Source organism: Gossypium arboreum, chromosome 6, assembly GCF_025698485.1.
Source record: "Gossypium arboreum isolate Shixiya-1 chromosome 6, ASM2569848v2, whole genome shotgun sequence".
NCBI classification, from domain to species: domain Eukaryota; kingdom Viridiplantae; phylum Streptophyta; class Magnoliopsida; order Malvales; family Malvaceae; genus Gossypium; species Gossypium arboreum.
This window is the reverse complement of record NC_069075.1, coordinates 80917045-80989133: the sequence shown is the minus strand read 5'-3', so window position 1 is coordinate 80989133 and position 72089 is coordinate 80917045. Positions and strand designations below refer to the sequence as shown.

The following is a 72089-nucleotide window of genomic DNA, read 5'->3' as shown; positions in this document are numbered from 1 at the left end:
ATCGTGTCGGATAGAGATCCGAGATTTACCTCGCGATTTTGGAAGAAGTTGCAAGAAGCTTTGGGTACCAAGTTGCATTTCAGCACCATCTTTCACCCCAAACCGATGGTCAATCCGGCGGATAATTCGGATACTTGAGGATATGTTAAGATGTTGCACCCTCGAGTTCGTGGTTCATGGGAGCGGTATTTGCCTTTGATTGAATTCGCACAACAATAGTTTTCAATCAAGTATTAAGATGGCACCCTACGAGGCTTTATGCGATTCGTAAATGCCGACGCCATTGTTTTGGTGAGCTCGGTGAAAGCAAAATTTTCGGGTGGATTTGATTAGAGATCTTTGAATAGAAAGTGAAAGTAATCCGTGAAAGTCGAAGATAGCCTCCGATCGTCGAAGTCGTGCTGGTCTGCGAAACGAAAAGACATCGAGTATCAGGTGGGAGATAAAGTGTTTCTCAAGGTTTCGCCTGGGAAAAAGATACTCAGATTCGGCCGTGAGGGCAAGTTGTGCCCGAGGTTCATTGGGCCATATGAGATATCCAAGCGAGTCGGTCCAGTGGCATATCATCTGATTTTGCCCCCTGAACTCGAAAAGATTCACGATGTCTTTCATGTTTCGATGCTTGACGCTATAGATCGATCCATCGCACGTGATTAGTCCATCGAGGTTGAAATTCAAGCCAATATGAGTTATGAGGAAGAACCGATTCAGTATGCTATCACGTGAAGTGAAAGAGTTGCGAAACAAGCGGGTTCCGCTAGTGAAAGTGTTATGGCTCAAACACGGGATAGAAGAAGCTACTTGGGAAACCGAGAACTCTATGAAAGAGCGATACCCAACCCTATTTACGGTAAGATTTTCGGGACGAAAATTTCTTAAGTGGGGAGAGTTGTGACACCCAAAATTGACCCTAGTCGGGATGTGGTTTCGGGACCACAAAACCGAGGCATAAAAATAATTTAAAATTTATTTTGATGCCTATGATATGTGTTAATTTGTGTGTGACATTTTGATGTTTCGATTTAGTGTTATAAATGTGAATTTCACTAGAAAGGACCTAGTAGTGAACTTTGAAAGTATGATGGGGAAATGTGTGATGACTAGTTGCTCATGCATGCAAAAATAAGGGATTTGCATGTCAAATTTCCCCCAACATGAAGTGGCCAGCCATGGCAAGAGAGGATGGGCAAAACATGTCATGAAACATGTTTTGTTGGTGCATTAGGAGAAATAATAAACAAAGGTGTATGGGTAAGAAAAGAATGAAAAAAATGTGTGTGAGTGTGGTATTCCCCCCATTGCCGTGAGTTGTAGAGAAAGAAAGAAAAATTTTGTTCATCCTTTCTTTGAGCCAAAACTAAGGAAGAAGGAGGATTTTGCTCCATTTTTTTGTTTGGAAGAGATCTAGAAGGAGATTTTGGCTATACTTGCATCAAGATTAAGGTATGTATGAGGTTGTGTCATGAGATTCATGCATGTTTTAGTTGCTAACTTGATGTTCATGTTAGCCATGGTTCAAATCCTTGTTATGCCATGGAAATGGTATTTGGCCAAGGTTGTTATTGTGTTGAAGCCATTGCATGCTAAATGTGAAGCTTGCTAATGATGCATGCAATGATGGATTGACTACTCTTGAAATTTCTTTGTAGCAATCTTGAGTAAGACATTGAATTCTTTGTTTAACCATGACCGAAGTTGAAAGAGTATGGTTGTGATGTATTCGCCATGGTGCATTCATGAGCATGATTTATGCTTGTTACTTGATTGGTAAAATTTGTGTTTGGATGGGTATGAACCCCTTGAGATTGACCTTGCACCTATATGTGTATACATGTTTGCACATGATATATTGGCATGACATATATACTATTTCAAGGTATATATTTGCTTGTGATGATGTTTGGTTATGAAGTACATGAGAGATGTGTATTGAGCTACAATATGTAATCGTTAGTTAGTAAAATGCATGCTGTTTTTGTGTGGTATTAAGTGCATAATTGGCCTCAACATGGACATGCATATTCGCCACATGAGGGGAAATTGGTGTGCATGCATTCGGTTAGAGGCAAGCATATTGATGCCTATTCTTGGCTTAGAAAATTGACTAAGAGGAATATTAACTAATGTGTTGAGTTCGATTCGTGATTTCGTACATATGTGACTTTGATGCCTAATGAGCATATATATTGGCTAGGTATCTTGAATTCCTCTTTCGATGCTCAAATGATAAAACCAATTTATTTGTTAAATTAAGCTCAAGAGCAAATGGGAGCTAAATCCGATAAGGGAAGGAAAAAGTCGTCGAATAGCCGTCAAATCGTTCGACCACGTCCGAGGTAAGTTTTCGAGTATCGAAACTTAGATTTTGATTCGATTGAATGAAGTAATGAGCAATCGAATTTGTGCCTTTGTATGTGGCCATTGAGCCGAAATGATATTTTTGCTAAGGGAATTGTGCATAAAAGTTGTGTTATGAAATTGAAACAAAGATGTGTATGAATGTTCGAGTGATATCCGGGCTAAGCCCGAAAGCAATTGTGCAAATTGTGATACCCGGGCTAAGCCCGAAGGCAATTGTGTGAGTTATGATATCCGGGCTAAGCCCGAAGGCAATTGTGCAAATTGTGATATCCGGGTTAAGTCCCGAAGGCCTTTGTGCGGGTTACCATAACCGGGCTATGTCCCGGCGTTTGAACAGTAGCTATATCCGGATAAACTCAGAAGGTATGTGATTCGAGAACTTTGAACTTGCTGGAAAATTTTCAGTTAATGCACTTGTGAAATTCCCAACACCAAGGTATGTTTTGTGTGTGCTTCGCACACTATGAGTAAGTGCGTATGAATATTCGCTCTAATGATAAATGAGCTATCGGCATTAACTAGGCCGTTATTTGTGTATGAATATAAGAGTTGGGATTGTGAAGTAAGCATGTCTTTGAGAAATTGTGCATATGAATTATTGTTTAGCTACTTGAATGCTATGCTTTGGTTGTGTGTATATTATGGCTCAAACTTACTAAGCATAAATTGCTTACTCCGTTTCTTTGTTTCTCTGTTTATAGATTTTGCTCGTTAGCGATCGGATTCGGGATCATAGAAGTTGAAGTCAACCACACTATCAAAGCCCTTTTGGTACTCCTTTAGTTGAGTTTTGGATATGGCATGTATAGGACTACTCTCGGTTGTTTTAAGTACTTGTGATGTATATGTGTGCGACCATGCGAAAATGGTTCGTAAAAGTGGAGTATGGAATTTGACCATATGTGGTTTGTAATTATATTTGGTTTCATGATGTGATTATGGTTTGGAATGAGAGAGTTGGTCACATGATCAGCCATTGGAATGGCTAAATATGATCATATGTTGGACCTAAGTATGACTAGACTATAGTTGGTCCATGGGAACTACAATATAGGTAAAGCCTACCTTAAAAACAGATGCTGCCAGCTGCAGTGACGTGGATGTGGAAAATTACCAAAATTTGTAGGAATGGTGTTAATTAGTCAATAAATTATGCAATCGAACCTTGACGAGTCTATTTTCATATGAAAGTAACAAAACGATCATATGAACAGTATACCGAGAGATATTAAAGTTCTCGTGAGACAGGGCCAGAACGGTTTCTGGGTCCCCTATCGTGACTTTGAAAATTTACCCTAAATTATCCAGAATGAATTAGAAGTTATTCCTTATATGTGAAGATTCCTTTTTGAGTCTCGTTTCATTAGAAACAAACGGCATCAGTATTGAAACCCTGTACAGAGAGATATTCAAGTTGTAACACGCGAAGGTCAGTGTAGTCGACCCCTGTAACATGGGTGACTTTAACTAATAAACTGTACCAATTGGCCCGACCAAAAATTCTAGAAATAAATCCATGGATGGATATATGAGTCTAAATTCAGGGAAAATTTACAAAATCAGTTTCCGAGTTGTGAAACTCGAGATACGCTTTTTAAGGCGACAGCGACATAGTTTTCCAGCTTGCCTGGAAATGTCAAATTGGTCGGTGCCATAAGTGGTTTTGGCTTGTTAACCCCTCGTGTCCGACACCGGCAACGGTCTCGGGTTCGGGGTGTTACACAACTCATGCAATGGCATGATTCATCTCTATGTCCAATTCATGAATTCATTTATCATAATTCATTCAATTTTCACAACCAATTTCACCATTTCATATTGCATTCACATTCTTATCATTTCAGTATTAAATACATAAATTTTATCATTTAATTTCCCCTATTAACATGAATCAAACTCAGACGGATACACGGATCCAACCAACACACTAGATTGGAACCGAATACCTCATCGAAAAAACCCGAAGTAATAGTTGCTCTCAGCACTATAATAAGTTGACTCCCGATGTCTCATCGGTTAAACAGAAGCAAATTGGCACCCAGTGCCTCATCGACTCGAAGTCGATGAAATCCCTAAACTTTGCCTATCCTATGGCATGCCATCTATATCTGACTTAGCACGAAACAGTTAATAGGGTTTTTATTTCCTCTTCAATTTCAGCCAATGTATTAAATTCACATTTATACTATTTATAATTATACATATATATATATTTCCAACTCATACATATATAAAAATACACATACTTTTCAATTATGTATCATTTGCTTTCATAAGCAACAATAAATTCTAATAATCCAATCGAATCACAGTTCTCACCTTAATGCTTACCATGATAATTATATCAATATGTAGTAAAATATAGTTTAGTTCGGATTATAGAAATACAAACCATATATTCCAAGCTACTCGACGTCAACCTTGTCTTTCCCCTTATTACTCAAGGATTTCGGAATGATGTTTGCTACAAAATAAGATAATTAAAATAAATCAATAACACACAACTCAATTCTCAATAAATTTCAAATTTTACACCATACTTGCTTAAACTTCAATTAAGTCCCTAAACCAAAACTAATTTAATCTCCACATCTAACCTCAAATTTTTATACTAATTTCACTTTAAGCCAAATTTAGCTCCCTATTTTCAATTCTACCCCTAAATGTTGAATTTTTCATAATTTAGTCCCTATTGCTCAAATTTAACAATTTAGTCCTTATTATTTATTGGAAAGCAAAAAAGTGGGCTTTTAAACACATTCTGGATCGTTTCTCTAATAGAATTAATGGTTGGTCTACAAGCCTTCTATCCTACGGTTGTAAAGAGATATTCATCAAATCTATTTTACAATCGCTACCTACTTACTTTATGTCTATTTTCCTTGCTCCTAGGGGTACGATAGAGGAGATGACTTCTAAAATCTGTCGTTGGTGGTGGGTTAGCAAGGAAAGGGGTCGAGGATAGGCTATACTTACTTGGAACAGCCTCTGCTTACCGAAGGGTATGAGAGGCATTGGATTGAAAGACATGCAGCTTTTTAACTTGGCTCTGCTAAGGCGAAAAGTGTAGAGGCTCATCTCGTAGAAAGAAAGACACTTTGTACTTCAAGTTCTTAGCTTAAAATATTTCCTGAACAGTGACTTATTTCATCCCAAGAAGATTGATAAACCGTCCTTCACTTGGTCGAGTATATTGGCGGCTACGAGAGCTCTTGAGAAAGGATTTAGTTGGCATGTGGGAGGTGGTTGTAGCATTCGGCTCGGTGAAGATAGGTGGGATTTCAGGGGTCTTGATGGTGATGCCTTACGTCCCTCTTCCTGAGCCTCCTCCGAAAGCTTACAACATGATCTTTGGTTACCTAACTATTGTGGATGGAATGAGGAGCATGTTCAAGTACTGTACGGGGAGTTTATGGCTAGCTGAATCTATGATATTCCGATTTTCCCATGGTCCGAGTGATAGGGTGGTGTGGTTCCATAATGTTCACGGCATTTATACGATCAAATCGGCATACTCTTGGTTGCTCCTTAAAAATGTTGGGTATGGTCTGCATAGGTTCTTTTGGAAATTCATTTGGAAGTTGGGGAGTCCTTCCAAAAATTCGTGTCTTTGCTTAGTGGATTGGGTACGGATTGCTCCCAACAAATGTTAAGATCTAAGCCATTAAGCATAATATCGCTCGAGATTGCTCGAGATGTAGGGGTGGTGACAAAACAGAGATTCATGCCTTAAGAAATTGCCCTAGAGTTCGGGGTGTCCTTATTGCGGGTGGTATTGACAATAGATTGTTGCGTTGACTAGCTTGAAGACTCTATGTGACTTTTAGACAAAAAAGATTTTAAGGATTTCATAATACCCTTTGGAATATTTGGAACAACAAAAATAATGCCATTTTTAGGGGTAAAGAGGAAGATTCTCGCGTGATATGGGAAAGAGCCTGTAAGCTCAAGGATGGCTTCCAGATTCATTATCTTTCTCTTAGACCGATTTTACCTCCGGTCCTAGAGATTGTAAATGGGAAAAACCCTTGAAGAGTGTTGCTAAAGTGAACGTCAATGCATCTGTGAAAGATAATAGGACGGGTTTAAGCATTATCCTTAGAGACTCGAATGACTTTGTTATTTTTGGTAAGGCAATCTTCATTGATAAGGCCACTAATCCCAAATGGGTGGAACTGGATGCTCTCCTTGTAGGTATTTGCCTTGCTTAGGCTCTTAATTTCGACAAGGTTATCTTCGAAATGGATTGTGCTTGTATTATTAATCACCTTTGTAAACACAAAGATGATATTACTATTTTTGCCACCGCATTAAAGAGGTTCACGAGATGCTAGATTCTTTCTCGAAGGTCGAAGTCAAATGGGTGAATCGGGGCAGCAATAAAGTGGCTGATTTTCTTTGTAAATGGTCATTCTCTAATTGTTGTAACTTGACATTTGAGATGGATTATCCTAGTGATATCTACAACCTTGTAATTATTGTTGCAACTTAATTGAGGTAGTGGCCTTCGAGCCCATTCATTGTCAAAAAAACAATTAATTTTACTATTTAGTCATTTTTTACTTCTAACTTTAAAATCTATCAAATAAACCCCTGATGCTTTAGCTACTCAATAATGGCAACATCCAAAATCTTAAACAATAATAAAAATTATAATATGGGTCGACTAGTTCTAAGTATCGGGATTTGTAAAAGGTAAAAATTACAAGAAAATGGACTAAATTGACTAACCAATTGAAGCTTGAATGCCTAAAACCCTTATGGTCGTGCGTTTTATTCCTTTCTTTCTTTCTCAATTCGGTTTTGCATGTAATAATAAAAGAAAAAAAATGGTTTTGGTTGCTTATTACCATTATCTATTATTATTTTAGTTAACTTATAAATATAACATATATATAATATACACATGCATATATTATTAAACCATGATCGACCACCACCCAACCAGTTATTTAATGGAATAATTGCAACTTTTATAACACCCCTAACCCGTTTTCGTCACCAAATTAGGGTTACAGTGCATTACCAATCAATTGAAAAACATTTATCGATATACATTCAATAATTTAATCTCATTCAATATATATCAAACATAAGCATTTGGTCCTTAAATCGAGCCTCCGAGGCCCTAAATATAGCTTATAAGCAATTTGGGACTAAATTGAAACAAAATAAAAGTTTTAAGAAAAAAGTTAAAAATTTTCAAATGTAGGGAACACACGGCCGTGTCCCAGCCCGTGTCCTTGGCCGTGTAACTCACTGAGTTGGGCTACACAGTTGTGTTGCAGGTCGAGTACTAAACCATGTAACTCTCTAACTTATGACACAAGACCGTGTTGCAGGTCATGTGCTAGGTCGTGTAACACACACGGTCGTGTCTCAAGCCTTGTGTGGCACACGGCCAAGTGACATGGACATGTTCGTGTGCACCTAATTGAACCTTAAACATCAAGTTTACCATTTCAAGATTTCTTGAATCCTAAGTAATCCATTTACCAGCCATTAGACCTATTCAAAATGACATTAAACAAGCTCAAAACATGCTAAATCAACCATCCTAAGTGCCTAACCAATGTACCTCAATGGTACCACAATTAAACACTTAAACAACATTATAAAACATCATCCAAACATTTGACATGTAAACATCAAGATCATGTTGTGATATTTATGTTACCAACTTGCACTTAAGCTTATTCTTTACATATATACATACCAAAACAAAATTAAAGATAAAACAAGCCTATTACATGTCATATAATCCAAAATAAACTTCCCAAAAACTACCAAAAATGGGTGGATAGTGTCAGTCGAGTGCTAAACTGATCATCCAACCTTTAGAAGTATCTACAAGAATAGAAATTAACACAAGTAAGCTTATTAAAGCTTAGTAACTTCGACTTACAGAATAAATCAATCTTACTGAAGTAAATATAACAACTCAATCAATAATAATTCAACAACAAGTGTTTCTTGCCATAAAAAATGTCAAACCAGTGAATTGCTTAATTCAATTTAAAGCTCAAATGGTAACTTTCGAAGAAAAACATACATATCCATAATAGGGTCAAGATAGGATATCAAATATATGTCATGCCATTCAAGTCATTAAATAGGTTATAGTACAATAATTTATGATCGAATGAATGACTTACAGATATGAGTAAAAAAGTAGTCCAACCGAAACATGGCAAACGTTCATAAGAGCTAATCCAACCGATAACACGCCAAATGCTCATATGAGCTATATATCCGCCCCCATAACACGCCAGAACAAGATAGTATAACACGAGGATTTGCAAAAAAATGTTAAACCTTGGCATACACGGGAAAAATATATAAAGTACACCTCAACAATCTCCACTCCATCCACGCATAATACGCTGTCATTCAATTGTACTATATCTTGCATTCATCCGACCCAAATATCGAATTTCAATAACATTTTCTCAAACGATTTTTACATCATCATTAATACAATTAATATATAATATATCATATTATATTATCATAAAATTCATAGAAATATTAAATCTTAGACCGTACAAACTTACTTGGACTAAGTTGTAATAGTTGCAGAAGTTCAGGGACTATTTTGTAATTTTCCCTTTTACACGTAAATCAACAGGGTCTTGATCTAAAATAAAAAATTCCCAATTATTAGCTTACATTTCATATTCCAATTTACTTTACATTTTATACCCTTTTATTTTTCAAAATTACACCCTCAACTTTTGCAATTTAGTCTCTTAACCCGAAAATCATCAAATTAACCATTTTCACAAGTCAAAATTTACAGCCAAATATTCAAGGCTTCTAAAAAAATCCACAGAACACCTCTTATTCACCATTAAACCTTGAAATTTTGACATTTTAACAATTTAATCCTAAAATCAAAATCTAACAAAAATCACTTCACAAAACAACCAAATACCAAAATCAAAGCTTCAAACACATAGTTATCATCAAAAAAATTCAAGATTCATCAATGGTAACTTCTAAAATTTTTAACAGATTCAAAACCAAAGGTACGAGCTAGTTGGATCTAGTTGCAACGATATCAAAAACATAAAAATTACAAGAAATAGATAGAGAAATCACTCACATGCAATGTTTTGAACTTAGTTGATCCTCTAAGCTTAAAAAACCATGGCTATTCAGTTTTAAACAAGAAAAATTAAAGAAGAAAATGATAATTCCATGATGTTTTTTTTTTTGTTTATTTAATGATTATTTACCTTTTTAACCTTTAAAATCAACTAAAATTTCATTAAAAACCATACTAGACCGTCCACTTAATTAATATAAGGTCTAATTGCCTTATTGGCCCTCCTACATTTAATAATTAAGCCATTTGACCATCTAATTGCAATAATAAACAAGTTTTGTACCTTTTACAATTTATTCCTCTTTCTTTAATTAGCTATCTAAACGTTAAAATTTCTTAACCAAATTTTGATATTACTCTAATGACTCCGTAAATATTCTATAAATAATATTTATGGGTCGACACAATGGAATTTTCTTGTCCCAAAATCCTTGTTCTGTCACCATTGAAAAATGGGTTGTTACAAACTTAGTCCCTTTTATTTAATTCAATCTATAATTCAACTTTTAACCCTTTCGCGATTTAGTCCCCATACCTTAATAACTCCTAATTTCATGAAATTTACTTGTTTAAAATTTAATTGTTTAAAATTTAATTTGTCTCTAATATAACTCTATAAATATTTAATAAAAAAATTTACGGGTCTAGTTTGTAGAAACGGAGTCCCAAAAATACACTTTCTGACACCATTGACTATCTGGTCGTTACACTAGCTCAATGAGAAGTATCCACTATCTTACAACTCTTACTTAGTGATCCTAAATCTATCACACGCCCATAAAAATTTCCTCACTTGTATCTTTCAATACTAAAACCCTCACCACCAAATTCACCCTTGTGAATTCAGAAAGTAAAACCACAACACAAAGGTTTTACTATCAATATGCACTCACAAAATATAGTTCTTTACTTGAACAAATTTAGTGCTCTCAATTCTAGGTACATAGGTACATAAACTTATAAAAATCTTTCCATTTACAAATAATATTTTGAGAATTGCTAGCATAGAGAAGATCTATCACAATCCTTAAAAAACAATCCTTATATAAGTTGAATACAATATAATAATAAACAAGGTGAACAAGGATTCTTGGTAACTAAGTCTTTAAGGATTCAATCCAATCCAACTTCATTGATTTAAGGGATTAGATAAGATTGATCTTATTTGATCCTATCTCCAAAACATGTTTCCCTAAGTGATATAGTCTTCATTGATGGGCTAAATATCTTTCATATACTAAGCATAGTCCATATAATATGTTCAATAAACTACCAACACTTTAAATATGAAAATTTTCTCTATATAGATTTGGTGGTCAAGGAAATGGGCACTCCCTCTAGCACCAAATTTTTTGTTTCATATTTTTCAACAATCTCCTCATTTGGAAATTTGTTGAACAAAACACACAAAATAGAAAGCTTGAATCATCAATCAACATAAACTCCTCCTTAATATATTCCCATTAACTTAACTAAACTTGACTTAGAAAATACTTAAGCAATTAATCATTAATGCTAGTACATATTTGCATCAATAACCAACCAACCAACAATAACTATTACTAAGTAAGCATGGTAAGTAGTGGAAAGTATGCATCAATGTAAAGGTAATCCATAAGTAGAATCGGTTCACCATCAGTATCATCATCAATAATAAAGTAGTAGCAGAAATTGTTGGGAAATGTGGTCATATTGTAGTAAACATATAATTGTTTTCTATATATTTGAACGATGAATACATAAATTTGACATCTCACTATTATGTATTTTATATTTCTGCCTTTCATATTTTGCACGCATAATGAAATTTTGACAAGCAAATATTAGCTCATTGATTGTCTAAGTTCAAACTAATGATAAGTGGCATTGTCTGTAACATCCTGACTTAGGGCCTAGTCGGAACAGTGGTTTTGAGACCACAAATTCGAAGTAGAAATAATTATTGTATGATTATTATGGGGTCTAGGATGTGAATGCATGCTTGTATGAAAATTTCATAAAGAAATTCTATGTCTAAGTTGCCCAATTTATTTTTAGGGGCTAAATTGAATAAGTTGTAAAACTTGAGTTCTAGAAACTTTTAGCATGGAATTGAGTTGGATTATTAATTAGAGACCCTTAAATAGTAATTTGACCAAGTTCTAAAATTTTGGACAAAATGGGCATGCATGGATAAAAATTCAAAGTTTAGTAAAAAGGGCATTTTGGTCATTTGGTTAATTAAAGAATAAAAAGGGAAAAATCAAGAAAAAATGTTGTCCATCTTCTCTAAGGATGCTGAAAATTTGGGAGTCTCCATAGCTAGGGTTTTCAACATTTCAAGCTTGATTATAAGTGCTCCCTAGCCCCGTTTTTAATGTTTTTTGCATTTTTGAGATCCTTGAAGCTTAATCTATCTATATTTACCCATACTTTGAGTTAGGGTTTATGTTCAAAAACTTACCCGTATGTGACATGCATATTCTATGATGTTTAGTCGAGGAATATGAAAGTTTGGTGTTAGATAAACATCTTTTGCTAAGTGGTTTTTCATGAAAATACCTAAGAAGGACTTGTATATAAAAGGCGTAAAATGAGTAGTAGATATGTGAAATAAAAGAAAATGTGGGCTGCTATGAGCTACTATATAATTCGGCTAGGCTTGGGTAACCAATAAAAATGCATGCATTTCATTTTACGAGCCTAGGGACTAAAGTGTAAAAATGTGCAAAGTTAGGGGTAAAAAGGTAATTTTACCATAGAGTGAATTTTTGGGCTGAAATTGATGAATGTGATACATTAATAATTTAAATTGCTTATATAGACTCGAAAAGACCAATCCCGAAAGTAGACCATGGAAAATAAAAGGTTTTGGAATAGTCGAAATTCAAAACGGAAACATCATCCAAGTAAGTTCGTGTAACTTAATTGAATATGTAAAAATGTTGATTGTGATTGTTGTGTTGAATTGAATGTGTAATGTAAGAATATTGAATTATGTGAAATTATTCATAAGTTAAGAATTGATTGAAAAGGGATTGTAATCCGCTTGAATTTTTGAATTCCGATGGTTAGGTTATTTCTTATACGAAATGGAATCCTGCATGTGTTGCAGAAAGGATTTAGCCCGGATGGGTAATCCTGAAATGAGTCTATCAAATATATGTTTCAATTGGGATTTAGCCTGGACTGGTAATCCTAATTGACTGGATTTAGCCTGGACTGGTAATCTAGATTCGACTCTATAGGGAATTCTTTGTCATATAAAGTATTTAGCCTGGATTGGTAATCTGACAAATCCCTTAGAGTATATAGTACAGCTAGAATTTAGCCTGGATGTGGCTCGAGAGTGTACCAAGCATATGCTACTGGATATGAATTGACGAATGAAACATCCATCGGGAATTCATTAATTCAATGGATAAAATATGTTTATATAAGACATGAGAAACATGAAACAGAATGTGTACATGATATGATGAGCTCATTTATGCATCTTGTAACATTTGAGTGCATATGTTTAGGGAAAATTATCTAAAAATTGATGGATAGTATGGCTTATTGAGATTAGGTGTTTAAAATGACCGGTAAGTTTACTTTCCGTTATATGAACTTACTAAGCATGTAATGCTTACCTCGATTTATTTGTAATAGCCAAAAATTGGGTCTAGTTGGAACAGAGGTTTCGGGACCATAAAATTTGAGATAGAAATAATTATTTTATGATTATTTTGAGGTCTATGATATGATTTCATGATTGTGTGAAAATTTCGTGAAGAAATTCTATGCATAAAGTGCTCAATTTGAAGTCAGGGACTAAATTGAATAAGTTGCAAAACTTGCATTCTAGAAGTTTCTAGTATGAAATTGCTTTGAAATATTAATTAGGAGGTCTTAAATATAAATTTTACCAATTTCTAAGTGATGGACAAAAATTGGACATGGATGGAATTTTTGAAAGTTTAGTAAGGAAGGGCATTTTGGTCATTTGGTAATTAAAAGAAATAAAAAGGGAAAATAAAGCCAAAATTGACTCATCTTTCTCATGGAGGCTGAAATTAGCATGGGGGAAGCTATGGCTAGGGTTTTCAAGCTTTCCAAGCTCAATAGTAAGTCTGTTCTAACCCCGTTTTTCAAGTTCTTTACGTTTTTGGAATCCCGGTAATTTGTTTAAGCTTATTCTAGCAATAATTTAAGCTAGGGTTCATATTTGGAAAAATACTCATAGGTTAAATGTGTTTATTTTTCTATTTTATGATAGAATATGAGGTTTTAAATTATGTTAGACAACTTGTGCTACTCGGTTTTGAGTGAACACGAGTAAAAGGGCTTAATCAGTAAAAATACCTAATAGTCATAAGTATATGCTAGAGTGAGAATTTGATGTTTCCATAGAAGGGAAAAGTGATCAGCATGTCATAAAACATAAGAATAAGGGATGAAGTTTAATTCCCGAGCCTAGGGGCAAAAGCGTAAATATGCAAAAGTTTAGGGGCAAAATTGTAATTTTTCCAAAGTTTGAGTTAAGGACTTTTTTGAATATTACATTAATTAAATAAGTAAAATATGATGTTTTAGATCCCGGAAAATGAGATTTGAACCTAGAATGAGAGAAAAATCGAAAGTTGGGAAAGTTGGTAAAATAACCGCTTAGTATCGAGGTAAGTTCATATGTATAATAAGCATTAATTTATGCATGTTTCAATGTAAAATTGATATATTTATTATAATTTCGAGGTGTTGAAAGTATGTAAGTTGGTATGATAATAATACAACAATAATTTGTAATTTATATTTGAAAGTTAAATTTATTGAATTAATTGAATTATGTTAAATTAAATGATTATGGTGCCAAGTTTATGAATTGATTTAAAAATATGTCTATGGTACATGAAGTGCATTGAATTATCATACATAAATGTGATTTCTATGATTATGGATATTATGGTAAATTGTAAGTTCATATGATTTTTAATAAGGCAATGTGTAATTTAATGTTATTGCCTTGATATTAAATGAGATGTAAGTTTATATGTAAGTAATACATCAATATTACTTGTATTATGATATTTTATAATAATATTGGAAATATGTTTGTGGATAATTACTTGATTGGTGAAATTGTTGGAAAAGAGAGAAATCCGGTTGAACCTTGGAAAGATTGGATGATCTGAGATAGTATGTAGCTAGGTCACATGTATGGTGCTGAGTGCACATCATGTGTACAAGAGAGCTACAAGAAATTATGATGTAGCTAGGTCGCATGGGTGATACTATGTGTACACCATGTAGACAAGAGAGCTACGGGATATATGTAGCTAGGTCGCATGTGTGGTTCCAGGTGAAGGACACTATGTAGACAAGAGAGCTACGAGATAAATTGGCTAGGTCACATGGGTGGTACTGAGTGTTCACCATGTGTACAAGAGAGCCGAACTATATGATGGGTGGAGCTATGTGCTGAAACCACCAAGTATCGAGGATTGATCCGAAGTGTTCAACAAGGAACTTTGTTATGTGAATGATGTGTTCATCAAGTGACCAAGATGTGGTAAGGTTATAAACAAGTAAGTTATACATGAGGATGATTTTATGGTGACCTTGTGATCATGGGCCTATACTTGTGATGTATGAAATGTGGTGAAAATGATTTGTGATATGTATGTTAAAATGAGGTTAATACAAAGAAAGTGTGAAAGAGTGAATTAGCAATAAAACTGTTTTGGACAGTAGCAGTGATGTGATTTTGAAAAATCACCAAAAATAGTAGAAATTGAATCAGAGACTGAATGAGATATAAAATTAAAGCTTAATGAGTCTATTTTCATATAAAAGAAACATAGCAAGGAAAGGAGTTCTATATTTTGAGATATTTATGTTTTTGTGAGACTGGTTCAGAATGATTACGTGAACACCTGTTCTGACTTTGGAAAATCACAAAAATTTGGATAAAAATAATTAGAGGCTTAAACTTATATTTTTAAAATCCATAATGAGTATATTTTCAAGATAAATCAACAAGAACATTATCCGAGTTCTGTACTATGAGATAATTAATTTTTAGTGAAGAGAGGTCAGAACTGTCAGAATGTGAAACAGGGGAAATTTTAATGAATGTGAAAATTTTATGGTGGAAAGATATGTGAGTCTAGTTTCAGGAGAAATTTACGAATCTTAATTTGGAACTATGTAGCTTGAATTATAGATAAGTAAGTGACTATGACTCGTGTGGAGAGTTTGATGTGAGCATTTATTAGTAAATTGTGAAATCGTACTTACAAGAATGCTATATACATTAAGGATGTGGAATGGAGAGGAGGAGGAGGAAAATAAATATATGTGGAATACATGGAAACTATGGTATATGAAATATTGATATAATGAAATAAATGATATGTGTTTATAAGAAAACAGAAAGAGAATGATATGTATCATGACATGTATATATATATGACTAGTCTCAATGTAATGCTTGTTGGGTATGGAGTTGAATTGAAATGTTTCAGGCAAACATGTTATTTTGCGCATCTGAATTGTGGTATTTTATAAAGATATGATTTAGTTTTAAATATGAATACTTGATGATTAAGCTGAAGATATTTGGTAAGATGATAATCTTGGTATAAATGTATAAGTGGTACTATAATAAACAAGGTAAAATGAGTATGAGATACACATGTATGATGACATACAAATGCTATGTTTGTGGTTTAATTGAGAATATTTAATCATTAAATGAATACCATGTTATATGCTTTTGATTTCGTATAAGTGTGTAAGAGATTAAGGTTGACCAAAGTTTGGAAAATAGTCTAGGTATATTCCACACAGGCAGAGATACGACCATGTGTCTCAGCCGTGTATGGAACACGACTTTGGGACACGGGCGTGTGGAGCCTTAAAGCATGAAATTTCTAAGATTTTTGTAAGTTCTCGGTTTAGTCTCGAACCATTTCTAAAGTATGTTTTGGGCTTCGTAGACTCAAATAAGGGACTATGTGTAAGTGAATGAACGTTTTGAAAAATATAATGAAATTTTATGGCCCGTATTTTAGTTTAATGTTTGTATGTTTGTCCGGTAACGCCTCGTACCTTATCCTGGCCTCGGGTGCGGGTAAGGGGTGTTACATTATTTTTCCCTGTCTTATAGTGCTTGCAGACTCGTGAAAGTTGGAGGACGGTTAGAGCTTTGATCACACTATCAACAATTTTGTTTTGGGTATAAAAAGAAATATTTATTTTGATATAATGGCATGTATAAGGTAACTTATCTTTTTTCATATGTGTCATTTAATTTGGCCAAGTGTGATGGCTTTTTATGATTGATAATTCATTTTGTATATAGCAATGTGATATGGCTAATATGTGATTATTGGGTTGTAACCCTAATTAATTATGCATGTATGAATTGAGTTAAACTCATGTTATACATGATGGTTACTTGTATTGACTAGAGTGATGAAAGTCATTCATGTTTAGAGAATGAATTATAATCAATAGGGGTGGCCTCAATCTGGATAAAATGGTATAAATGAGAAGTAGGTTATTGCCACAGATTTGTTATGGAATTTGTGTGGAATGACTTAAGTCACTTACTAAATTGAATATGTGCTAAGTGAACTTTGTATAGTCATATATTAACCACCTTTTGAGCGAAAATCAAGCCATGTTGTAAGCCTTTAAAACTATGATTGATCATGTTCAAAGGAGGGTGGCAATTGGCTTGGAAAATAGCCATAAAATTGTTCACACGGGTAGACACACGAGCATGTGTCTAGGCCGTGTGTGACACACGGTCTGCCCCATGAACGTGTTGTTCGGCCGTGTGTCCCCTGCACTAAATTTTTACAAGTCAAAATGCCTAGTAGTAAACACATGGGCTAAGACACGGGCATGTGTCTTAGCTGTGTGAGAGACACGGCCTACCCACATAGACGAGTACTCTGGCCGTGTGAAGTTTGCACCATTTTATGAAAAATCATTTAATTTTTAATTGACCACACGGTCTGGCCACACGGGCGTGTGATACGGCCATGTGACCTTGTTTTGGTGCTGACATCATAAACAGAGAGCTACACGGCTTGAGGAGACAGGCGTGTCCCCTTCATCATACGGGCGTGTGATATTATTTTGATGAAAAATTTCCTAAGTTTTCCAAAGATTCCAACTTAGTCTCGAACCATCCCCAATGCGTGTTTTGGGCCTCGTAGGCCCATATAAAGGACAATATGTATTTTTATGAATAATTTTAAATTGGATGAAATTTATGGCCCGTTTTTACGTAGTATTAATATAAATGTCTGGTAATGACTTGTGCCCTGTCCCGGCCTCGGATACGGGTAAAAGGTGTTACATTGTAAGAACGTTTACATTGCGAGAAAAACAACTTAATTCAATAGATAGTCTAAACGAGTCCGTAACCCCGTAAAAGAATCAAGGTCAGCATTTGATTCAAGTATTGAGAAGAATTATTATGTCGTCTACAATTCTAATTGAGGAGATGGCTAACATTGGCTATTGGAGCAGTTAACTCCATGGGTAGAGACATAGATGAATTCAGTGGTAGAATTACAATTATGAGGGTTACTTAGCAAAATTTCAAAACTGACTACATAGGTATCAATACTAGAACATGGGTATCGATATTTTCCTTACATGATATCGATACCGATTGAAAAATTGATACCAAAACAACATTTTATTTTTCGCCTAAAATATAACACCAGAAATTATCAATACCTTTCAATAAGTATCAGTAATTTTAACTCAAGTATAATTACTTGTGACATGGTACCGATACAAAATTTCGATTCTGACTTCCTGTGTAACACCCCTAACCCATATTCGACACCGGAATAGGGTTACGGAGCATTACTGGACTTATAACTCAATCATTCAAACATTTCATATACAATTCTCATTCAAATTAAAAACCATTCAAATTCATCCATATAGTCCCTAATACGAGCCCTCGAGGCCTTAAATAGACATTAAATGTGGTTTGGGACTTGACCAAAATCTCTACAAATTTTTATGAAAACATGGAAAATTTTTCAAGGTGTAGGGATCACATGCCCGTGTGGCCATGGGACGCACCCGTGTGACCATGAGACGCACCTGTATGGCCATGGGACACGCCCTCGACCCCGTGTAACTCCCTAACTTGGGTCACACAGCCAAACCACACACCGGTGTGCCAGGCTATGTACCCTTCGAAATGGCCTCTCTCGCTTGTGTGCCTGGCTGTGTGCTAGGCCGTATGAAAACTGGAAGGTATACTGATTGGTACCACACGGCCAAGCCACACGCCTGTGTGCTAGGCCGTGTGAGGCTACTGACTAGGTTTCTAATGAAGCATCAGGGGACACATGACCATATTACCTGACCGTGTGTCACACACGGCTGAGTCGCACGCCCGTGTGGACAAAAATAAGTTATTTTCCAAGCCATTTTTCTCACCCAAAGTGGTGCCAACCTACACACATTAATATGCATACAACCAAGGCATAATAGGCAATCAAAATCAACCAATGTCAAGTTTATAACATGTAATATCAACACATACAAGTATGGTTCTAATAGGCATTTCAATTAGCCAGTTAAACTCATGCCAAATATGTCATCCAAACCTACCTAAATGGTCAAAAACATATATGAAATCTTTGTGCCTAAACTTAACATGCATGTCATTTATGAATCACAACCATTGGCACCCAAAATACCACCTCACAACCATGGCATTCATATGACAACTATATGTCATATATCATAAGGCTATTTACATAATTACATGTCAAAACTTATATCATTCTCAAGCCAAAACACTTGGCTAAATACATAACCAACACATAGGCCACATTAACCAAAATACCTATACATTCCATTTAACCCAAAATCTAAAGTCCAAAGTACCAAAATAGATTTTGATAGTGCGACACGATCTCCGACGGCTTTCGAATGGAGCGAGCTTCCAAAATACTATAAAACACGTAAACATAAACCGAGTAAGCAATTAAGCTTAGTAAGTTTGTATAACTAATAAATAGAACTTACCAATTCATCCACAATTTGAATAAACATAATTAAAACATAGATAAATTCCAATTCGGCCCAAAGCGTATGACATAAACACTAGTAGGTTAGCCATGCATGAATTCAACCACTATGTATTATTTTCCATATTTCTCATGAATACTTATACTAATTCGTATTAACTCGAATCACCTTGTATTGTCACTGAGCTCATTGAATTACTTAAATATTGATGAATATACTTACCTCGTCTTTCCAAATTTGAGAACGTCTTACGGATATGAGTATATCATTTTTTTGTGCCATAGTCCAACTATGGTCTTACATGTGAATTGCCATGGCCTTGCCCATGGTCTTACACTCGTAGTGCCATAACCCAGTTATGGTCTTATCATTTGAATGCCATATCCCAGCTATGGTCTTACATACAAATACTGCCATGGTCCAACCATGGTCTTATCCGTCAATTCATCATTTGCATAAGACGATTGTACTCGATCCTGCGATGCACTTATTTGAACATTTAAATTCTATTTCAAAGTCCAACAATAAATATGAACAATTTCATAATATCATTCATCAATTTAATAAGTAAATATTAAATGTTTAACTATACGAACTTACCTCAAACTCAAACGGAGAATACGGTCGTTGACTGAAACATGCCACTGAAAGACTCTAGTGAGACAAAGATGGGCTGTCAAGAACGTAGAAGAGTTAGGATAGGCGGTTGGTCAAATCTAGTATAGATCGTACATGGACGATAGTTGGAGTCGGCGGCTCCCCTAGGTTCCCCCATCTGGGATCCCTGGGGAAGAGGATCAAGTTGGCCCTTGCGAACAGCTTGATGCACTATCTGCCTTCAACCCTTTGAGCGAAATGCGGCAAAAGGAAGGAAAATCCATGGACCAACCCTATCGTCTCCACCCCGTAGGAACTACGAGATCACCCCAAGGACGCCTTCGGTATCTAAGGTCGCTCTAAAGGCTACTTTATGGGTATAATATAATAGGGTTCCTGGGTTGAGTCTTTAAGAAGTTTCTCTATGTTAGTGCAAAAGACAATAGCAATGTATGCGAGTTTATAGAGGGAAGACCACGATAGAGAAATACCTCCTCCGGGGCAAGGGCCGCCTCTCCCTCTACTTCACCACCCGCTATGGTATGGGAGCACTTTATCTTTTCCCCGATTTAATTCTGCAAGTTGCTTGATCTATATAATCAAATTTAACTAATTTAATTCACTTTATATTTAATTAAATCCAATTTCAAGTTATGGTAAAATTACCATTTTGCCACTATACTTTTGACCTTTTTATAATTTAGTCCTTAGGCTCGTAAAATGAAATTCATGCAAATTTCTCTACACCCAAGCCTAGACAAATTTATAGGTGCTCATAGAAGCCCATATATTCCACAATTTCACACATTTAACACAATTTTCAAATTTATCAATTTAGCCCCTAATTGACAATTTCATTAAAAGTCCCTTAACAAAAGTTGTTTAATTAATAATAAAGACTCATATTCTTCTATTAAACCTCAAAACCCTATTACACACATCAATGGAAAATCTCAAACTATTCAATAGTTTTGCAATTTAATCCCCTAGTTAGCTAGCTTAAGCTACAACGATCCCGAAAACATAAAAATTAATAAAAATAGGATAATTTTTCACTTACATGCAAGGGGTTCTTTTTGCAAAATTTTCAAGCTCTTCAAAGTCTCTCTTTGTTGTAAAAATCAGTTCATGCATGGATGGAGAAGATGACTTTTTGTTTTATTTTATTTTTTTATCAATTATTTACCTAATTACCAAATTACCCTTACCTAACTTTAAAATTACACAATTACCAAGCCATGCATATCCATTAACTCATTTAATGGTCTAATTACCATATAAGGCGCTCTACTTTAAAGTTCTATAGCTATTTAACACCTTTAGCTAATAGAACACAACTTTCATACTTTATGCGATTTAGTCATTTTTTACAAATTGAGCATACAAACGGAAAAATTTCTCAACAAAATTTTCATACCATAATTATAACATGCTGTAGACCACAAAATAATATTAAAATAAATTTTACGAAATCAGATTTGTAGTCCCGAAACCGTTTCAATTTCACTGAAAATAAGCTGTTACATCCTACACATTTGAAAATCATAGAGGTATCGTTTTTAAAACTCGAATATCAATTCCTTTGCTTCAGATAGTAAGAATGCAACAAATTTAAGCATACAAACCAATCCAACACAAGTCTATATAACATGCATCTTTTACCATATCAAATAAACGTCCGAGCAATAATCAACATATCACAACTCAAATCTTAAAATCTTAAGAACAAATAAGCTATGGAAACATCCAAAATATCATGAAAAATATCAGCAAAAAGCATACCACATTGTCTTTATTCCCAAAACATAAACAAATAATAAATCACCTACGAAGAATTACTAGATTCTCGCTTAGATCAATCCCTTGGAACCACACTGCTCACATCGAAACGCTACTAGTCTGCAATGGATTAAAAGGAGTAGGTGAGCTTAAACAGCTCATGACTGCCTAGAACATCTACCATGCAAACAATTCATCAAGCATTAATGAAACAACCATATAGCACAACCTCAACAGTTCCAACTCTAGTGTCATGTTACACTCACTTATGCATTATTTATTAGTTCATTTACATGGTAATCACATTCACTTTTCAACATATAACACACTTTATACAATCATATATAAAGATAGTTTGGCACTCGAGCTATGAGCTATGAAACATAAAAGTGGGCTCTATCACCACACATCAGATACACAGATCTCCAACACACCAAATGACTCATAGAGTCAAACATATCCCAAAAAGTGAAGTATATAGCTAACACTCTCCATCACACCAAACATGTCCCATTGAATGAAGCTTAGCTCACATTCCCTTATCTCTCCAACATGTCCCAGGGCCTCAACTCCCAAATCACATAACACATATAGGTGAGTACTCACAATCCTATGGCATGCCAACTATATCCAACGGTCTCAAAGTTCACAAGGCCAAAATATCCATTATTAACACACATTTTACTTACCGTTTACAACACTAATTCATTGCAAATATCACTTTATAAACACAACAATATCATTTTCATATAGCACGTAAAACATTCTCACAACAAACTCTTTCACAATAGCCATTATAAGCTTATTTCATATGTCACAATTTCATGTCTTAATCTACAATTTCACATTACACAATCATATATTAAAATTAAGAGTACGAGAAGCTTACTCTCAGAATTTAGAGTAGGGGTTTAGGTTACTTCTAACTTCCCAATTAACGTATTAAATCATATCTACAAGTAGCAATTCCAAAAACTTACCAATACACTTTTGCCGAAATGCTAAAAGCTCAAACTAGCATTTCCTTAGCTCGTAGAAGGTCCTAATGAATCCGAAGCTTCAACACAATAATTCACACAATAACAAAATCAATAATTACCTAAGGATTCATCTTAAACAATAAAAAACATAAGCCTAAGCTATGTTCTCAAGTAACCGAAACCTTTGACACATCAAACTTAAAACCTAATTATCTCGTTCTACACTCAACCGTTTTTCCTAAAACTAATTCCATTCATCTAATTATTCACATACAATAGATTCTCAACTGTTAAACTATGCAAAACTACTCAATTCATGGTATAAAAAATTTTAACATGTTTATGACGATTTTCATGAAAATTCATTAAATCCTTAGAAATCTTTAACAAAACTTCAAAATAAGTTTAAAAAAATTTTAATCTCATCAAAATTAATTGAAAAACACTTTGAAACTATGTTTTTACCAAAATCCAAAAAGTTCACCATTAACGACCCAATTTTCAAATTTTATTTAAAACATGTGATTCAAGGGCTAAAAACTCAACTTTAAAGACTAGATAGCATTAAAAACTAATAGAAAGATGAACGGTTTGCTTCGATAGAAGAAAAATGAGCTCTTGGTTGAAAACTTGAAAAACCCACAAACTTGATATTGGAGAAAATTATGGTATTTTTAGTGTTTTTCTCGAAATTTTATGGAGGTTTAAGGCTTGAGTGTTGATAGAAATAAAAGGAATATAGTTTTGGAAATCAAAATCTAATGGGAGGGCAAGAGAGAACAAGGAACGACACAAACAAAGCAAAGGAAATAAACTATTGTGAGTTTGTCGTAGAAGAAAAGAAAAATAGGTTGAATTTTAAAATTTGGTAAAACTACTTCATAAATACACAGAAATTTGACCCTTTTACAAATTAGTCCTTATTTCAAAATTGAAAGCCTTTTCAGTATCTTTTTCAAAAATTGATTTAATTTTCAAAATGCCATAGACAAAAGCATTTTCGGATACCATGCTAACGAAATTCCCGAGCTCACTAAAGCTAAAATCCCTAAAATACCCTAAAAACTCCTAGGCCCAATTTTGGGGTGTTGCACAATAAAAGACTCAAAATATACTTTTTATTGAATTTAACTAAACTAAGAAAACATAAATAAAACATACTAAAATTGCTTGTATTCAAGCTCCTCAAGTACGAAAACTAGTTTAATTTGCTACACTGAATTACGGTAGATCAAAAGTAAATTCTACGACTTTAAAAATAATTTAATTGAGTCGATTTATTCGATGTGGAATTAAATTGGACAGTCGTAAGAATTGTTCAAATAGAGAATTTGATTAAAAAAATTTCTTGAAAAATTAATTTGGAAAATCTAAGTAATTTTTAGGAAAATTAATTTTGATAAAGTAAAATTAAATTAATCAAATTAATTAAAATTAATATGATATTTTGAAAATTAATTTTCAAGTCAAACAATTGGTCAAATGGGTAATTGAACTTGAAAATTGGACTTGAGATAAAAAATTGGGCCTGGGAGCCCAAATCGAGACCAAGACCCAAAAACTGGTCGAACCAAGCCTGATATGTGAAACTAGGTAGACAGTCCAACCGATGGCTGGACTAGACCGGTCAGGCCGTCACTGGCCTAAACTGAACCGGCAGAATTCGATCTAGCTAGGGGTGTTGACAACTGCAACGGCGACATTTTGGTAGCAGACAAATGGTCGGCAGCTATAGTTCTTTGGTGGTTGAGTAGTGGAAGAATTATACTCCTACTGGGACTCTACTAAAGAATTTGATTTCAGATTAACTATTCTAAAGATAATATTATTTTAATAAACTTAATATTAAATTTAATTTAATATTTACCTAAATAGTATTTTATTAATTTAATATTAAAATGATTATCTTAATATTAAATTTAATTTAATGTTTATCTTGTAGATAAATATTATATTAATTTAATATTAAAGTGATTAAGTTTAATCATAATTGAACTCTCCAAACTCTCTCTATATAAAGAGAACCTTGGGTCATTATTTTTCACACACTTGAATTCAAGAGAAAGTTGTAAAGAGAAAATTCTCTGAAGAAATTATTTTAGAAAATTTCTAAAGATGTTTTTTTTTTATTTACAACTTGGCTCAAAAGTTTAGAGAAATTGTGAAATTACCCCACTGGTAATTTTTGTGAAATTTATTTTGATTCAAAGCAAGCTCACACTCAGCAGATATAAGCTTAAGGATAGCGGAGAAGACTACTCAGTCGACGCGTTCATCCTAGATGAATTGAAAAGGTACAATTTTAATTAAGTGTTTATTATTTTAGATATCACAATCAAATTCTTGTTTTGGAAAAAAAAATTAAAACTCTAGTTTTTTCCTAAATTTATTTTTCGCTGCCTTTTCCAAACCTGATTTTCCAACAGAAATCTCCCAACAAAAACTTTCCATTTTGATAGACTCTCCTTCAAGAATAACTTCCAACAGCATCAAGCATCGTTTCTTTTCTTCCCCTTTTTGGACAAAAAAATGCCAAACTATTCTTCATCAGGCAAGGCAGTAGATAATGCATTCAAGCCTTGTGTTTATCAATTAACTTCCTCACAACTTTGGCTTCAGCTTGCAGTCTATCACACTGTTTTTGATTGAATGCAACCCTAATTATATATGTCCAATTCGTCCCTTCATTAGCTTGTTGAAACCAGAAATTGATTGCATGTTGAATTAAATGAATAGAAATGATAAAGTTAAATAAATAAGTTACATTCGGAAATGAATGTGGTTTCTCACTGAGTACGAAAATGACCTAAGAATTAATTTAAGTTTTTTGAATTATTATTTGTTGAGATCGAAATACACCAAGAGGTGGTGAACTGGTGTTTTAAAAGGTTTTGGGGAAACGGAAAAAATCAAATGACTCAAGAAATTATAGTGGTTCAACCTCAATTGCCTACATCCATTACCTTAGCTTTCCTCAACTAAGCATTTCCCAAATCCACTAGATTTGAACCTTTAAGGGCAAGGTTTAACCTTACAAAACCCTATCTTTTCAAAGGTAAGATAAAACTAGTTCTCCTTAAGGTTTTCTTCCCAAAACCTTCAGTAATTCCTCACAAATGAGAAAAAATAATGATGAAAAAGATGATACCTCTAAAAGGTAGATAATCAACAATTAAGCACTCTCATATAAAGTTACAACACTTGAAAGAATGAAGAAAACTTAATGCACAAGTGTGTACAAGAAATATTTAGTAAAAGATTGAGAAAAATTGGAAAATTGAGTTCTTGAAGGTTAGGTACTTGTTTCTTGTCTTTATTGACTTCAATAAGGAGCCTTGACTTATATTTAAGTCCTCTCACAACCTTGTGGACGTTAGTAGTTGTTAGAAGCAAAATAGAGTCGTTGCAGCCATAAAAACCAGCATTAAATGTAGTCTATAGCTTCGTTGTATCGGTAGAATGAATCTTATTTCGGTAGAAGTGTGTCTAAAATATGACCATTGGACTCATTCTATCAGTATAAGTTCCCTTGTATCGGTAGAACTCTGAGGGTTTCATTTGGTATCGGTAAAACCAATCAGAGTATCGGTAAAAGTGCAGAGGATGCTATACTTTGACTACTATCTTGACTTTTTTCAATTGAAGTCCTCAAGGTATCGGTAGAACTCTGGTGGTTTCAACTCATATCAGTAGAAGCCATCAGAGTTTTTGTAGAAATGTAGAAGAGGCTGAACCTTGGTTACTATTTTAACTTGTTGTGCTAGAAGTCCTCAAGGTAGTGGTAAAACTCTAAGAATATCGGTAGATCTGACCAGGGTATCGATAGAAGTCCTACTCCAAAACTACCTTGCTTACTGGAGTGCATTCTACCGATAGAAGTTCGGATTATATCGGTAGAACCAAAAGTTGTATCTCTATAACTTCAAGTTCTATCGGTAGAATTCTGTAGCCTTTTCAAGGTCATTTTCATCTTGAGTTCTACTAGCACTTGTCCACCAAAGTATCGGTAGAAGTCCTTTAGACTTCAAAAAAAACTCGTTAAAAATCAAGTTAATTCAAGGATTTTTAAAATTTTATTTTGTCCAACACTTTGAAAATAATTTTCAAGACTTACAAACAATTTTTGTAATTTTAAGTAAGGGATTTTAATATTCTTTTATTATATCAAAATACTTTAAAAACTAGAACTAACATTATTTAATTAAATAGTTGAAGTTCAAAAATGAAAATAAATTAATTGGTCATTATGAATCCATTGAATGTAGAAATTAAATATATTTTCTCACAGATTCTTTAACAAAAAGTTGTTATGACTTTAACGAATTAGAATTTAGTTGAGAAAATTATTTAATTAGCAAAATTAATTAATTGAAATTAATTTAATAAATAATATTTATTTTAAAAATAGAAAAAACATGCATTGGATTGAATTAAATTATAAAGTGTTGATTTAAAAGTTAAGAAACACATAAAATTGGACCTGATACTGATACGGCCACGCCCCGAGTCACACCTAGCTCGAGTAAGGAGCGTTTGGAGCTGCATCAGGGTCCTATCACCCGAGCACGAGCCAAGCACTTCAAAGAGGCTATCTCGGCCTTAGTAGATCAAGTGTGGGGTGAGACCTTGTCTAGACACATCGAGAGAGCTTAGGCCAGCCCTATGAGTTCACCTTGCAATCTTTTGCAAGCTGAACTAAGCTCAAACTTAGCTTTATGAGTTTGATTCAGCTCAATTGAGCTCATATCTATCTTTTAGTTCATGCTATTTACCTTGCTGGAATAAACTTAGTTGTTTAATTAAGTTAGTTAATTTAGTTTCAGCTCATAAATATGTCTTAATTTGAACTTATTAATTTTGTGTTAAATGTGTTTTATTTTAATGCATGTTTTTAATATGTCATAGTTAGTACACGTTATTAATTTGTCTTAGTCTATTACATATTTTTAATATGTTCTAGCTTTAGCCGAATTTAATATGAAAGTATTAAAGTGTCTTAGCTACTACATGTTTTAAATGTGTCCTAGTGCTGCTGAATTTAACATGTCTTAAACTTAATTAATTTGTTGAATTAATGGTGCAGCTACATACATGGAACGGCATGAATGCAAGGAGCTGATGATTTATTTCTTCTAAGCATCATTTCGTGGACACCAATGGCCAGATGATGAGCTGCTGTTTCTTCTTCCCAAGCTGATCATTCAGCTCTCTAAGCAGCCTTGAAAGCTTTCACACTAGCTGAATATTCCATTCACACTTCAAGGCCATTCGGTTTTTTGCTTTCACACATAAGAGCTATTCAAATCTAAGTGTTTACATCTAAAAACCGTTGAAGACCCCAAGCTGAATTTATTGGGTTCAAAACCATTCAGCTGATCAAAGCAGCTCAATTAAAGTCTAGTAAAACATATTGGCCAAATTTATCTAGCCATTTAAACTCACCATCCTCTTCATTTAAATCAAGCTCTTTGAAGACATCAAAGGGTTGCCTATTGGCATCTCCAAAGCTCAAGGAACCTTCATGGAAGTTGCTAGGAAATTACCAAGAAGCTTAAGCATTAAAACTAAAATCAATTGTCTATTTAGCTATCATTATGCCTATTCGGCTAGCCTAGGAATATAGCTATAAATACTTAGCTATTTGCTAGTTGTAAGGACTTTTTCTACTTGAATGAATTCTGAGTTATTTGTGAGTATTTCAACTCTCAAATTTCGTTCAAGACTCAGTTTGACTTATCTACTTAGCTAGTGGCTTCTATTTGAACTTATCACTTTGGCGTTTACCCCAAATTGATACATCTGGTTCCTATCTTCTTAGATAGTAGGTCAAGGTCCCATTTTTATTCCTAACCCACCTTAAGAGTCTTATAAGTCTCAGGTCAACACTCGCCTTTAGTGTTGGTTCATTCTTGACCCATAAGTCCTATTTCCATCCCATTACCACTATCACCTTAAGTCTTTTGTTTTTCTTTGTTAGCCGAACTATCCTTTTTATTTACTTAGCCCTTTTGAACCTATTTTGTTAACTAAAGCATCTACTTAGCCGAATTCATCCTTTTGTTTCAAATAGAACGGTACTTCTCATTTTAACGATCGGGCAACTACACGATTCGAACACCTCAACGAGGCCGTGGTCTAATCAGATACAAGAGAGGCCCAAAACCCTTATAGTAAATATGAGGGGTGGTAACCCTTGTAAAATTACTAGCGCTAGCCGCCTTTTTTTCTCTTAATTCAACTAGAGGATTGTTTTTCTATTAAATAAATATTTTACATTCTACTCATTCAACTAGGGTTTCACTTCTTTTCCCTATAAATAAATGATACCAGTAGGGCTTTAAGCACACCACAACACGAAGTTATAAAAAAATTGAGATATTGTTATTCTACCTGAAAATAAGTCAGAATTTATTTCTAAGTATAAATTCTATATTCCAAGAATAACAATACTATCGATTTCTATAAGAGAGAAAGAGATTTAATTCCCTGCAGAAAGTAAGAATTATTTCTAATTTTGTGTTTGATTCAAAATTGTTCAAGCCCGCCCTCGAGGCAGTTTATGGTACGAGAATAGTGGAGAAGGTTGTTTGGTTGAAAGTTGGGAACATCTAGGATCTATTTCGCTCAAAGCACAGCAATTATTTTGGGAAAAAAGTTTATTGCTATAAATATAAAAAAGACCGGCTTAGTTTTCAATTTTTTTACTTTTTCGTTGTGTAAGAAAACTGTTTTCAAACCAGTTTTTTTCCAATATACCATAGCATCAAGAGCATCATCCTTCTCAGTCAACTCACCCATAGTGGTATTAATGACCCCTTGTGCTGCATCCACATTAGCACTGAGGGCCTCTACCACTTGTTCCTTAAGTTGATCTTGCCTCAATTTCAACTTTGTGGTACGAACATCAACTTCCTCAAGGGTCCCTCACATCACTTATGGATCCCTCGATTTGGAAACCCTGTCATCTAAAGCTGACAGTATACCCCTTGAGCTACTAGTTTTATTGCCCCCACCATGGGTCTCCCTAAGCTCAACCTGCTTGTCTATTCCTTTCGTCATCTCGATCGGCACTTTAAACCTTAACTTAGATACCAACTGTCATAGGGTTAAAACTTTATCCTAGCAAATCACACAGCCTTAGACGATCTTTTTCTTCAAATTTTCTTAAGTTAGCCTAACTTTCGAAAAATGAGAATTCTCCTGGAAATTCTCTAAGGCACTGAAAATAAAGCGAAGGCAACTCAAAAATGAAAGGAACTTAAGTGCTTCACTAGGCCACCAAGGCTTTAAGTATATGAACTTCTCCACATGTTCTACAAAGTGGGCCAGTTCAAATGAGTCAAATGAACCAAATTTAATCAATTGACCTCTAATGGACGCTACTTGTACATTAGTCATGGGCTTTGATATGCGGCCCGTGACACTAGTATCAAGGTGGAAACGGTACATTCACTGTTACGGTATTGACTACCTTGATTTTGATACAAAAATTGTATATAGCTAAAAGTACAACAAGTTTTTATAAAAATTGTACCAAAGTTCTTTAGAATGGTTAAGCACTCGATAATAGTGTTGTACTTAGGAAGAACGATGACTTATTCAGATATTTGCAACTATTTGATTTATAATTGTGATAACAAATATTAAGGACTCAAAAAATATTTGGGTTCCAATCTTTTAAGGCATCGGATATGCATGTTAATTTTTAGATATCCATTTCACTTTTAAAAGTTTTTATTTGTGAATTAATATATTGGTTTAGGGATATGTAACACCCTTAACCCGTCTCCGTCGTCGGATTAGGGTTACAGAGTATTACCGCACAATTAAAAAAACATTTAATCTTAATACATCTCAATACAATAATTAAATATTACTTAAGTAAACCATATTAAATACAATCAAACATATGCATTTGGTCTCTAAATCGAGCCTTCGAGGCCCTAAAAATAGCTTAGAAGTAGTTTAGGACTAATTTGAAACAAAATAGAAGATTTAGGAAAAAGTTGGAAAAATTGGAAAACATGGGGTCACACGGTCATGTGACATAGCCCAGGTCGTGTAACATTCGAATAAAGGGACACACGGTCATATCCCAACCCGTGTCCTCACCTGTGTAACTTACTGAGTAGGGTCACACGGCCGTGTCGCAGGCCATGTAACTCTTTGAGTTGCCACATACGATTATGTGCCAGGCTATGTGTTAGGCTGTGTAACTCACCAACATGAAACACTAATAAATTTGAAATGATACACAGTTGTGTCACTAGGCCGTGTGATCCAGAAATTGACCCAAATTAATGTCATTCAAAGCCAAACCATATCTAACCAACCATTCCATTTGGGCACACATTCAAGGGATTTAAACACCATTCAAACACACACAAACATGTCATTTCAAACATCCTAATTCATCTAACCAATATGTCATTCAAAGGCACCACAATTGTATCAAAACATTATGGATCAAACTAAAGCAATTTGAACATATCTCAAGCACACAACTTAGTTCCTTTAACTACTACATGATACCACAAATAAACATTCCCAAACCATCACATACCAAAAGAGCCTTATATACAAGTATTTAAGAAAGGCCAAAATGATACAACTTGGTAAAGCATTAAAATTCATCAATCAAAAAATAACTTGAAAAGCATAAATATGCCAAAACATCCATTACAAAGATCCTATACATGCCATTATTAACCTTGGCTAAAATACTCAAAAACTACCAAAATGGTTACTGGATAATGTGATAGGTCTCCGACGAGCTTCCAATTGATCGAGCTTCCAATAATCTATAAAATAAGAACAAGTGCATAGTAAGCTCGTATAAACTTAAACATAACTTACTATTTCATTAGCACAATTTATAGAATAAGCACAATATCATAACCAAGACCTTAAGCTTAGCATAAGCCATACAAGCACCATCAAACTCACATGTTAGTATGCTTATCCATGATACAAATATATTCAATCATATAATAGGTAACTTTCACATATACATCATTTGATTCATCAACTTTTTCATATTATCATGAACCGTTTCATTTGCAAACTTACAGTTTCATTTCATTTTCTTACTTGTTGAACCATCTAGAATTGCATCAGATATTTGGGAATACTCACACATAGAGTGCCTTTCCATATGATTGTAACATTTCTTTTTCAATAATACTCACACCAGCTGTGAAATGGGCCTGCTCACACGAGCCGTAGATCAAAATGTAAGCTACATGATGTTGCTCACACGAGCTATGGAGAATCTGCAACAAATGCAGGACCTCAGCCATTGGTAGGGCATTTAAGACTAGACCCGAAACATGAAATCCCTAATGACATGTCATTCAAATCCTAGAATCCTTAAGGTTCAAACGGGTTTCGTTATCCGTCAATTATTCATAGCATTGATACATTTATATTCAAATTCATTCATAACTAACACAATATAATAGATAGTCAAATTTAACTAATATTAATACGATTATAATTCATATGAACTTCCCTCGATAACTTTGGTCATAGAAGTAAAATTAAAAACTAATCTGAAGCTTTAATCTTTCCTCGATTTAAGTCTGATTGTGGTTTATCTTGATCTAAACAAATAATTTTATTCAATTAAGTACTTCTAGTATTCAATTTAATCCATAATTCATATTTATGTAAAATTACAAAATTACCCCTAACATTTTAACTTTTCACAATTTAGTTCTTAAGCTCATAATTTGAAATTTAACCATTTTAATCCTCCATACTAGCTAGTTGAATTTCATAGGGACTCAAACCAACCCACTTAAATCATTATTTCATAATTTTACCATGAAATTTTACTATTTTCTCAAATAAATTCCTAAATCCAATTTCATCAAAATCACTTAACAAAACATGTTTTTTTTACAACCAAGATTAATAATCCATCAATTAACATCACAAACACATCAAAATCATTCATGGAAAGTCCCTCAATCTTTAACATTTTACAAATTAACCCCCGAACTAGCTAGATTAAGCTAAAACGAACTTAAAAACATAAAAATCATTACAAACGGGGCACAAAATTATACCATGCAAGAAGAAATTCAAACCAAAGCTTTGCCACCTTCAACAATGGTAAATTCGGCCAATAAAGAAGGAAATGGCAAAGATGATAACCTTTACTTAGTTTATTTTAGGTTTAATTTACCATTTTACCCCAATTAATAATAAAAATTTTCAAGTTAACCTTATCCATATTTGTCCACTAACTCCTTTAATGGTATAATTATCACTCAAGTCCATTAATTTACCTTTCCATAACCATTTAACCCTTTTAACTAAGAGAGTTCAACTTTTATACATTTTACGATTTAGTCCTTTTTACCTAATTAACTATTTAAACATCAAAATTTCTTAATGAAACTTTTGTCCTTAATATAATCCCGTAGACATTAAATAAATAATAAAATAATAATTCACTCATTGGAATTGTGATCCCGAAATCACTGTTTCCAACACCACTAAAAACAAGCTGTTACAGGATAAATAATGTCTTGAGTAAAAATATTTGAAATAATTAAAGTTATTATTAAAATTATTATTTAATTACAAAACATTAATTTTATTTTTAAGTAATTGATTTTTTAAAATCATCACCTAGCTTTAGTAAATATGATTTATATAATTATAAAAATATTAAAATTTCCAATTTTTAATAAATGTTTTATATATTTTTATATATTTTGTATTTTTATAATTTTATAATTTTTGCAAGTATTTATAATTTTAATACTTTTTAAATAATTTTTTAAAGATTTTATAAGATTTTTAGATGATGATGTCACTATAATGCCCTAATATGACACGTGATAACATATGATTAGATAGATATCCCAACAACAAAGATATGATAATGTTAGAGATTGAAATAAGCTAAAAAATAAAAATAAAAACTTATAAAAGCAAAGAGAGAAAAGCGACATAATTCCAATCCATGTCTCTTAAATTGGCGCTTTATTTCTTTTTATGAGTTTTTAGATATTCTTTTATTGATCTAAAGTAAATAAAAATAAATAAATGATTCGGGGGAAGCCGCTACTGAGGGGTGTTGAGGGATTAGCATGAGCAATGGGTTCTTGAGTTTAATAGCAGTTTGAGACTTTGTTCTGCATTCAATGCTAAGTAATGGGATATTTTAGATGGCTTGATGGTAACTCATAACAAAAATTGAAACAAAATATCAATTTAGACAGATAGCGTGGAGGTTATTCAGCCCATCCAAGTTGCTTTCTCAAGGACTTTCAATTCAACACCTATTAGACGTATTTAGCAATTTTTGTTGAAAATGATCTAACGGAAAATGATACATACTCGGAGAGAAGAGAAAATAGAAACTGATCATGTCGCTAAATTAGCTTTCAACAAGAATGAGGGTTCTACAATTGTTCGCAGAAAGAGAACCCGTTGAACTTCAGTAGTTTAATGTAATAATTGTATTGGTTAACTTTTTAAAAAAAAAACCTAATCTCGTTGGAGAAGGATTGTAACTTATGCCTTAAACTTAATCCACATAGCACTTGCGTGTACAAATTCATTATCAGCAAACAAAAATATGAATTTAGTTTTGTAGTTAACAGGGTGAAGTTCCATCATTTACAAAAGAATATTTAAATAACAAAACAGCAAAATAATTAGTAGACAAACAGGCAGTAGGTTTCAACTTCATTTTTTTCTTTTAAACGCAATTAGAATAGAAGAAAGACATAACTGTTGAGCTACTCAAATTCCGGTGTGAACATGCATATGAGCAAATTATTCTATGTTTTCCTAGGTATTTGGTGGTCGGACAAAAGTGTTGGATAAGGTACTTCAACAGTTCCAAGCGGTTCACAAATCAACCATTCTAACCCTTCTCCGGATTGGTACTACGGTCTGTTCCCAGTTATGCTGACTGATCCAATCCGGTTCAAATAACATTGAGAATTGCCCCAAGTTGAGGCCCAAAACTACAAATATCATGAGCCAAATACGAATAATACTCCTTGATATTGGAGATCAGACCATGAACACTCATTAGAACTAACCCAAAAGGATCCCAAATTCCACATTGTATATGTACAAAAGTTCAACAACAGACACAAGTGTTTAACCTAGGAGACTCATTATATCAAAACAAACAATATCTTAGGCTGGTGCGGACCGTGGACAAGATGCAAGACACTTTACCTATGCACTCCACCTCGACAAAGAGACCTAAAATATGGCAACACATCAAATTGGCCTACTATTTTCCCTATAAAAGGATCAAAATTTTCAAGTACAAAATGTAACGATTCAAAACAACTCGTGAAGACCAATTAAAGATACAATAGCTATGCATACAGAAAAAGCTCGGTCCCCTCAAAGCATGGCAAGGATTGACAATCAAGAAGAATGAAACGAATTCATTGTTTCAGCAATTTTTATCTTCAAAGCATCCAAAGACTCAGTGAGGTCAAATACCTCTTGTCGATCCATCTCCAGCAACATCGCAGCCACTTTTCCAGCATTATTTTGTTCAAGATGCTCCATAAGAGGGTATAACTTTTTCCCCAACATCTATTATTTTTGACAAAGGGAAAAATACTACAATATATAAATTATTCAGAACAGAGATGCAGTTCACTGTACAGATTATTTGGAACTTTAATGCATGGTCTAAAGCCTTGCAAATTAATTATCGGTTCACTAAGATGATAATAATGTAGAACATTGAGCAGATAATTGTCTTACCTTTGTTATTGTTGAAGTGACTAAAACAGTTTGAAGTCCAAGGTCTTTGGTTTTTGATAGTTGTTGATTCTTTAATTGGTTGAGGATCTTGTGAATTTCGGAACCAAAGCCATGATCGAACATGGCATCCATTTCATCCAATACCTGTTTAGGGATTTTTGCTGTCACTAAATATGCAAGATATTGGATATCATTAAGAAACAGAGTATCCTAGTACCTCCAGAAGCCAGAACTCTAATATATAAATTGCAGCATTCTAAAACATTGTTGTGTAAATTATGTAGTTAAAAGTCAAAATGTTGGGATACCAAGTATTTGATGTCATCTGGAACAACACTTCCCTCCTCAATGTACTGAATAGTTTCACTCGGAGTAGCAACAAGCATGCCTATTGAGTCATTTGCCAAATTCTCCGAGATTCTTGACTTGCCGTAACCATATTCTGAAGTAGAATTCAACTTAGCATGATGGCTGATGAATCTTGCTGTTTGAAAATCCTGCATGATGATCTTGATTTAATCACAAACTTGCACTGATGAGAACTATGGAATTTGCAAATCTAACTGTGAGGTTCCTCACACAGGTATAAAAAAACAACAAAACAGATACATAAATAACTTTAACAATGGACTTATCAACATAGTGGCATCTTAATTAAAAGTACAAAAAAGAACCCCTCAAAGAACTAAAGATATATGTCCAAGAAGTGGTAACAAAGAACCTTGTCGCATTGTTCCTCCGAAGAGCACAAAACAATAGCTCGAGGATGCTTTGGCTTCACGCTGAGCAACGCCTCGTCCCGTCTAAGCAGCTGTTCAACTCAATGTCAGTAATTTGTTCAACCTTTATTGCAAACATTTGGCTGCTATTACATAACTAGAAACATTTTACTATGAATATCAAAGAAAAGTTATATGATAATTGGAATTAATTTGTTGAACTGGAATAATTATTAATTCCTAAATTTTTCGAGGGATACAAGAATACTGATTGACTTCATTTCATGAACTCAACAAAAGGAAATTAATGATTCATAGCAGTGTAGAATAGATATATACCAGTATCACAATCTTCAAAAGAAGTTGCTGACCAACATAAATCAATTATAAAGAAAGAGTATGGAGTTACAGTCTTGGACGACCACTTGTTTGAACTTTAATGTCGAAGCACTAGACATAATTTTAGATTCTATATGCTTACATATTTACTTAGGTTACTTCGGTTGCAAAGTACACCTTCCAAAGAGAAAATTAAGGATCAAAATGACAAGTATAAGGTTACCATGTTAGCGATAATAAATAAATAAAAAAAGGTTTACCTGTATGAGGGGTAACAAGAAAGCCAAAGTCCTTCCAGATCCAGATTCAGAGCTTAAGACGACGCTTTTCCCATCCAACAAAGCTGGGATCCCAACACACTGAATTTCAGAAGGAATCCATATTCCCATCTCACTCAAAGCCCCAATTATGTCAGCTTCCAACCCCAGTTCTTGGAAACTAGAAACAAATTTCGTAGCACCACATTTGTTCTTGTCATTCTCAGAATCAACGTCATCCCTTTCTCTTTCCTTTTCAACAACAGTAGAGGTAGGTTTGGAGACGGAGTTGCCTTTGAGCTTTCTTTGTCGGAACTTTTCAAGAATGAGGGAGTCTCTATGAGATTTTGGTGAAGAAGGATGTAGTTTTGCTGTTTTTATAGTAGGCTTAGTGTTGGAGGAAGATAGAGGCCTAATTAATGGAAAAGGCTTGATGGGGTTTAATGGATTAGTTGAAGAAATAAGTTTAGAGGAGACAACAAGGTTGCAGAGGTCGGCAAGTGATTTGCTGCTTCTTTTCATGGTCTTCTGCTGTATATTTTGTTGGCGTTTCTGCTTTTCAAATGTTACTTGTTTAAGGGTTCGTAGCTGTATTTGTGCCCTTCTCGCCTTGTTATTTATTTCTCTTTTGGACATAATAAGTCAATTTTAGTTAAATTCTGTTGTTAAATTTTCAAAAATAGATAAATATTTTTTAAAGAATTGTTAGATTAAAATATTAATTTTAATAATAGTCACTCACCTGATACAATTTATCAAGTCAATAAATAATTTAAAATTTAAAATTAAAAATATATAAAAATCAAAATAAAATACATCTAAGTTGTGTACAAGCTATCATATCATATTTAAATAATTAACATTTTAGTTAATCTTTTATTAAAGAAATAACAATTTGACTCTTTTAATAGATTGATATCAAATTAAAAAAATGTCAATATTAAAAGCTAATCATATCATTATACTTTTTATCATATTATCTTGATACTTCAATTTTGTAAAGCATATAATTTTGAAATTTAATTTTATATATTCTTTTTTATAATTTTAAAAGTTTTTAAATATTTTTATAAAATTTTATAAACACGGGTCACAATCATGAGTATAAAAGAATATTTTAAAATAAGAGATGAGATAATGGCCTTCTGATATATAGGAAAGGCCAAGTAACTTTGCAAATGGACGAAAACTTAAGACTTTTCCCCCATATTTCTTAGCACTTTAGAGCAGCAGGGAATTTCCATTTGCTTGATGCTACCTTTACTTCATGCTTGGCCTCATTCATTCTCTACATTTATGCTCTCTTTCCTTTCATCCTCGTACAACAAATATGTGTCAAACACCAACATAATCTAATTTTCTACGTTTTCAAATTATTTAAAAGATCTCTCAAAATCATATGTCCATAATTATGCGTCAGTGAACAATATAATAAAATACTTTAAAAGTCAGAGCAACATAATCCATGCCCGGTACCTTCTATGCAACCAAATGCACCTGCACCTTGCCAAGACAATGGGACCTTTCTCTACCTTTTCTTTATTATTATAATTATTATTATTTATTTGACAGATTTATCAACAACTGCATTGAACATTTCCACTGCCATGTTTGCCAATAAGGACGGGAATTCCCTTATGAATCACCACTGCCTTTTGTTTTTTTATTTCCTTTTGATTAAAATATCTGTCTTCTAAAGCAAGTAATGCCAAAAGCCAAATCTAAAATCCAAATTAATCACAATGCTAAAAAATTCAAACAATTTTCAGGGTTGCTTCTTGAATCCTAAGACCTGAAATATACCTTACTAAAACTGCCAGGGATAAATCAAATCACTTGTAGAATTCGGACTTCAAGACACCAATATAAGGCAAGTTCCTATATAGTTCTGCAAAGTCCATTCCATAACCTACAACAAAATAATCCGGACACTGCAAAAAAACATAATATCAAAACAGAAAATATTATAAAAGAAAAAATGCAACAATGCACAAATTAATATTTAGGAAACCATGCATTTTGCCAATGCTAAAGAGAAAACCCCTTGAGCATACTGGCAGATTGACCATATAACCAAAGGTATTTAGATATAAACCATCAAGAAAACAAATGGGAATTTCAAACCAAGTGCCTGAGAAAGTTTTGCAATGTGATACAATCAACATGAGTAATGTTGTACCTATTATTCAAAGCTAACAAGTAGTACTTTTTACCAGTAAAAAAATTTGAAAGCATGATGGTTAAAATGCAACATATCTAGCAGAAGCTCCAAAATATTAATCTACAATGAGGTTTCTTTCAATAGTACTTGGAAAAAGACAAGCAATAATTCTTTCTATAAATGATCATAGATTCTGAAAAAAATAAGTGTATTCTTTGAAAAGCAATTAATAAGATACAACAATAATCAAAATCACAACATATGTGCATAAAAAGTTTGGCTATAGATTTTTACCTCAAATCCCTTGTAGAACTTTCCATCACCAACTAGCTTGATATGGACCTTCCGTCTCGTAGGTTTATCAAGAAAAGCACAAATTGATACAGAGGACACTCCTTTTGCTTCCAAGTGTTCGATTAGACAGGATAAAGTGCATCCTGTATCTACAATATCTTCAACCTAAGACAATATAAAATGGACTAATCTATTAGTGAACTTGGTTCTAAACGTTAATGCTAATAATCTTATTCGAACAATCTTTAAGGTCATCTAGCTACCAATAGGGAGCTTTAATTGCAGCTATACACATGTCAAGGTTTTTTGAGGACTCAAATGGATGAGAAAAGATGTTTTAGGACTCAACAGATTGCAATAAAATGATTGATGCTTTGATGATCATATCATTTTATTTTGGAGGTGTCTTCTCTTTTTTTTTCACACCCCTTTTAGTTATTTAGTTTTTACTTCTCCAAAAGTTGCTAAAATGCATAACAATATACTAAACTTAATCAAATGGCTAAGATGCAAAACCAAGTTGAATATAGTTTATATCAATTCAAAACCTGTAGTCTTTTTGCTACAAATAATACCCTTCCAAACTTTTAGTTCTTCAATAATACTATTTGGAGAACCTAATCATATAAACCCACTTCTTATGCATTTTATGAATAAGAAGAAAAGGCAAATTGCAAGAATATCAACCAAATGGTTTACCATTGTTCCTTTTTATTATTATTATAAATTTCATAAACATTCGTAGAAAGCAAAGTAATAAACAATCAAATTACGATATCAACCCACAATATAATTATTTCCAAAATGATTTGGTATAAAAATAAAACATTGAATTGTCAATTCTTCAAACACCCATTTTCCTTTTTCATTTGGAAAATAAATAAAAAGCTGCAAATCAATAATTGAACAACACTACATTACATTTCTTTCAAAAGCATAGAAAAAAGTTCCAACTATCAAAGTGAAAAAGAAAATAAACTAAGAGAAAGGGTAATGGGGGATTACGAGAATGACGTGTTTTCCCTTCACATCGAGCTTCAAATCAAGGGAAATGGAAGGAGCTCCATTAGAGAGAGTACCGGAGCCATAAGATTGAGCTCGAACCAAGTCAACGGAGAGAGGGAGCTGAACTTTCTTGACAAGATCAGCCAAGAACAAGAAAGCACCGGTGGCGACTCCTACAAAGAGGGGAGGGTCGGGAGCAGCTTTAAAATCAAGGGTAATTTGAGAAGCGATCTGGGCTACTCGGTCCAGAATCTGATCTTGGGTCCAAAGAACCTTCTCTATATGAGAGTCCAGAGACATGGACATGGTTTCAAACAGTGATGGTTGTTCACCAGAGGCAACTGCGGCTTTTTTGTTTTCCTTGAAATGCTATTTTTATTATATTGCCTAGGGTTAACTTCATGTGGTTTTTATACAATTAACACTTTTTCTATACGATAATAAAGTCATTCCCTCCAACTTTTTAAAACATCTTCTACTCATCGATGTGGCACCAAATTTTAGTGAGCAAAATGCGGCTGGCTTCTCTTTGGGGAATCTGCCTATATATTAACCTCTGTGGAGTGATGGAATAACAGTTGCCAATGAAAACCCTTTGATTTGCAAACTAAACACGTCTTTCATCTTTGTGGGATGTAATGAAATCCAACACATGGTCTTCAAAAACCCTTGCAGTTTTTGAGCAAAGAAAACAATGGAAGAAAATCAGCGGGAATTTTTTTCATAGATCTGGAAGAAGCTTTAACTTCTATAAGTGTAAAAAACTGTCATCTGAATCTAAGTTTAATAATTACAAACAAATAGAGAAAAATCATAAATTAAAAAAAAAAACATAAAAATAGGAAAAAAGAACCACTCTTCCTTCATTTTTACAAAACCAAACCAGTTCAGAAGTGTTGAACTTGAAAGAGAGAGAGAGAGGATCAAAGGGTGAGTATTGAATTTACGAGAAAATTAAGAGAATCTGGAGCGTTGAAAAGTGGAGCATGCATGTGTTTAGGAAAAAAAATATTTTTTATTATGCAAAATTCATTTCTATTAATTTTTTAGTTTAGATATTAAGTGATGTCCACATTATATATTACAATTACTTCTTTTTAAACCATAATTCTGTGGCACAAAGCATTTATGAATATTCATACAAATTACTTGTTTCTGAACCATAATGTTATGGCTCATACTCATGTATATTTATACAAATTGCTTTTGTAGAATAATTTATTTTAAAACTATTTTATTTTTAAATTGTTCTAAATCTACAGTGTTTGCACTATAAAAATCAATGAAATCTTCGTATAATTATATGGAGATAGAATTTCAAGCCTAGTGGCGAATGAAACAAAAGTTTTGGTTTTGCCACCTTCGATTTCAATTGTATAATAAAATATCAAAACCAATACTTTTTTCATATTTCATTTATTAATTTTCAATTTCGAATTTATATATCCACCTCACAGTTAAATATCGTCCAAAGAACAATGCCAACAAAGCTCATTTTTTGTCTATGAATTAGTATATGTATATAATTAGATAAGAAATTAATCAAAGTTGGAGGATATATATTAAAATTTTAAATAAAATCGAATTCGAGGTGAAAGGTATAAAAATCGGATAAAATGGTCTAATGACTAAGTCAAGATGTTAATCTTGAGGGGTCAAGTAAAAATTAGGCGTATTATATAATAATTGATTTTTAGGAGGGTCTACTTATATTTTAATACTATAAAATATTGGAATGGTCTACTTATATTTTTAAGAGGGCTATAATATATATAAAGGGGAAAATTACAAAAATCTTAAACCTTAATAGACCTATTTATATTTTTGAAGGAGCCATAATATATTTACAATGAATTAAATTAAAAAAAATTTAAACTTTGGTTGCCAATTGCCCCGGGCATCTACATGGCTCCGCCCCTGGGGTGGCGCTACATTTATGCAGGTGAAGCGACAAGTAGATGGGTGAAAACCCGCCAAGTCTTTCAACGTTCACGCATTAAAGCCAATGATTGATTCTTCTACTGTACTACCAAAATGCAGCAGCCTTCATTCTACTACTTTGCTAATACGTAAGATGATGAGATTGGTGATCATAAACTTCATAAGGGCCAAAGGGAGATAGCATCAAATTAGGTGCATGCTCATTTCACAGCATATGATAAAGCAAGGATAACAACGTGTAATTAAGAGTAAAGCGTTATGACATGATAAGCAATGAAGATAATGTATAATTAGAGGGCTTATCTAGTAATCGTATTGGAAACAAAACCTTGCTGCTGCTACCCATGCTTGTTATCTTATCAGACTTAGGGTTACTTTTCCATTACTGTTTTGGTTGAGAAGTGATTTGTAGAAAAAGTATATTTAAAAAATGTGGTAGAAATGTTTTGTAAAAAAATTAATTTATTAATTTTAGTATTTTCATTACTGTCAAAAGTTATGATTGAAGATTAAAATAACTTTTTGGACATGATTGTGGAAAGTTAAAAATTACTTAAGTTATATAATATTTAAATAATTTAATATAATAATACATGAACTATAAAATTTAATTTTTTAAGTAATTAATAAAAATTATTTGTAAAATTAGTGATACATAAAATTTTTAAAACTTAAATATAATAAATAAATTATATTTATATTATTTAATATAATGATAAATGATATTTAAATAATTTGATATAATGATACATAAATTATAAATTAATCTAATATTTTTTAGATTTTTAAATAATTAATATAAATAAAAGTATTTTAATGATTTTTGTTTCCAAACCCAAAAGTCAAAAACACCTAAATCATAACTTTTACACTTGAATGAAAAAAACTTTTTCATCACAATTTTGACCCCAAAAGCCAGATGTCCTTCATTGCTCTTGCGGTGAAAATCCACTTTTGGCTTCTCAAATGCAATGAAGAATGAGACTTTAATAAAGAAAAAGACACTTTTTCACCCCAATTTTGACCCCAAAAACTAGATGTCTTTCATTGCTCATGTGGTGAAAATCTACTTTTGGCTTCTCAAATGCAATGAAGAATGAGACTTTAGTAAAGACAACGACGACGGAGAAAAAAAAAGTTAATTCTAAAGTCAAAAATTGAAATTTTAAAATGACTAAAATATTATAAATTAGTGTTTAATATTAGCATTCGATAACTAAATATAAAACTATTATAAAACTTTTTAAAATGCCTAAATAAATCTAGAAGTTAAGTGCATAAATTTTCATTCACTGTCAAAATTTTGTTTTTAGTCAAACTTAACCACAAATTTTACATTATTTTGAAAATGAAAATTTTATGTCGAAAGAAATTCACAATTTAAAGTATTTAGGTTCTTTACATAAATAAATAAAATCACTTAAAATTGTTTTTTGGTGTATTGAGGATGTAATATGTCAAACACAAAATGAATGTAAATACAAGATTCACAATAATTTATAAGAAAAATGGTAAATCTCTAATCAACATTTAAGAACCTTAAAATTATAAGACAATTAATCCTAATTTCTTCAATGATTTGTATAAGCATAGTTATAATCACAATATGAGTGGTTTCATATAAAATAAATATCTAAACATCATTAAATCATTAAAAATTAATTTGGTATAAAATTAAATTATCAAAAGGAAAGGCACCTTTCTTACTTTTTATAGAGATTAAATCAAGAAATATTGAAAAGAAAAAAAATGCTATCAAATTAAAGAGATTCACTTGAAAATATTGAAAGATTGATTGTCAATATTGTAAAATTTCTAGAGAGAGTATAAGAGAAAAGAGAAATTTGAGAGAAAAAATGAATTTTAAAAGAAATTTAAAAAATGAAAATTTGAAATTTAGTGGGTGGGGAGAAATTAATTTCATTTTATATAAATTAATTTATTTTTAAATTTGAGGGACAAATTATTATTTATATATAAATAATTTATTTTTCTTTTATAAAATGTTTCTTTTTAAAAAAATCGTGGCTCCGCCACTGGACCATGCCACGGCAGTCAAGCTAACCAGAAGAGAAATAGCAGCATGAGCATGCACACGCATTCACACAACACAGCCAGCAAGGTCAATTAGTATATGCACACTAACTCTAAGGATAAACGAGAGAAAGGGAAAATCGTTCTAGAGAATCCCAAATCAAATAAATACTAGAACCAAGCTAATAAATGATGGTGGTCTTTGTGTCTCAGATATCTTAAAGCATCTCAAAAGTCTAGAAAAATTCCTAAAAAAATTAGTTCCGGAGAAAGCCCAATGAAGTCAAGACTTTTAGGGCCCTCTAAAAAATGACAGACCATTGCACCTATAACTAATATATTTATTTACCTATCGATAACAGGTGAACTCCATTCAGTCAGTTCCAATGACCAACTCCTTACTCGCATCAGATTCTCCAGCTGCAGAATCCCGAAGGACAGCCATTGCCTCAGCCACCTTCTCCTTCAAAGCATCTGGAGACTCGATGAGATGGAGAACCTCTGTTTGGTCCATCTCTAGCAACATCCCAGTCACCTTTCTCGCATGTTCAGGCTCAAAACCCTGCACCAGCGGATAAAGTTGTTCTCCCAACATCTGCATTTGTATGTATATATATATATATATAATAAAAAGTATCATCAAAGAAGAAAATGAATTACATGTTAGCACACCTTAACAGACCAATCATTATAGATGTTAAGACGAGTATAACAGCAAGACCAATCATTATAAATAGAAAGGATACTACATGCCTTGTTACGTTCTCTAGGGGAAGCAGAAGCTAAAGCAGATATGAGTGTCGATATGTGCACTGGGTTAGGTCGTTGCACTTCAACAGAGTTTACTGGCATCCTTGAAACACCATATGGTAACGGCAGGACAGGGCCTACAACGCTTTGGGTAACTGTAGATTGATCCACACCATCTCTTGCATTACCCATGTATCCCAAACCTTCATTGTTATTACGGTGCAGCACCTGAAGAACAAGAAATTCTGTAATATAGTATTATACTATTAAGCCTTGCAAAAGAGCTACAATGGGGAAAAGTGCCTGCTACCTGTTGCTGCAGCATTTGTTGGGAGTTTCCACCTCGACGAACACCCATCCTTTGACCTGGTTGTCCTTGTTGTCTTTGGAGGTTGTATGGCATAATATAATTTGGAGTGACTCCAGGACGGATTCCAGGTATGAGTTGCTGCTGGTAACCGTATCCTGCAGGCTGAGGGTGTAACAGACCAGGACTACCTTGACCATAATATAGCTGCTGAGGATCAAGCCTATGAGGACCAGAATGATATCCAGGAAACCCTGATGCCAAAGGTGACATGGCACCTTGTGTACGAAGTTGAGCAAAATACGACTGGAAACAAAAATTGTTCATGGAGGCAATTAAGGCTACATAAATTACCATGCAAAGAACAAGAACTTAACCTCAACTAACTGATTCTTATTCCAGGATGGTGCTAATCCAAAAAACATGCTGCTAGAAACAATGTCATCATATAGATTTATATCTGAAAATCCTGTTAAAAATGCTAAACCTACACCATAAAGTTCAATCGTCTATTTGCTCCATAAACGGCTTGTTTGACAAGCTAAAGATCATTTGGCATTTACATGTCCTAGTGTATTTGGATAGCTTGTCCAATTACAAGTAGGCAAGCCAAGACAAAGACAACATCTCAAGGGTCTATGCTAAATAGAAACATTAGATTAAATCACCTGTAATCTAGCTTTTCTTTCTTCTTTGCGTTGAGCGACAGCAACATACAGAGGCTTCTTTCCAATCATCTTTCCATTCATTGCATTCAACTGTAGAAAGTAAAAATAAAGAACGATTAATGAATGCAGAAGACCTAAAATAAAAACAAGCAGGCATTGAACAATTAAAACCTACAGCTTTTGAAGCTTCTTCAGGTATAGAAAAGGCAACAAAACCAGAGCCCTTACTAACTCCTTGTGGATCAAGCATAACCTTAAACAATAATTAAGGGACAAAAAGCATTTCAAGAATTATTGTAATCAAACATTAAAGAAAAGGAAAGAGATAAGAAACAAAAACTTAATGGAAAGAGTGTGAAGGAAGTACAAGCCTATCCATTATAAAGCCGTACCTTGCATGAGGTAATTGTTCCAAACTCGGAAAATAACTCCTTCAGTTTTTCAGTATCTATGCTGTCATCCAGATTTTTCAGATACAAATTTGCAGCTTGTAGTTTTTCATATCTACTAGTTCTTTCCTGTTCAAATTTGGCTTTCAACTCTGCTTCCCTTTCTGCTTTCCTTTGAGCCCTTCCCACATACCACGTCTTGTCATCATTTTTCATCCCATTTAACTTCTCGACAGCAGCGGCAGCCGCATCTGGGCTCTGAAAGTTCACAAAACCAAAACATCTGGACTTACCATTCTGGTCCTTCATGACAACAACACTGGTGATGGTACCATAAGTTCCAAAAACTTTCTTAAGGTCCTCATCACTTGTTGTTTCCGACAAATTTTTTACATAAACATTAGTGAACTTCGGCGTCACATTGGCTGGCACCCGTTCTTGTTGTCTAACATGACGTCCAACATAAACTTGTTTATCATTTATTAGCATACCATTTAACCTTTTGATTGCATTCTGTGCGGCTTCATCATTTTCAAACTGAACATAGCCGAATCCTTTTGCTTGCCCATTTCTATCAGTAGCAACCTTGCAAGAAAGTACATTCCCGAAGGCAGCGAAAATGTCATACAATGCCTTGTTATCAATAGCTGGGTCCAGGTTCTTGATAAAGACATTGGCATATCCAGTCCTACGAATAATAGGATCGCGTTGAGAAAACATAATTCGTATAGGTTTTCCATTAATGGGAGTGAAGTTAAACATTTCCTTGGCATGTGCAGCTGCAGTTTACAAACAGTGTGTGTCGTCAAGACAAAGCAGTTAAGGGTTCACATTAGCAGTCATCGGTCACTAAAACTTTGTAAAATACAAAAAAAAAAAAAAAGAGTAACTTTTTCCCCACTTCAAGACACTCGTATGTGTGATCCTAGACACAATCACGATGATCACAATCAATCACTGATCTTCATCCCATTAGCAAAAATTATGTCCAAATCATTTTTTTTATTATCAACTACAATTTCCCATTTTTATATTCATGAATTATCAATGATCACACTGACAAGTAAAAACAATATCCAAGTTCAGTCTGATTATCGCACAATCAACCAAACAATGCTTTCCAGTTTCCACCCTCTAATCAAGAATAAAATATAACAAAAACAAATAAGCATAGTAATCACTTGGATCATTTTAAAACAACAGAGAGAAAGACGATCATCTATTTCTATAAAAAAAAAAAGAAAATTACCGTCTTGGTAATTGCTGTAATTGACGTAAGCATAACCTAGAGAAGATCGCTTATTCTGATCCCTACAAACTCTAACGGAAAGAACAGTTCCAACTTGGCCAAACAGATCATACAGTTGCCCTTCCACCACGTTCTCCTCCAGATCCCCCACGTAAAGCGACACATTCATATTACCACTTCCCACCGCCGAGCCCCCTGCCGTTGCGGAGGCCACAGGAACCGCCGTCGTGGCCGTCGCCATCTCTGTCTCTCTCTCTCCGAACAAACAGAAAGCCCAAAATTCCTCTAAATTTTTAAAAACAAAAGTAGAGTTAATAAATACTAGGTTTGTTTTGACCCGTAGTATATATTATTATGAATATGAATGGAATGTATTAATGTTTTATTATTTTGGAGGAGCGCAGAGAGGGAAGGGAAAAGACAGGAAGAAGCGAGACGGAGCCTTCCTATATAGTGAACGAAGCGGTTCGTTTGCACGTGCTGGTAATGACGTGGCATTCAAGGAATTTGGGGCCCCGCTTTTGTCTTTTTATGTCGTTCGTTTTTTTGCCCACACTTTTTATGTCGTTTTGTTGTTGCTGCCTGTTTAGCCTTTTTTTTAGCTTACTCGCAGAAGAAAAAGAAACCCGCGCCAAAAAGAGCGAGAGTTCCAGAGCCGTCGTTTGTGACGTGGCCGAACAAGGAATATACACGTCTTCCTATAACTTTTTATATTACCACAATACATGGGATAATCATGTGTATAAATATAAATTTATTAAATCAATTATTTTAAATTTTATTAAAATTCAATAATCGTACTTTGAATTCCTTAAATTATAAATATGATATTAAATTGATTATAACTAATAAGTTTATAATGTAATTAAAAAGTTGATGATAAGTAATATTATAAATTGATTATTTCTTAAAATTATTAAAATAAAAAGAAAATTGAAAAGTAATATTATAACATGGAATAAATAATAAATCTATAATATAAGTAAAAAGTTGATGATATCATTGTTACTAGAGGTGAGCATGGATCGAGCCACCCGGCCTGACCTGAATGTACGCCCGAAATCAGAGAGAGTTTGAACAAAAAAATAATGTCCATTTAAAAAACAGGCTGGGCTTCAGGTAAGGCATTTTTTGCCCAGACCCGGCCCGGCCCAAATTCACTAAAGGAAAAAAAAAGAGTTTTTAATATTATTTTCTTGTTATTTCCTCCCTATTTTGCTACTATTTTACTATTTTGTTGTTATTATTTGGATAGTGTATAAAACTTATTTTATTGTTAATTTTATTATTATTTTAAAGAAAATTGTTATTATTTTATTATTTTAGAGACATTTGCTTGTTAAGTTGCATCTATCTTAGTGTTATTTAAGTATACATTTTTTTAAAATTTATTTTCAATTTGTTGGGAAATATTTATTTTGATGTTTTTAGTAATTTTGATATATTATATATATTTTTAAATCATATGAAAATTAATATGGGCGGGCCGGGTCAGGTTCGAGTTTTAGCATTTTTATACAAGTTGGGCTTGGACAAAATTTTAGACCCATTTTTCGGGCCGGGCTCGGGCCTAGCAAACGGGTCTAAATTTTTAATCGGGCCTGACCCAAACCCATCCTGGTCCAGCCCATGCTCACCTCTAGTTGTTCCATCAGTTTGATTTTATGACCTACAATTTGTTAAAAAAATATTAGTATTATTTATAGTGTTAATTTAATATCCATAATAATAATTTTAATGTAAAAATAATAAATAATTTATTTTAAAATTAAACTATTTAAAATAATAATTTTAATGTATTATTTAGTTTTAGAACCAATTATTTTGTTTATGTATTATTATTTAAAAATAATTATAATGTATTATTATTTATGCTAAGTTTGGTTACTAGTGTAATAACTATAGGAAAATCAATAAAAATAGTTATCAAATATAACAAATGTTTACAATTTTTCTTAAAACCAAGCCCTTTTGTAATATTTATAATAACAAATCCTAAATCGGAATTCTACTTGTGCTTTATGCGAGGTGGACTCAAGTTAATCTTGAATTTCATCCAAATGATTTTCTCTACTATCCTCGTACCACGAATTGCGTTGAGTATGGGCTCGAGCAACATAAACCAAAACACATAAAATAAACTATTTACTTACTTTCAGTAGGAAAGTAAGCTCTCCTATAAACCGATAAAACTTGTAATTTCCAAAAAATATAATTTATTCTTAGTAAATAAATTTGCACTACTTTATGGCAGAATAACGATGTATTAATAATGTATGAAGTGTACCTTTTAGGTCAACCGGTGTCCTTATTTATAGAGGGAAGTCCTTGATAAATAATATTATTTAATAGAAAATAGGACTCTTACTAAAACTAGAGGAGTGAGGGGTGGCGCAACCCCTTTAATTTTACTAGGGTTGCGACCCCTTGTGTTTACATGAGGCACAAGTTGGACCTCTCATGTATTAGGTCAAATTATATGTGCTTTTTAGACTTTTAACCCGACACTTTATAATTTAATTCAAATCAATATTTATTTTCTGATATCTAAATTAAATTTTATTTAATCAATTAATTAAATTAACTAAATTAATTTCTCAATTAAATAAAATTTTCAACTCAATTTGAATTTCGTTAAAAGTTATAACAACTTTACTATAATAGAATCTATGAGGAAAATGTATTTAGTTTCCTTATTCAACATATTCATAATGACTAATTGATTTAATCTATCTTCAAACTTCAATTATTTAATTATAATTCATTAAATAATAATTGAAAACCTTAAATTAATTTTCAAGTTATTTTTTGTGCCTAGCGAGAAAACCCATTCATTGTGAATATTGTTACATTCAATCTATTTCTCTTTTCTTTGGTTCTACATGCAATTCATTTCTGGTTATTTCGAGCTAGCGAAGGTACTGATTAGACATATATAATTAGGACTCAAATAATTTATAATTAAGTTTTAGCTTTTCATCCATTATTTATAAATTTATTTAGTCACGAAGTCATTCCACTAAAGTATTGTGATCGAGCTCTTCCTTATTATATTACGAAAGCTACTTAATAATTACTCGTCTAACGACCTTGTCATAAGTGTGTTACCCTCATAGGATATCTTTAATTTCTTTGAGATAAATCTGTTCTCCCAATATGATTCTATTTTATCTTATGGTAACTATTACATATTCCTTTATGAAAAGTCAATTACCATCAAATAGTAATCAAGCCATTTATCGCACAGACAAACGACCCGTGGCTAAGTTTATTTTTCATCTATCATGTAATGCCAATGAGAGGATATAACTTACCCATTTCTTGGGCTATGAATTCCACTATTGTGAATGATGCTACATGCTGCAGAAGTCGTATACTCAATACATCGGTTTTCTATCACACCCCAAGTCGGTCAGATTCGAGATTAAGGTGTAGAATTGTGAAGTTATTTGTTTTTCGTATTGAAATCCACCATGTTACAGCCTTTTGGCGAATTAGAATGTGGCATATAGTTGGAACGATAAAAATGTGCAAGTGTACACAATCACAACAAGTAATAAAGTGACAAGTAATGTCGAGTTATTGTACCCATAGGGACTGTGCAAGAAAATATTTATGAAATGCAAAATTAAACAATTTGGTGTTGGAAAATATATTGGGTTGAAGAGGTTTTATAAAAACTAAAAATCAACAAAGTAATTTTAATTAAGAAAAAGTAAAAAGTAAAAATATTCCAATGTACGATTTTTAAAAGATGAGTTTTAATCAATATGGCATAAATGTGTTAGATCAATTTTATTCTTTAACTTAGAATAATTAAATTTTTGTTTATGTTATTATGAATAATTTCACGGCAACTCGGTAACTTACTAACTAATGCACATACTTACATACTAAACCCAATAACCTCTTGACCATATTTCTATATCAATTCAAATGGTTAATCGAATTTTAATAAGCAAATAAAAGATTAAGTGAAGTAACAATATATCTCTATATTGAAACAATTTAATCACAATAATCTTGCACGTTATGCAAGGCTAATGTATTGTTTAATACCATCGCTAATTTAACCCTCAACGACCTCAGACAATTAAACATGCACCGATTAAATATTGTGTCCATTAATTACAATTTCAATCCGTTGAAATAATTAATTCAGTTGTTACTTTACAATTAAAATGCAAGCATAGCATAAGCATGATTTTATTTAATTGAACAATTTACTGAGACTTAATAACAACACAAACACATTGTAAATAATCTAAGCAGACAAAATGCAATTAATCTAACATGAAAGGAATTTAAGTCATTTTAATTAATTGAAGAACAACAATACAAATATTCATGTTCATGATAAAAACAAAATTAAAACAAATATTAAGAGAAGGGAACTAGAAGAACAAAACTCGGTGGTTTTTTGAAGCCAAACTAGTTCACTCCTCTCTTCTTTGCTAGTTCTACTGATCCAAGGCCTTCACAAACACTTGATTGCTGCTAGTCCAAAAGGCATGCAAGCTCTTTTTCAAGAGGAGAAACTGATAAGGGTAGAAGGGAATTGAAAGGCACTAGAAGGGAGAAAGAGAGAACATGAGAGAGAGATATGTGAAGTGAGGGATGAGAAATAGGGGAGTGAAAGGGGCTTTTTATAGTGGGAGATAGCTGCTAAAATTAGCTAAAAATAGTAGCCAATCCCCCTTCCATGGCTGGCAATGCTAGGTGAAAGGTTTGGTTGATTCAAACTTGTTATTTTTAGCGTGTGGCTAAAAATAGAAGGCATGAAAAGAGGAGGGGTTTGAATGACTTTTAGGAAAAGTTCAAGGGCTGATTTGCAAGTATAAAAATCAGCTAAAATAAGTTGATTGGGTTAGCTAATGTGGACGGTTTGGGCTGCCATTTTCTTGGTGGATCAGTCCTCTTCACTTAGCACAACTATGCCTCTTTCTCTTCATCAGGCTTGTAATTAATTTTAATCCAATTTTTGTTGGATTAAAATTAATTATAAAATATGTCTAATAATTATTATTGGATTGTCCCTTGGCCTTGGTACAAAAATTGCCTCAACGGTTCAAGCTTCTTAAGGTGCCTACCGAGCTGATTTTCACCCTTTGTGCAAAACTATCGAAAATAAATTAAATTTGTGTAAATTTATTATAAAAAATTAAAAATTAAAATGTTCATAATTTGAGTGTAATTTAATTATTTTATAATTAAAGTATGATTTTCGACAAAAATTACTACGAAACTGCATAATTAGAGCTAAAGAGGAGCTGTTAAAGTCTATATACTTTTGTGTTTCCACACCCTCAAACTTAATTCATTGCTCGTCTCGAGTAATGCACAAATTGTAAAAGAAGTTGCTTGGAATCACCTTCTGAAAAATTTTTTCGGAAAACATTTCTCCTACAATTATGGGCTTAGTATAATTATGCTTAAGAACAAGAAATTTGAAATTATGCAACTCAAGTATACATATTGTTCGAATTATTCTTAATTATTATCATTGTAGCAACTCGTTTTTAGTGAAATCAGAACAGTGGTTACGGGACACAAATCCGAGTTAGAAAGAAAATTTATTTTAATATTATTGCATGGTCTACATTATGATAGGAATGTTATATGAACTTTTTGATAAGAAAAATTTACCTATTACATGTTTAATTATGGAAAAGACCAAATTGCATAAAATACAAAAGTTGAGTTCTAGTAGCTATAAGTATCAAATAACTATGAAATTCAAAACTTGAGGCCCTTATATGGTAATTAGACCATTAAAAGAAGTTAGTAGATATTTATGATGATTTATCTATGGAAAATTAGAAAAAGAAAAGGACTAAATTGGAATCTGAAATAAATAAAGATGATAATAGCCTAATATCATCTTATTTCATCACCTTCCCCAAATTACTTTTATAGAAACCCTAGCTAAAGAGAAAGAACTTCAAGCAAGCTTAATTGGGTAAGTAATCATGTCCCGTTTTTAGTAATTTTTACATTTTCGAGATCATAACAACCTAATCTATCTATTTTAGGGATCAATTTGAAAGTTTATCAAGGTATTAAAATTTTACATGGATGTATATGCTGAAATTTTGAAATTTATGGTAGAAATTGAAAGGTTGTTGATAGATAAACAACTTTTGTAAAGTGAATTTTCATGAAATTGTGATTTAAGGACTAAATTGAAAATATGTAAAATTCATGGAAAATTTCTAATTTTTGTGAAATACATGGGTTGTAAATGTTATATGTAAAAATCTATTAGGCTTGGAATAAGGATTAAATTGCATGAATTTCATTTTCTGAGCCTAGGGACGAAATCGTCATTTATTGAAAGTATAGGGGCAAAATGGTAATTTTTCTTAGGATGTGAATTGAATTAAATTGAGTATGAAATGGATTTAATTGATGTTAAATTAATTTATATAGATCTGAAAAGATCTAGTACTGAATTGGATCGAGGAAAATAAAAAGTGTCAGATTAGTGGATTCTCGAAACGAGCAAGTATTGAGGTAAGTTCGTGTAACTAAATTGTGTATATTTACATGTTTGAGTGAAATGTTGTATATGTGAATGTTGAATTATGAATTTGGTATGTTTAGGAAATACATTCATAATTCCGATAATGCCCGGTAATTATTAAATCCTATTTGAATACATGAAATTCGATTGGATACTGGGCCCTTGTATTAGTTGTGGTATTGCATATGTTGCGGACAGGCCGTAGCTCGAAAGAGCATCCTGTTACTAGCTCTCATGAGTTTCCCAATATATGGTTCTTGCGAGCTTCCCGTTATAGCTCTTTGGAGCGTCCTAATAGGTTGTGGACACACCTTAGCCCTTACGAGCTTCTCGATTACGACTCTTCGTGAGCTTCCTATTAATTGGCTCTATGTGAGCTTCCTGATATGGCTCTATTGAACTTTCTGATATATGGATATCCGAATCTCCTTAATTATTGACTCTTTAGAGCTACCCATTATAGACTCACATGAGCTTCCTAAATATTGCTCTACTGAGCTTCCTATTTTAGCCCAGATAAGCTTCCCGTTTATGTGCTTTATAAGCACTACTGAATATGAGTTGACAGATTTATCATATTATACTCCTTGAGTGTATTGCCCATGTATTCATCGAGTTTTCAAATGATTCAATGGGTAACATCCTGGTAAATGATAATATAAATCTAAAATGAAATACCATGAGAATATTTAACATGCAAAAGTATGGTATATACATGTTCCTTGGACATTCGAAATGATAAATACATGCATGTGGAAATGGACATTGATGAGCTCATCTATATTTATTAATATTTATATGAACTATATAACTAACATGCTTGATAAGGATTTATGTGTGATTAGGTTATTAATTTCTTTGATTTCTATGTACTATGAGTGCTTGTTTTAAATGAACATAATTGGTTTTCTTTCCTCTGTTTTATAGTGGTCGAAAGCTCGTAAATGTCGGAAATCGGTTGAAGCATTATCACACTATCCTTCAACTTGTTTTGGTATAAATAGCAAACTTATTTTGGTATAATGGCACGTATAGGCTAACTTGGCCAATGTTGGCATGTAAATGGTTGTTTGTAATCTTGTAACACCCCTTACCCATATCCTACGCCGGGATAGGGTTTAAGGTGTTATTGGACTTAAACACATGCATACAAACATTTTCGGGTCATAAAATTTCGCTCAAATTTAAAACTTTCAAACTTCCTCTTAACGTCCCTAATATGGACCTACGAGGCCGAAAACACAATTTGGAAATGGTTTGGGAATAAATCAAACACTTTTGGAAACTTTAAAAAAATTTCAATGAAACAGGGGCACACGCCCATGTGTCCTCTTAACATGGCCCTGTTGAAGGCCCGTGTAGCTCACACGACTTGAACCTATCGGGACACGCCTGTGTCCCTATCCCGTGTGGATTTATTTCTCAATTCGAACCTACAGGGGTTTTCACACGGCCTGGCACACGCCCATGTCCATGGCCCGTGTCCCACACACGGCCATGACACGCCCGTGTCTCAGCCCGTATACTAAAACCTTGACATTCTATTTCTAAAGCATCAACCATTTAGGGACACACGGCTAAGGTACACGTCCGTGTGCTAGGTCGTGTGGCGAATTTAATTTTGCATTTAAGGTGCAGACTTCACATGGCCTGGGCACATGCCCATGTACTATGATCGTGTCTTCCACACAGTTGAGACACATGGCCGTTTCTCCACTCGTGTGGTTACTACTGGGCATTCTATTTTTCCAAATTTAGGTGTAGGGAACACACGGCCTGACTACACACCCATGGGGCAGACCGTGTGTCACACACGGCCTAGACACATGCCCATGTGGACAAAAACAAGGCTATCTAATAAGCCTTTTTACCACCCTTACATGCACCAACCTACACAACATCAAACATCTCTAATCCATGCATAAACACATACCCAAAATAGCCACAACCAGACACCCACACATCGACTCTAAGCTATTTTCTATCACATACAACATCTCCTACTTATCAATACAAACCATGCAATAACCACATCCATGAAAATTCTCATTAAATGCGTTTAACAATAATAATTATTAGCCATCATCCATGGCCTTATACAAAATGAATCAACCTTCATGACAAGCCAACATATTTGGCTAAAACAATATGACACTTAGCAAAAAGACCAAGTCCTTATACATGCCATACTTAAAATGATAAATCTAACTATACCAAATATTCTGATTGATATTGTGATCTAGCCTCCGACATCCTTTGATCCTCGAGTTAGCTTGATGATGCTATAAGAAAAAGTAAAGGAAAAGGGAGTAAGCATAAAGCTTAGTAAGTTGCATGTAAATAAGTAACATCAACCACTCATCTTTAAACACATAGCATATTATAAACCAGTACAACATTCTTGATTTAATAATGGTAGATTTACTACATATTTACACATCACAAGTATAAGTTAAAGATTTCAAGATTGTCCCCAAAATCATTCTCATAGATGGAACTTACTCAATTTCATCCTTACCATTAAGGCATAATAACTAAGCTCATATCTCATGAGTTTTGAGTAGGAACCTGTACCACTCACAACATGATTATGTCCTTTCATATCTTTATCATAAGCTTAAAATAACCCATGGAACCATTTGGAATACTAAAGGATACCCGATAAGCCTCACACAAGAGGGTAAATTACCGATGCCATGTCTCAGACATAGTCTTACACTGGCTCACATGTCGAGACCGATGCCATGTCCCAGACATAGTTTTACACTAACTCTCATAATGTGGCCGATGCCATGTCCCAGACATGGTCTTACACTAGCTCACATGTCGAGGCCGATGCCATGTCCTAGACATGGTCTTACATTGGCTTTCATAATATGGCCGATGCCATGTCCCAAACATGGTCTTACACTAACACACATATCAATGTCGATGCCATGTCCCAAATATGGTCTTACACTAGTACACATATCAACACCGATGCCATGTCCCAAACATGGTCTTACACTGCCTCTTATAATGTGGCCGATTCCATGTCCCAGACATGGTCTTACACTAGCACACATATCACCCAATTGTCATGGCATGGATATCCAATCCATTCCTAAGGTTCAACCAGGAGTTTTTACTACATCAATTTTCATCATGCATATTCACAACAATAATAAAAAACTTTATGCCATATTAATTGTTCAATACATAATAACAACAAAGTTTTATTATTTACGTACAACTTACCTCGATATACAAAAAGTGGACGACTAGATTGAATTAGTCTACTAGCTTGGTCTTCCTCCGGTCTAGGTCCGGACTCTATTTTTCTTAATCTATAATGACAAATTCACTTATTTAATCACTACATTAATCAAGACAATCTATAATTCATACCTGGACAAAATTATCATTTTGCCCCTAAACTTTTACATAATTACGATTTTGCCCCTAGGCTCTTAAAATGATTTTAATCAAGTTTCCTCCTTTAACAAGCCTAGCCGAACCTTTATTACTCTTATAGAAACTCAAAATTTTCAATTATTTCACACATTTACAACCTATTTTATAAACTTCACAAAATGGTCCTTTTAGGTGTTTTCATGAAAACCCCTTTCACTAAAGTTGTTTATTTAACAACCATGATTCATTTTCTTCTATAAAAATTTAGCAAACAACATGAATACTCTCAAGGCAAAACCCTAGGCTTTCAATCATTTTGCAAAATAGTCCCCTCATTAGCTAGATTAAACTATAAGGGTTCAAAAACACAAAAATCAACAAAAATGACCTTCAAAATCACTTACTTGCAAGGGATAGAAGTTGCTGAAATTTTGAGCTCTCAAATCCCCTCTTTGCTGAAATTTTTGGTGGAGAAGAATGGAAAATGAAAAAGATGATAGTTTGTAACAGCCCAATTTTCAGTGGTGTTGAAAACAGTGATTTAGGGATCACTAAATTCGAAAAGTAAGTTTGAAAATTTAATAAATTAATACCTATGAGTCAAGTGTGATTATAGAAGTATTTTTTTTAATTAGTGAATTTTGTGATTTAAAAGAATTAATTAGGTAAATTGAGTTAAAAACGAGGTATCGAGACCTCGGATTCATAAACCGAGCCATAAATATTTTTATAAATATTTATGGAGTGTTATTAAGTTATTATTAAAGTTTTGTTAGAAAATTTTAAGGTTTGGTTAGTCAATTAATTAAAAAGAACTAAATTAAAAATAGTGCAAAATTTGGTAAAGTGATTAAATAGCTTAAGTGACTAATAAGGAGGGATTTAAAAGCAAATTAGACCCAAATTGTATGGGCTGGATGGTTTGGGCAAGAAAATCAGCAAAAAGACAAGGAGAAATAAGGGCAAAATTGGAAATTTTGCAAATTAAACATATAAAATAAAGACAAAATTGAAAAATCTAGAGATATCATCATTTTTCTTTAGAAAAAACGCCATGGGAGGTATGGAAGTTTTTGGTTTTTCATATTTTGACATATATGAGTTCAATTTTTACTTTTTCTTAGTAATTTTTATGTTTTTGTGACTTTTACAATTAGGTCCAACTATCTAATTCATTAGTTTTTGATTTTATGGGTGACTTTAAAAGTTACCATGAATAAGTGCTGTATGATTATGGTGAATTATTATAGAATTGAAGTTCTTATTTTATTATATGATAATTTTATTAAGTGATTTTGATGGAAATTGATTTTAGGACCTATTTGTGAAAAAGTTGTGAATTAAGGTTTGGTAATGAAATTCTATTTTTCAAAGGTTGTGTAGTAGCATAGAGTGAATAAATAATGTGTTAATTGAGAAAAAATAGCTCAATTGATGGGTTAATTGAGTAGGGACTAAATTATAAAAACTATAAAATTTGGGGAAAAAGTGTAATTTTGAGAATTAAAGGGTATAAACTGTAAATTAGAGTAAAATTGAAATGAATGCTAATAAATTAATGATTTTACAATTATAGATCAAGAACTCGAAGTGAATCATGAAAAAGAGAAAATAGCCGATTAGTCCCTGAACTTGTATGACTATTGCAAATTTGCCCAGGTAAGTTCATATGGCTAAATTCAATGTTTTGTTATGAAAATTTCATGAATATTATGGTATATTATTGTATATGAACGTTATAAAATTTTGATAATTGTAAAATAATGATTAAGTAAAAGTACAAATTAGTTAGAACGATGGATTTGAGTACTTTTGTTCAGTGGCTAAGATGAATTGACGGAAAAGACCATGGTTGGACGATGGCAACATGTGATATGTGATTTCCGTATAAGACCATAGCTGGGCTATGGCATCGGTGTGATATGAGCTTCCGTATAAGACCATATCTGAGATATGGCATCGGTATGATATGTGCTTCTATGTAAGACCATATCTAGGATATGGCATCAGTGTGATATGTGATCCATGTAAGACCATGGCTGAGCTATGACTTCAGTGTGTGATATGTGACTATGTGCAAGACCATAGTTTTATTATGGCATTGTGATAACGAAGTACTCAATTCTGTAATCGTTCCCTAATTTGATTAAGAAAGGTAAATGATAAAGGGGCCCAAGAGATTAAAAGTTGGTTAATAAGTGACATTGAATTCAAGCAAGTGAACTTATCACTAATTTTTTGATTGACAAGAGGAGTTAGTGAATTTAGATATTGTATAATTTTTATAAGATTTTCGGTAAGAATTATTTTCTATGCCCATGAACTTATTAAGCTTTCATAAGCTTACTCCTGTGTGTTAAATGCTCTTTGTAGATTGACGTGAAATTGGTGGATTGGATCAATGTAACGCCCCGTACCCGAGACCATTGCCGGAGTCGAACACGAAGTGTTAACAGACTTATTTCATTTATTTACACAGTTTATTTTAAAATTTCCAGACAAGCTGGTTAACTGCATCACAGTCACTTTAAAAATCATATCTCGAGTTCCAAAACCTAAAAACTGATTCTGTAAATTTTCCCTAGAACTAAACTCATATATCCATCTACAAGTTTTTTTCTAGAATTTTTGGTTGGGCCAATTAGTACAGTTTATTAGTTAAAGTCTCCCCTGTTATAGGGTTTGACTACTCTGACCTTCATGCATTACGACTTAGATATCTCCCTGTACAGGGATTCAATACTTATGCCGTTTGTTTCTAAAGAAACTAGACTCTAAAAGGAATCTATACATATAGGCCATGACTTCAAATTATCTCTGGTTAATTTATAGTGAATTTCCAAAGTCAGAACAGGGGATCCAGAAATTGCTCTGGCCCTGTTTCACGAAAACTTAAACATCTCATAAAATATGGCTCATATGATCGTTTTGTTACTTTCATATGAAAATAGATTCATCAAGGTTCGATTACATAATTTATTCACTATTTAATTCCATTCCTACTATTTTTAGTGATTTTTCAAACATACTACACTGCTGCTGTCAGCATCTATTTTAAGGCAAATTTCACCTATTTCATAGTTTCCATGTCACTTAATAACCATACCATAAGACCATGATGTTATACTTCAAAATATACGAGCCATTTTCGCATGGCTATACGAATATACATTACAAATGGGTGCTCAATTGACAACAAGGGTCAGCCCTATACATGCCATTTTCAAACTGAACTAAAAGAGTACCAAAAGTGGTTTAGATAGTGTGGACGACTTCGACTTTGACACTCCCGAGTCCGATAGCTGACGAACCAAAATCTATAAAACAGAGAATCAAAGAAAGCGGAATAAGCATTTAATGCTTAGTAAGTCTTAAGCAAAACAACACTCTATATATTAACATAACTTTGAATATCTATCAACTCAAATATCCAACTTAATTCCATGCGTTCGTAATATTATACAAATACAATTTAATAACTTCCATTAATGTGTATATATATATATATATACATAATACACATCATGCCTTTATATTAAACACTTTCATTTCGAGAATATATTCATGTACATTATCAATAACTTTCAATTTCAAAGTTATAAACTCTTGCATCACAAGTTATTTAATTACATTCCTACCATCATGAATTTACTTTTATAAAATATAACCATAATTCAATTAATCACATGCTCATAAATGTTTAAGACTTAATTACGCAAATGTTACAATTTTTCTTTTCATCTCATGAAATTTGCACTATAATCTCAATAACTAATTTACAGTATAACACAAACATAAACTTGCTAAAACATACATTCCCTTTAGCTTATTGTTCATATTCATAAAACACTTCACATCAAAACTCTTTAACGTCAATTCCTTATAACTCACCGGCTTTAAGCCTGTTAAGTATCAATCAATTCATAACAGCACACGACCTCTCTTGGCCTGTAGTTTGAATTAATAATTTTAACATTTCAAAATAAACATATTTTATCAATGACGTTATACTTTTACTCAATCATATACTATTATCGAATGTTCAATCCCCAACTTTACATCACATAAATGTTTACCTAGGGGCCGAATACAAAGAAATAGTAAACGTTCAATGTCATCTTTAGTTTAATTTTTATATAACATCCCATTAACTGAATTTGCACATATATAACTAAGACCGCATGTTCATGTGGCCAAAATTAACATATTATATTTTAACTTCTAAAGCCAAATAGTTATTAAATCTAGTTCACATACATTCAAGTATATAAATTCATGTAATACCATATATTTTCACATACATAAATTAGCTACATAACCTAATACACATTATCACATATGCATACAATTAAGACTCATTCAATACTATTCACAAGACCCAATATACTTAACTAGTTCACATAATAATCTTTACATTGAGTAAATATCAAACTGGTTCATACACGCCATTCACTATATACATGCTAACTATATTACTTTCAATTTATACTTACCATTCGCCATACAAACATATCTCGATCTTACTTTCATTTCAGTAGTAGCCAAATTAAACATTAACGACGTACTTTAATCCCATTGAGTTAACTTGACCGAGTACTCAAAGTCAATTATACCATCATATAATTACTTACATATGTGGCCAAGTATATACAATTCACCATATATATATACATATATTTATACGATATATCCTTACATGAAATTCAATCCTTTAATTAAATGAAACACTTCATATGACCGAATATGCAATTTCTATTCAATTCCCCACATAAACAAATATATCAACTTAATATAGGCTTATATGTTTCACCAATTCAATATAACTTACCTTCAATTGGATATACCAAATCAATATCATTTAAATCATAGCCATCATTCAATCATAAATTACATACAAAAATTCTCATAACTATTCACATGCGTACCTTATTACGAATTAATAACAATTTAACTCATACTTGGCTTTACACTCATTTTAACTTGTTCAATAACACATCAATTCTTAGTCACTAAAATCATACCAGCATGTAGCCTGCTAGAATTATAACTGAATCATATCACCAGGCAATATGCCTGCTAGGCTTTTAGCCGATGTTACAATCATTCACTACTTAACTCATTGCTAAGATTACACATAGTATGAGTCGTAACACAACTACTTTGATACACATCAATTTCATCAATCCTTTCATTTAAAAATACCTTGCACCTTGTCTCAATGTCTATTTCAATTCAAAAGTATAACTACATTCGGCTCAATTTATTTATTCAAACACACATGCAGCATATTATATTTCTATGTCTATTTCGGATTAATAATTTAGCCACATTCGCTCTAATCATTTCTCCAAACATATATCCATCACATTATATTTATACATCTATATAATCAAGCATTTTACCTTACTATGTTTATTCAAATTCTAAGCATACCGAATTGAATTTAAATTACTTAAGAACTTACCTCGACAACTTCGTACAATAGTGTCGACTACTAAACTAACTTCGCCTTTCCGATCTAAATCTAGGTTCTTTGGGTCTTGAGCTTAAATTAAAGTAAAGCAACTATTTAATCGATCAATTGATCCACTTAACATTACCCTATAGATTATATATATATATATATATATATAAAATAGCACAACTTAAAATTAATTAGCATAACAGCCCCCTTTATAAAATTCGGACATTAACAATTAAGCCTTAACATCCTTAACATGTAATTACTCAACATTTTATCTATTTCACTTCATCCGAATATTCCTTAGTATTTTCAAGTCCTTACAAATTAATCTAAGTTCATGCAAAATAACAAGAACTAAATTTGTCAAAGACACTCTCAACCGAATGCCATCTCTTCACATACAAGTCCCTCCAACCCAATATTTTACCACTTAGTCACTTATAATTATAGATTCATAAATTTCTCTCCTTAATTAAGACAAACAACCAAATTTGATTCAATTTTCTCTATGACCGAATGCACATACCTCAACCGAAATCAAAATTTCAATATGGGCTTTAAGACTAATTAAACAAGGATCACACATCTATTAAAAATTAACAAAAACTACATGAAATTTACCTTAAATTTTTAGCTTGCTATATTGCCAAAATCCTCAAAGCATATTTCTTCTTTCTTTCTCAAACATTCGGCAAGAACAAGGCAAGGATGTATGGCTTTCCTTTTTTTTCTTTTTTCTAATACTTATTTCCTATTATAAAACCATGTAGTCATTATAATATTAATACAAAATGCATATATTTTGTATCCCATACCATCATGGCCGGCCACTTCCTCTAAAGTGGGGAATTTGACATGCAAGTCTACATTTTTTTCCACCATGCATTATTTGCCCACTACCATTTAACCTATCACATTTCCAAAGTTTCACACATAAATCCTTTCTAATTAATTTCACATTTAAAAGACAAAATCAAAGCATGAAATTTTCACACATACACTTTCACTTATAGAAGGCATAAAATATAACATTTAATTATTCTTGTGACTCGATTTTGTGGTCCCGAAACCACTTCTCGACTAGAGTCAAATTAGGGCTGTCACAATCAACACATCAGGGCACACTATCCAGATTACTTCGATAAATTTTATTGTGCATTTTAAGGTTTATATGGCATGTATAGGGTTTAATTGAAAGGAAGTGAAGGTGTTATAAACTTAGTTATCAACATTTTTCACTAAAACGATTTTGGACAGCAGCAGTAGTCCAAATTTGAAAAATCACCAAAAATTGTGGAAATCTACTTAGAGGTTGAATAAAATGTGAAAATAAATCCTATTTAGTATAGTTTTACATAGAAGAAATGGTGTAAGAAAAAGAATCTTATTTTATGAGATATTTAAATTTTTGTGAGATAGAGTTAGAATGATTATGGAATCCCCTGTTTTGATTTGGGAAAATAATTAAAAATTTTACAAAAATAATTATGGGTTATAATTTATATTCCTAAAATCCTTAATGATTCTATTTTCAAAAAAAACAAAAAAAAAACAAATGGGAACATCATCCGAATTTTGTATGAGGAGATAATTAATTTTTAGTAAACAAAGGTCGAAGCTGTCAAACAACAGAACAAGGTTAACTTTGAAGAATAAACTGTACTTATTGGCTAATCCATAAATTCTAAAAATTTTATGGTAAGAAGATATGTGAGTCTAGTTTCAGAGAAAATTAGCGGATCTTAATTTGAAGTTCTGTAGCTTCAGATATAAATAATTTAGTGACTATAACTCAAGTGGGCAGGTTCGCTATGAACAGTAAATATCATGAATTATTTGAAAATGTTCTGAAATTTTTGGTAATGCTCTGTAACCCTATTCCAGTGCTGGATATGTGACAGCCCAAAATAGACCCTAGCCGGAATGTGGTTTCGGGACCACAAAACCGAGGCATAACAATAATTTAAAATTTATTTCGATGCCTATAATATGTGTGTATTCATGTATGACATTTTTTGATGATTGATTTAGTGTTATAAAGGTGAATTCCACTAGAAAGGACTTAGTAGTGAACTTTGAAAATACGATAGGGAAAGGGGTGATGACTAATTAAAGCATGCATGCAAAATAATGGACTTGCATGTCAAATTCCCCCTTTTTACAAGTGATGGCCGGCCATGACAAAGAGATATGGGTTAAACATGTCATGAAACATGTTTTGTTGGGCATTAGGGAGAAATAGTAAACAAATAGGCATGGGTAAGAAAAGAATAAAAAAAAAAAATGTGTGTGAGAGAGTAGCATACCCCATTGCCGTGCAACCAAGAAGAAAAAAAAAAAAAAAAAAAATTTGTTCATGCTTGCTCTCTCCCTTTTTGGCCAAAAATACTAAGAGGAAGAAGGATTTTGCTTCATTTCCTTTGTTTAGAAGAGATCTAGAAGGTGATTTGGCTAAATTTGCATCAAGAGTAAGGTATGTATGAGGTTGTGTTGGGAGTTTCATGCATGTTTTGGTTGCTAATTTGATGTGCATGTTAGCCATGGCTCAAATCTTTGTTATGCCATGGAAATGGCATTTGGCCAAAGTTGTTATGGTGATAAAGCCATTGCATGCTAAGTGTGAAGCTTGATGATGATGCATGCAATGATGGATTGTCTACTCATGAGTAAGATTTTGAGCTTTCTTTTGTTTTATCATGATTGAAGTTGAAAAGGAGCATGATTGTCATATTCGCCATGATGCATTCTTGAGCATGATTCATGCTTCTTGCATGTTAGTTAAAATTTGTGTTTTGGATGGCTATGGACACCTTGAAATTGCCATGCTCATATATGCATATATATGATTGCACATTATGTTTTGGTTATGAACTAAGTGATGAATATATTGGTTTAAAGAAGAAGATGTGGAAGAATGCTTGTGAAATTGCAAGCACAATTGCCTAGCACACATATAAGTGCTTGATGCTATATTATAAGTTTTGGGCCACAATGTGCAAAGCATTAATTAGTAAATTGCATGCTGTTTTGTGAGGTATTAAGTGCAAAATTGACCTCAACATGTACATGAATATTCGGCCTTAGGTAGCCTATTGAAGGCCCTAGCATTTCCTTGATGCTCGAATAAATTGTATTGAATTGCTTGATGTAGTATAAAATGTGCATGACCATTGTGTATTCAAGCTAAAGGGTGGCCATATGACCATTTAAACTCCTTGTCATATTCGCCATAAGCTAGCACAATGAGGTTTTAATAAATTGAATTTGTTTGAATTAGCTCAAGAGCTAAGAGGGCCACAATTGGACAAGGGGAAGGAAAAGGTGATCGAATAGCCGAAAAAGCCGTTCGACAACATCCGAGGTAAGTCCTCAAGAAGTGACCCTACTTGAATTGTGTGAAATAAAGTATGGATGTGTATTGATTATTGATTGTGTATGCATGAGTATTTGAATTCTACCGGGCTAAGTCCAAGGCGAATATGCTTGTGACTATAATTGCGTTTGAGCCTTAGTAACGAAAATGAATTATGTATGTCCAATGATAATTGATGTATGTGTTCATGGAAATTGAATGATATCCGGCTAAATCCGAAGACAATTATGCTGGAAATTATATCCGGTTAAGACCGAAGGCAATTGCGCTAGTGGCTACATCGGGCTAAGACCGAAGGCATTCGTGCGAGACATTCTATCCGGGCTAAGACCGAAGGCATTTGTGCACGTGATTATATCCGGTTATATTCGAAGAATCTTGGGCTGGAGGTGAGTGTTGGTTGCTGTAATGAATTCAATTAGTACACTCGAAAAGCCCAAAGGATAAGGTACGTTATATGTGCATTGGAAAGTCGACATGTTTGAGCAACATTCGCTCAATCGACTAATGAATTTCAGTTATTGAATTGATTGATACTTTGTGAAATTATATAATGATGAAGTGTGAAGTAAGAATGTGTATAAATGAAATGATGCATTTGGCTATGTGAATGTATCGCTGTAATTAGAATTGATTATATTCCTTGAGACTTACTAAGCATAAAAAATGCTTACCCGTTGCTTTGGCTCTCGTTTTCTAGATTTCGCTCAAGCAATCGGATTTGGGATCGTTGAAGTCGAAGTCATCCACACTATCAAGCCTCCATTTTGGTATAAATTTTGGTTGAACTTGAGATGGCATGTATAGGACTACCCTTGTTTGTTAAATATGTTGTGATGTAAGTATGTACGGCCATGCGAAAATGGCTCAAAAGGAAACATGAACTTAGAATAATTGTGGTTTGTATGTATATATTTGGTGTCATGATGTGGCTATGGCTTGAAATGGGAATGTTGGTCATATGATCAGCCATTGGCATGGTTAAAATGATCATATATGAACCTATGTATGGCAAGACTAGTTGGTTCATGGAGACTACCAAATAGGTAAGACCTACCTTAAAACAGATGCTGCCAGCTGCAGTGACGTGAATGTGAAAAATCACCAAAATTCGTAGGAATGGAATTAAATAGTGAATAAGCTATGTAAATGAACCTTGATGAGTCTATTTTCATATGGAAGAAACGAAATGGTCATAGGAGTTACATGTTAAGAGATATTAAAGCTATTGTGAGACAGGGCCAGAACAGTTTCTGGGTTCCCTGTCGCAACTTTAAAATTTACTATAAATTATCCAAAATAATTAGGAGACATACCTTATATGTACAGATTCCATTTTGAGTCTAGTTTCATTAGGAACAAACGACACCAGCATTAAAGCCCTGTACAGAGAGATATTCAAGTTATACCGTGCGAAGGTCAGAGCAGTCGATCCCTGTAACATGGGTGACTTTAACTAATAAACTGTACCAATTGGCCCGACCAAAAATCATAGAAATAAATCCATGGATGGATATATGAGTCTAAATTCAGGGAAAATTTACAAAACCAGTTTCCGAGTTTTGAAACTCGAGATATGATTTTTAAGGCGACAGTGACGCAGTTTTCCAGCCTGACTGGAAATGTCAAATTGGTGGGCAAAACATGTGAACTTGGTGGTTAACCCTCGTGTCCGACACGGCGATGGTCTCGGGTTTGGGGTGTTACAATTTTATTGGTATCAGAGCCACGGTTTAGTCGATTCTAGGACTACCGTGATGTGTTTGGGGTCTAGCTATACATGCCATTAAATGATGAATCGATAGTGTGATGATTTCTGACAATTTGACTTTGTGTTTGTTTATAGCAATGGATCCCGATCCCAACCGGCGATAGCTGATGATGTGGAGAGTGTGGCGCCTGCCCGCGCAAGGGACAGCGCGGCGGACTCTCAACCTATGGCCAGCAATCCTAATGACGAGGCTAGGCAAGCCTTTTATAGTGTGATGAACGAATGGTTTAATCAATACATTCGAACCAACACGACTGTTCCACAACCTCCATTCCCGACAAATGCAACCCCCGCACCTACAATACCTCCGGTGACTGACCAAATAAGGTCAAGTAAGCCCCCAGTCGATAGGATTCGAAAACATGGGGCCACTGAATTTAAGGCTACGGATGATGATGATGCCGAGCGAGCTGAATTTTGGTTAGATAACACTATCCGGGTGCTTGATGAGCTATCCTGTACACCCGATGAGTGCTTAAAGTGTACCATCTCCTTGCTACGTGAGTCCGCCTACTATTGGTGGAGTACTCTGACTTGTGGTGCCTAGAGAGCAAGTGACTTGGGAATTCTTTCAAACCGAGTTCCGAAAAAAGTATATCAGTCAGAGATTCATCGACCAAAAGCGGAGGGAATTTCTTGATCTTAAGCAAGGTTCTATGTCCGTTACCGACTACGAACGAAAGTTTGTGAGGCTTAGCCGGTACGTGCGAGAATGCATTTCGTCCGAAGCTATTATGTGTAAACGCCGAGGATGGGCTGAATGATGATATAAGGATGTTTGTTGGCATTCTCGAGATACGAGAGTTCGTAGTACTTGTTGAGCGAGCTTGTAAAGTCGAAGAGCTTAGAAAGGAGAAACAAAAAGCTGATGTGGGAACCGGAGAATTCGAAGAGGTCCTCGGAAAGTCTCTTCAACAAGCATCGAAGAGATTTCGAGATGATGCGAGCCGATCTAGAGGCGTTTGGGCTTTTCTAGACGAGGACGCGATCGACCCCGTGACCACACGAGTCACTTCGATCGCCGATGGTGGAAATGATCGCCGAGAGAGGGCGAGTGTCCACATTGTGGCAAATGGCATTCGGGAGCTGTTGGTTTCGTGATCGCTCTGCTATAAGTGTGGATCGGCCGACCACTTTATGAAGGATTGCCCGAGGATGCATGAGCAGAATGTAAGTCGAGTGCAAACCCGGTGCTACCATCGCCGAGGTAGGCCACCTAGAAATATGGGCAATGTCATTGGCGGTCGAGAGGATCTAGAGATGCTACCATCGATCTCGAGGCTCGTGCTCTGCTAGGACTTATGCCATCACGCGCACGCCGAGGATCTTGCCTCTCCGGATGTTATTACCGGTACTTTCACTCTTTTCAATACAAATGTGATTGCTTTGATTGACCCTGGTTCTACTCATTCATATATGTGAAACCTTAGCATCCAAGAAGACTTTGCCTATTGAGTCTCATCGAGTTTGTAATTCGGTGTCAAACCCTTGGGTCATTACGTGCTTGTCAACAAAGTGTGCAAGAAAAGTCCCCTAGTGTTCCGAGGTTCTTGTTTTCCGCGGACTTAATGCTTTTGCCGTTCGATGAGTTCGATGTTATTCTTGGTTTGGATTGGTTGACCATGCACGATGCGGTTGTAAATTGCAAGAGCAAGACTATCGATTTGAGGTGCGCGAATAATGAAATAATTCGGGTTGAGTCCACGGACTTAAAGGGTTGCCGGTTGTAATATCGTGATGTTGGCCCGAAATATGTAAGAAAAGGGTGCGAAGCGTACCTTGCGACGTGCTTTCGATGACAAGGAATCGAGAAGAAACCCGAATCTGTGCCGTGGTTTGTGAATACCGGATGTTTTCCCAAGAATTGCGGGTTTACCACTGTTCGGAAATAGAATTTGGCATCGAATTGGTACCGGTACCACTCCAATTTCGATAGCTCAGTATCGTATGGCACCAACGAATTAAAGGAGTTGAAAGCTCGATTGCAAGAATTGGTGGATAGAGGTTTTGCTCGCCTGAGTTTTTCGCCTTGGGGTGCGCGGTGTTGTTGTTGAAGAAGAAGGATGGAACCATGCATGTTGTGCATCGACTATCGTCGACTTAATAAAGCGACGATAAAGAACAAATATCCGTTGCCACGTATTGATGACTTGTTCGATCAAGCTGAAGGAGCCTCGGTGTTCTCGAAAATAGATTTGAGATCGGGCTACTATCAATTGCGAATCCGAGATTCGGACGTGCCCAAGACCGCCTTGAGCGAGATATGGTCACTATGAGTTCCTAGTGATGCCGTTTGGGCTCACTAATGCCCTGCGGTATTTATGGATTTAATGAATCGGATCTTTAGACCATATTTGGATCGATTCGTAGTCGTGTTCATTGATGACATCTTGGTCTATTCAAGAAATGAGACCGAACATCTGAACACTGCGGTTAGTCTTTGCAAATTTTACGGGACAAGCAATTATATGCTAAGTTCAGCAAGTGTGAGTTACGGTTAAGAGAGGTTAGCTTCTTGGGTCATGTGGTATCTGACGGTATTCGAGTCGACCGAATAAAATTTCAGCCATACTTAATTGGAAGCCTCAGAAATATTACCGAGGTTCGAGCTTTTGGGGCTTGCTTAGGTTATTACCGATGATTTGTAAAGGCTTCTCAACGATAGCCACGCCGATGACGGTTACTCCAAAAGGACGTTAAGTTCGAATGGACGGAGAAATGCCAAAAAGTTTTGATCAACTGAAAACTTATTTGGTGAAGCCCCAATTCTAGTGCAACCCGAGTCCAAGCAAAGAGTTTGTCATCTATAGCGACGCCTCTCTACTTGGGTTAGGTTGCGTATTAATGCAAGAAGGTCGAGTTGTGGCCTATCGTCGAGGCAATTAAAGCCACATGAGAAAAATTATCCGACTCATGATCTCGAATTGGTCGCCATCGTATTCGCCTTAAAGATTTGGCGACATTACTTATTTGGTGAAAGGTGCCATGTATACTCGGATCACAAAAGTCTCAAATATTTGATGACCCAAAGAGACTTAAATCTGCGACAAAGACGTTGGCTCGAGCTGTTAAAGGATTATGAGTGATCATTGACTATCACCCGGGAAAGGCGAATGTGGTTGCGGATGCCTTGAGTCGTAAATCGTTATTCACTTTACTGACGATGAATGTGCACTTGTCCGTCCGATCCGACGGTGTGTTAGTGGCTGAATTGAAAGCCAAACCATTATTGACACACCAAATTCGAGAAGCTCGGAAAGTCGATGACGAGTTGGTTGCAAAGCGGGCTGCGTGTGTTCGAACAAGGACTCGGAGTTTCAAATCGGCGATGACGATTGTTTGAGGTTCAAAAGTCGTCGTGTGTCCCAAAGAATTGAACTCATTTCGATAATTCTGAATGAAGCCCATTGTAGCCGAATGGCAATCCACCCGGGAGTACGAAGATGTACAATGATTTGAAACGTCGGTTTTGGTGGCATGGTATGAAGCGAGACATCTCCGACTTTGTTTGAGATGTTTAATTTGTCAACAAGTGAAAGCGGAACATCGGTGCCTTGAGATTACTTCACCAATCACGATACCCGAGTGGAAATGGGATCGAGTCACAATGGACTTTGTATCCGGACCGCCATTGTCGTGAGTAAGAAGGATGCGGTTTGGGTCGTGGTAGATCGATTGACTAAGTCGGCCCACTTTGTCCCGTCGACGCACGGATTTTTCAATGGACAAATTAAGCGGAATTGTACGTTTCTCGGTTGTGAAATTACACGGGTGCCTATTTCTATCGTGTCGGATAGAGATCCGAGATTTACCTCGCGATTTTGGAAAAAGTTGCAAGA

General features: G+C 33.8%; 3 protein-coding genes across 5 annotated transcripts; all 3 read right to left on the bottom strand.

Annotated features, from left to right (window-relative positions):
• Positions 1-31489: 31489 nt before the first annotated feature.
• LOC108484538 (DEAD-box ATP-dependent RNA helicase 39-like) lies at positions 31490-37583 on the bottom strand. Of its 2 annotated transcripts, XM_053029456.1 has the most exons (7): positions 36932-37583; positions 36335-36424; positions 35922-36110; positions 35614-35757; positions 35344-35439; positions 31996-32132; positions 31490-31661 (listed from the first exon to the last, which is right to left on the bottom strand). In XM_053029456.1, the coding sequence occupies exons 1-7, from the start codon at positions 37562-37564 to the stop codon at positions 31604-31606; spliced, it is 1347 nt and encodes a 448-aa protein (XP_052885416.1). In that variant the 5' UTR covers positions 37565-37583; the 3' UTR covers positions 31490-31603. The 2 variants fall into 2 exon arrangements, with proteins under 2 accessions (XP_052885416.1, XP_017643848.2); XM_017788359.2 differs by lacking the exon at positions 31996-32132 and having other exon boundaries at positions 36932-37579.
• Positions 37584-38558: 975 nt separating this feature from the next.
• LOC108485507 (uncharacterized) lies at positions 38559-41274 on the bottom strand. Its single transcript, XM_017789358.2, has 3 exons — positions 40389-41274; positions 39384-39548; positions 38559-38859 (listed from the first exon to the last, which is right to left on the bottom strand). The coding sequence occupies exons 1-3, from the start codon at positions 40692-40694 to the stop codon at positions 38761-38763; spliced, it is 570 nt and encodes a 189-aa protein (XP_017644847.1). The 5' UTR covers positions 40695-41274; the 3' UTR covers positions 38559-38760.
• Positions 41275-44506: 3232 nt separating this feature from the next.
• On the bottom strand, positions 44507-48142 carry LOC108485439 (polyadenylate-binding protein 3). 2 transcript variants are annotated; one of them, XM_017789275.2, is made up of 7 exons: positions 47727-48142; positions 46481-47256; positions 46264-46341; positions 46089-46178; positions 45424-45726; positions 45117-45341; positions 44507-44958 (listed from the first exon to the last, which is right to left on the bottom strand). In XM_017789275.2, the coding sequence occupies exons 1-7, from the start codon at positions 47965-47967 to the stop codon at positions 44737-44739; spliced, it is 1935 nt and encodes a 644-aa protein (XP_017644764.1). In that variant the 5' UTR covers positions 47968-48142; the 3' UTR covers positions 44507-44736. The 2 variants fall into 2 exon arrangements, with proteins under 2 accessions (XP_017644764.1, XP_052885446.1); XM_053029486.1 differs by lacking the exon at positions 46264-46341.
• Between the last annotated feature and the right edge of the window lie 23947 nt (positions 48143-72089).

Coding starts and splice junctions, on each gene's coding strand:
- LOC108484538 (XM_053029456.1), bottom strand. CDS start 37,564: ATGTCCAAAAGAGAAATAAATAACAAGGCGAGAAGGGCACAAATACAG. Junction 36,425..36,931: donor TCTTGTTACCCCTCATACAG/GTAAACCTTTTT, acceptor TGAGTTGAACAG/CTGCTTAGACGGGACGAGGC. Junction 36,111..36,334: donor CGGAGGAACAATGCGACAAG/GTTCTTTGTTAC, acceptor ATCATCATGCAG/GATTTTCAAACAGCAAGATT.
- LOC108485507 (XM_017789358.2), bottom strand. CDS start 40,694: ATGTCCATGTCTCTGGACTCTCATATAGAGAAGGTTCTTTGGACCCAA. Junction 39,549..40,388: donor AGGGAAAACACGTCATTCTC/GTAATCCCCCAT, acceptor ATATTGTCTTAG/GTTGAAGATATTGTAGATAC. Junction 38,860..39,383: donor AGTTCTACAAGGGATTTGAG/GTAAAAATCTAT, acceptor GTTTTTTTGCAG/TGTCCGGATTATTTTGTTGT.
- LOC108485439 (XM_017789275.2), bottom strand. CDS start 47,967: ATGGCGACGGCCACGACGGCGGTTCCTGTGGCCTCCGCAACGGCAGGG. Junction 45,727..46,088: donor AAAGAAAAGCTAGATTACAG/GTGATTTAATCT, acceptor TTTTGTTTCCAG/TCGTATTTTGCTCAACTTCG. Junction 45,342..45,423: donor AACAAATGCTGCAGCAACAG/GTAGCAGGCACT, acceptor CTTGTTCTTCAG/GTGCTGCACCGTAATAACAA.